The sequence below is a fragment of the Miscanthus floridulus genome, chromosome 18 (genome assembly GCF_019320115.1).
Source record: "Miscanthus floridulus cultivar M001 chromosome 18, ASM1932011v1, whole genome shotgun sequence".
NCBI lineage: Eukaryota > Viridiplantae > Streptophyta > Magnoliopsida > Poales > Poaceae > Miscanthus > Miscanthus floridulus.
Window position 1 is genome coordinate 50,011,106 of NC_089597.1, and position 71,012 is coordinate 50,082,117.

General features: G+C 44.8%; 4 protein-coding genes across 7 annotated transcripts; 2 read left to right on the forward strand and 2 right to left on the reverse strand.

The window, feature by feature from the left end:
- Positions 1-2,555: 2,555 nt before the first annotated feature.
- On the forward strand, positions 2,556-10,703 carry LOC136520390 (microtubule-associated protein 70-3-like). Of its 2 annotated transcripts, XM_066513890.1 has the most exons (11): positions 2,556-2,958; positions 3,077-3,162; positions 5,923-5,988; positions 6,069-6,239; positions 6,429-6,599; positions 7,897-8,052; positions 8,165-8,311; positions 8,482-8,553; positions 8,729-9,292; positions 9,389-9,570; positions 10,264-10,703. In XM_066513890.1, exons 1-11 carry the CDS (start codon positions 2,796-2,798, stop codon positions 10,301-10,303), a joined length of 1,818 nt encoding a protein of 605 aa, XP_066369987.1. In that variant the 5' UTR covers positions 2,556-2,795; the 3' UTR covers positions 10,304-10,703. The 2 variants fall into 2 exon arrangements, with proteins under 2 accessions (XP_066369987.1, XP_066369988.1); XM_066513891.1 differs by lacking the exon at positions 2,556-2,958 and having other exon boundaries at positions 3,099-3,162; positions 5,930-5,988.
- Positions 10,704-30,590: 19,887 nt separating this feature from the next.
- LOC136521290 (BTB/POZ and MATH domain-containing protein 1-like) lies at positions 30,591-33,440 on the forward strand. The gene is made up of 2 exons (XM_066514999.1): positions 30,591-30,737; positions 31,849-33,440. The coding sequence occupies exon 2, from the start codon at positions 31,990-31,992 to the stop codon at positions 33,079-33,081; it is 1,092 nt and encodes a 363-aa protein (XP_066371096.1). The 5' UTR covers positions 30,591-30,737; positions 31,849-31,989; the 3' UTR covers positions 33,082-33,440.
- Positions 33,441-34,730: 1,290 nt separating this feature from the next.
- LOC136521289 (MACPF domain-containing protein At1g14780-like) lies at positions 34,731-39,234 on the reverse strand. Of its 2 annotated transcripts, none has more exons than XM_066514997.1 (8): positions 38,699-39,234; positions 37,815-38,056; positions 36,742-36,943; positions 36,512-36,595; positions 36,228-36,411; positions 35,799-35,968; positions 35,651-35,715; positions 34,731-35,537 (listed from the first exon to the last, which is right to left on the reverse strand). In XM_066514997.1, exons 1-8 carry the CDS (start codon positions 39,002-39,004, stop codon positions 34,910-34,912), a joined length of 1,881 nt encoding a protein of 626 aa, XP_066371094.1. In that variant the 5' UTR covers positions 39,005-39,234; the 3' UTR covers positions 34,731-34,909. The 2 variants fall into 2 exon arrangements, with proteins under 2 accessions (XP_066371094.1, XP_066371095.1); XM_066514998.1 differs by lacking the exon at positions 38,699-39,234 and adding an exon at positions 38,380-38,627 and having other exon boundaries at positions 37,815-38,147.
- Positions 39,235-45,934: 6,700 nt separating this feature from the next.
- Positions 45,935-54,146, reverse strand: LOC136521423 (tRNA threonylcarbamoyladenosine dehydratase-like). Of its 2 annotated transcripts, none has more exons than XM_066515163.1 (11): positions 54,015-54,146; positions 53,857-53,915; positions 53,576-53,660; positions 53,002-53,124; positions 48,432-48,603; positions 47,690-47,824; positions 47,442-47,573; positions 47,015-47,230; positions 46,706-46,830; positions 46,400-46,457; positions 45,935-46,281 (listed from the first exon to the last, which is right to left on the reverse strand). In XM_066515163.1, the coding sequence occupies exons 1-11, from the start codon at positions 54,107-54,109 to the stop codon at positions 46,171-46,173; spliced, it is 1,311 nt and encodes a 436-aa protein (XP_066371260.1). In that variant the 5' UTR covers positions 54,110-54,146; the 3' UTR covers positions 45,935-46,170. The 2 variants fall into 2 exon arrangements, with proteins under 2 accessions (XP_066371260.1, XP_066371259.1); XM_066515162.1 differs by having other exon boundaries at positions 48,432-48,644; positions 52,977-53,124.
- Positions 54,147-71,012: the final 16,866 nt, after the last annotated feature.

Sequence of the window (71,012 nt, forward strand, 5' to 3'; positions counted from 1 at the left end):
TGTCATTCTAGATTCATTAGATCGATCAAGTTCACTAGTTCGCAACTACAGAACCACCAGGTTCGAACCTCAAGCACACGCTTGAACACTTAGCTCATAACAGAGCTCCAGTCGCTCTCGGCCCTTTCGACCAGAGTCTGACCGGACCTTTTGTACCCCCCATCTTTCTCCTTCTCATTTGTAACCCCACTGCAAACTTTGAGCACCTGGGCTCAGGAATAAAGTCACCAACCTACTCAAACTGGACGTAGGGCACATTGCCTGAACTAGTATAAACCCTATGTCATTGAGTGCTAGGCCACCTTCGATCACAACGTATGGTACAAAACTACAAATATTTACTTGTTGGTCACTTTCTGCACCGACAACTAGCAAGGTTTTAGTATGTTTGGTGGTTGATTGATAACATAACCATTAGGATTAACAAGTTTTGCTAGTATACAAGGTGGAATTAATTCTTAGGATGCAATGATGGACTTGGGCTAGGCTATGGTGAAGATCAAGGAATCAACACCTCAAATGAAGATCAAAGAAGAGCATTGAAGACCCTAAAAGACAAGCAAGAAGCTCAAGGCATCATACAAATGAAGCCTGGACAATTGGACGCAAATAAACACACTCAAATGAGCACCAGAGCTTTCTGGTGTGAACTATAACTCTCATATGTGAGCACCTAGAGAAGTGGAGTGGGCCCAGACATGCAGCATTAGACAAACACTGGAAGCACTGCACTGACGTACTTCCGTTGAGGGCACCAGAGTTCAACACCAGAGTTTGAGTATAGAGACATTGCATAGGCACGGTGGAAATGAAGAGAGCACTAGAGCTCTCCTAGTGATGCACCGAAGATTAAACGTGTGGCCCATGTCTTAGTTTCTGGACAACGCACCAAAGAAACAACTCGATAAATGAGGCTTCCAACGGGCGACAATGCCTAGTCCACATGGCAGGGTGCCAGATCTATCTGATGTTGTCACCGAAGCTATCCGGTGCTCACCTGCTTTGCAACCAAAGCTTATAACGGTTAGTTGAGTTGGTTGGAGCTATATATACGTTAGGCCTGGTAATGGGTTATGATCTGCCCCTAACCCCACTTCAATCCTAGTTGAATTAGAACCAGGTCCAACTCCATTCCAACCCCCACTGGTCTGGTTCAACTCAATCCAACCTGATCCTTAGAATCACCTATCCAAATCAATCCCAACCCTAGAGGGAGGCAAACAGGGGTAGCACTCTTCGTTCTCTGGTGCCACTTTGTTCCATTTTTCATTCCTACGCATGTGAAATTTTAAGAGAAGTGGAATTTTGTTATTTGAATAAAATATGATCATGCCATGCCCATTTTTTTATTTCGAGGTATGTTGACCGTGTTTTCAAGATGTAAAACCATGTCATTTTTACCATCAACACATGAAGCCTTCACCACAATCCAAGGCCACACCTTCGAGCACACTTGTGCCTACAACCCCGGTTTCCTCAACGGGACGAGCATGGAAGTTGAGTTCGACATTGTCTTTTGTGCAATTGGATGTGGTAACTTTGGCAAATCCACTGAGCACAATTCTCAAACTGCGGCATGGCGATAGTCCGGGTGCTACCGATGGGAAGAAGCAACAAGAGAGAAGAAAAGAGAGCACACGATTCAGAGATTAAGACAGAGAATGGATGGGAATTCCAATTTTGCTCTTCAAGACTATACTAAAATGACAACATTACTCTTATTTAAAAAAATAATTTCAAAAATGCAGAACTGGCCCACCTATTTTTGTACTCATTCCACCTATACACCTATTTTTGTACTCATTCCACCTATACCACGTATATGCTAGTAGTGTCTCCACCTAGTTCATGCTACATACACAACTGCAGTCGAAGTGCTGTAAAAAGTGCAACCGAGTAGGCTTAATTCAAATCTTATTTAAAAAAGTATTGACACATAGTAAGAGCATCTATAAGAGTTTCTAGAACCCACTCCTAATCTAGATTTTTTAGCAAGTTTGAAAAAAAAACGCTCTCCAATAACTATCTATCTCGACTCTCAATCTTTTTGTATTTGGAAAATCGATCCAATCGCGCAGAATTATATACGGCCAATCTCGAAGTGAAACTGATGTGAGAAGAATAAGAGTAATTCAGAGTTCCTGTGCAAATCCTATAGGAGAGTAATTCAGGAGCCCTTTGGCTCCACACTACTAAATTCATTGATTTACCGACTATTTTTTTAAACTATTGGAGATGTTCTAACGTTCAAAGATTCCGAAGCGTGCTTTTTAAAACCGTAGTTTATGTTGGAAGCGACAGTAAAAAAATCGGGCCGGACCGTAAAGCTGCAGCCCCTAGAGGAGAGGAGCATCAAAACCAAAAAGTGGGTCGTCCAAATGTGTCTAGTCCTGTCGTGAACTCGTGATTACTGATTAGCTCGGACCTAATCGCTGTCTAAGCCCTATCTTAAGATAAATCCAAAAAGCACCACCCGTCCCGTCCCGTCCCGTCCGCTTGCCTGCCCACTTCCCCACCCGAGTTTTTTTTAAACCCGCCACTTAACAGCTGCACAAGACAACCGCAACCGCAGCTGCTACTGCTAGACCAACACGCACTCTCGCACACAGCCGCGGGGCGGGCACAGTGACGCGGGCGGAGGAGTGGCCGCCGAGCTAGGGTTTCCCTGATCCGGCGGGGCCGGGGAGCGGGCGGGAACCCTTTGCTCGATTTCGGCGCCGGAGGCGCAGTGCCGGTGCCCCCTGAGGCCGGCGGGTTGGGGAGCTGGGGCGCGGCGCCGGGGGCTCAGATCTAGTATGACCGACGGCGGCGAAGACGGGAATGCGGCGGCGCCCAGGGGCCCCGCGCGCCGGAGGGGCCCCGTGCGGGCCAGCCTCGACGCCGACGAGTTCATCGCGCTGATGCACGGCTCGGATCCCGTCCGGGTCGAGCTCACCCGCCTCGAGAACGAGCTCAGGGGTCGGTTTCATGGCCTGTCTGTCCATTTCATGCTTTGGTTTTCCTCACTGCAACGGGTTTCTAGGGTTTGTCGTGGAGGGAGTATTTACTATTTGTGTGCGGTTTTCGCTGGTGTCAGACAAGGAGAGGGAGCTTGGGGAGGCGCAGACGGAGATACGCGCGCTGCGCCTGTCGGAGAGGGCGCGGGAGAAGGCCGTCGAGGAGGTAATCCCCAATTGCTTTCTAGTACAATCTATCTATCGTGCTACCATGTGGATAATATAGTCTTCAATCCCTTGAGAGGGAGAGGAATGCCCCAAAAAGGAGCTTGATGAGAGAGAAAGGAAGAATCGTCTGTTGCTATTTTAGTGATGTCTATTCCCTTCGGGTTGCATCTCGAAGTGATGTTGATTGTGGAAAATAGCCAGCTTGTGGTGAGCGAGTGAGCTAGGTTTGACCAGATTCCTCACAAGAAGAAAAAGATAAAAACAAAACTAGGTGTGCCCGACTGTAGTTTGAGTCCAAAGAATCGGATGGGTTTTGGCATTTAGCAACAGTGGATCGTCTTACCTGGTTTGGTAGCTTTGACTTTTGACCTAACTTATGTCACTGCATGATAGAAATTTCTTGCCAATCTTGAGGCAATGATATGATTATTCCTTTCCTCCATCTTTTTTCTTTTCTTTTGTTATTTGCTTCAGAAAACTTGTTTTTGTCAAGACCTCGTGCTTTTAAGGCTGACCAAAGTAAATTTGATACAGAAAATTCATAAATTTAATTTGTTCCCAGACAATGTCGTGATCATGTTATCTGTTTTCTTCATTTTCCCACATTCTGGAGCTAATTTGTTACCTGCAGCATTGGCTTTCTGTCATGTGGCCTTGGTACCCTTTTGGGATTTTTATGGGATATTTGGTTTGAAGCAAAATATGGCCCACCAAACCTTACGGAATTTAGCATTGCAAGAAGTTTTTCACCAATAAACCCATAGGTTGTCCAAACATTGGCAAGACAATAGACTAACGCCCTGTTCGCTTGGCTTATAAGCCGTACTTTTTCAGCCAACGAACAATATTTTTCTCTCACAACAAATCAACCAACAGTACTTTCAGCCATGGCTTATCAGCCAAGTGAATAGGGCTTAAGGTTTCACTTGGCAAGGGAACCTTGTTGAATTTATGTAGAAAAACAGATACTTGCCAAATCTGGTCAACCCAGCCAAATTCTATTAAGGAAACATTGGCTCAGAATCTTGTAGAGCCTGTTTGTCATGGCCCTATGGTACAGTGATCTAGTGCTTCTATCTTTTCCTAAGAGGGCTTATCTTTTTAACAGTTGTTACAACGCATAACCATTTGCTTCTAAGATATTTTAAGATTCTACTATGGTTTCATCAGCCTCAAACTACCATGGTCCTCTTCTGAGCTTGTACATTTTTTTTAACTAACCTGATAATAGGACTACATCAAGGGTCAGCTTTGAGCCCTTATCTGTTTGCCTTAGTGATGGATGAGGTCACAAGGGACATACAAGGGGACATCCCTTGGTGTATGCGAAGTGGCGCCAAGCATCTGGTGTCCTATGTGACAAAATGGTACCACAGAAGCTAAAAGGCAAGTTTTGATAGGACGGCGATTAGACCTGCTATGTTGTATGGTGCAGAATGTTGGCCTACGAAAAGACGACATGTTCAACAGATAAGTGTCACGGAAATACGTATGTTGCGTTGGATTTGCGGTCATACAAGAAGGGATCGAGTTCGGAACGATGATATACGTGATAGATTAGGGGTAGCACCAATTGAAGAAAAGCTTGTCCAACACCGGTTGAGATGGTTTGGACATGTCCAACGGAGACCTCCAGAGGCACCGGTGCATAGTGGAATCCTAAGCCAGGATAGTAACGTGAAGAGAGGCAGAGGAAGACCGAAGTTGACTTGGGTAGAGGCAATAAAATGAGACTTGAAAGGATGGAATATACCCAGACTTAGCCTTAGATAGGAGTGCTTGGAAAACAGCTATTCACATGCCTGAACCTTGATTGCTACTGCTGGGTTTCAACTCTAGCCTACCCCAACTTGTTTGGGAGTTAAGGCTTTGTTGTTGTTGTTGTTGTAACCTGATACCAAGAGAACGCTTGGGCATGTATACATTCTGCTGCATTATCATATTTCCACGATATTCTTAGATCCCCAAATATATTTCTTGGAGCTTGGTTTCCCTTCATTTATGATTCTGATGTGTCTAATCAACTCAGTCATAGCATATGTACAGGTACCCTTCACAGTATTACCAATCCAAGGTTTAAAATCCACATGCTTGTTGGCCGTTTTTGAAATTTGAAATTTACATATTCTGTTGCCACCTGTTATTAATTAATTAACCAACGTAATGCCTCTTTTAAATTGGTCTGCGAGCTTTAAATGAAATGACAAAATTATATTTAACACCAAAATTTGGTTAGCTCTCTGCTCTCTTGGTTCAATGCTGATAATTCCTTCCAATTAGAAGTAATTTCGCCTTGACGTACATGCGTACGCTGCTTTCATGCCAAAGAAAGTGAGTTGTATGTTTTTTAAGGTGTGCTGTTAATAATTATTGATAGTTTTGTTTAATGATCTTGTCTCACAAGGTTGCTTTTCTGGGAGAGACTGAATCTATGATTGAATTTTGTTTAATGGAGTGATGTTTTGAAGTATTATTTGGTCACTAAGAACAAAGTGATTGTCAGGAGTCAGGACAGTAGCCAAATTTACTTCATGATGAAATATACTTATTTTGTGCCTCTGCACTTGGGTCACTGGAAGAATGGCACATTCAAGAAATGAAATAACTGATGAAGTGTTCCAGCTCATATGGGTTCTAAATTCCTTCACTTTGAAAGAAATATGCTGCTGAATTAGTTGCTATATGTGTTTTTTAGTAAAAAAAACTTGGATGCAAATAACTCCCTTTTATTTCTAATGTGATTGTATTTTGGCGGCAGCTTACAGATGAATTGGAGAAGATGGCTGAGAAACTCAAGCTGACAGAATCTCTCCTCGAAAGCAAAGTACCACAGCTTGTCCTTACTTTTTGCTTGTTTCCTCTATTGATTGATTGCGGTTAACCAAGCCCAAAAAATACCTGCAGAATCTTGAAGTTAAAAAGATAAATGATGAGAAAAAAGCTGCATTGGCTGCCCAGTTTGCAGCAGAAGCAACTTTACGAAGAGTACATGCTGCCCAGAAAGATGATGACATGCCACCAATTGAAGCCATTCTTGCACCACTTGAAGCTGAGCTAAAGCTTTCTCGCCAGGAGGTAATACTTAGTCTTTATAGTCAGTTGTTCTTTATTTGTGTTTGTGCAGATGTCTTTCTTAGGTTTTTGTTACGTTTGCAAATGTTTCACGCCTCCAGTCACCCTGGATCATCTAACTACTCTTTTCTAATTTGTCATGTACTCATTTCCTGCGGACAAAGTGTATGACAAGTTAAACCTTGTTTTCAGATTGCAAAGCTCCAGGATGACAACAGAGCTTTGGATCGTCTAACAAAACAAAAGGAGGCAGCTTTGCTAGAAGCAGAGAGGACCGTACAAATTGCTATGGCAAAAGCTGCTATGGTTGACGATTTGCAAAACAAGAACCAAGAGTTGATCAAGCAAATTGAGATCTGCCATGTAAGTGGGTGCATGCAGTTTATTCTCTATCATGAAAGACAATAACTTGGCATTCCAATTGAATTAGTTTAGTGCCTACAACAACAACAACAACAAAGCCTTTAAGTCCCAAACAAGTTGGGGTAGGCTAGAGTTGAAACCCAACAGAAGCAATCAAGGTTCAGGCACGTGAATAGTTGTTTTCCAAGCACTCCTATCTAAGGCTAAGTCTGGGTATATTCCATCCTTTCAAGTCTCCTTTTATTGCCTCTACCCAAGTCAACTTCGGTCTTCCTCTGCCTCTCTTCACGTTACTATCCTGGCTTAGGATTCCATTACGTACCGGTGCCTCTAGAGGTCTCCGTTGGACATGTCCAAACCATCTCAACCGATGTTGGACAAGCTTTTCTTCAATTGGTGCTACCCCTAATCTATCACGTATATCATCGCTTCCGAACTCGATCCCTTCTTATATGACCGCAAATCCAACGCAACATATGCATTTTCGCGACACTTATCTGTTGAACATGTCGTCTTTTCGTAGGCCAACATTCTGCATCATACAATATAACAGGTCTAATCGCTGTCCTATAAAACTTGCCTTTTAGCTTCTGTGGTACCCTTTTGTCACATAGGACACCAGATGCTTGGCACCACTTTATCCACCCTGCTTTGATTCTATGGCTAACATCTTCATCAATATCCCCGTCTCTCTGTAGCATTGATCCTAAATATCGAAAGGTATCCTTCCTAGGCACTACTTGACCTTCCAAACTAATATCTTCCTCCTCCCGAGTAGTAGTGCTGAAGTCACATCTCATATACTCAAATTTAGTTCTACTGAGTCTAAAACCTTTGGACTCCAAAGTCTCCCGCCATAACTCCAGTGTCTGATTCACTCCTGTCCGACTTTCATCAACTAGCACTACATCGTCCGCGAAAAGCATACACCAAGGGATGTCCCCTTGTATGTCCCTTGTGACCTCATCCATCACTAAGGAAAACAGATAAGGGCTCAAAGCTGACCCTTATGTAGTCCTATCCTAATTGGGAAGTCATCCGTGTCTCCATCACTTGTTCGAACACTAGTCACAACATTGTTGTACATGTCCTTAATGAGCCCAACGTACTTCGTTGGGACTTTATGTTTGTCCAAAGCCCACCACATAACATTCCTTGGTATTTTATCATAAGCCTTCTCCAAGTCAATAAAAACCATGTGTAGGTCCTTCTTCTTCTCCCTATACCGCTCCATAACTTGTCTTATTAAGAAAATGGCTTAGCCAAGCTCTAATTGATTGATTTTTTTGCATTGCAGGAAGAAAATAAAATCTTAGACAAGCTGCATCGCCAAAAGATTGCAGAAGTTGAGAAGTTTAGCCAAACTGTGAGAGAGTTGGAAGAGGCTGTTCTTCAAGGTGGTGCAACAGCTAATGTTGTTCGAGATTACCAGCGCAGATTTCAAGAAATAAATGTAACAAACTATTCTTAGATTGGTTACTTCTTTTGCCATCAAATCCATGTCAATTTTTTTTACCCTTTTCACATGAACACTTGATTCATGCTTATGTTTATGATTTTATTAGGAAGAAAAGAGAACACTTGACCGTGAACTTGCACGTGCAAAAGTTACAGCAAACAGGGTTGCTTCTGTTGTTGCCAATGAGTGGAAAGATTCTAATGACAAGGTGATGCCAGTTAAACAGTGGCTTGAAGAACGTAGGTTCTTGCAGGTATGATGGTTAAACTAGCCTTTTCTTTACCAATGTACTTTGTTAGCATTCAACTCTGCAAAAATGTGCATATTCTTTGGTGAAACTAAATGTACCACCTGTTGGACAAGGTTCTTTTCTCGAGTATCATATGATAGGTACCATCCTTTGATAATTTCTTGTTTCTACAGGGGGAGATGCAACAACTTCGTGACAAGCTTGCCGTTGCAGAACGTACAGCACGATCTGAAGCTCAACTGAAGGTACATAACTTGTTTGTTACAGTTGAGCAGCCAGGTTGTGTTCTGCTGATTGCTTGCCTATTAGCTTTCAAGCTTGACATATAGATGGAACCTGTTACAGCCTTCATATTATAATGCAATCTAGCATTTGTAAATGAGTTAGTTCAGATGAGCTAAACTTCTGCACCTTACTCAGGAAAAATATCAGTTACGTCTGAAAGTACTAGAAGATGGACTAAGGGGGCCACCAAGTGGCTCTAGTCGTCCACCTACTGAAGGAAAGAGCTTTAGCAATGGCCCTTCCCGCCGGTTATCACTTGGTGGAGCTGATAACATACCAAAGTTGTCTCCAAATGGCTTATTGTCAAGGAGATCTCCTTTTCATTCAAGATCATCTCTTTCGTCAAACAGCAGCTTGGTTCTGAAGCATGCAAAAGGCACTTCGAAGTCATTTGATGGCGGAACTAGGTCACTAGATAGGGGAAAGGTCCATGGAAATGGAGCTCATTTACTCAACAGATCTACAGATGCTGTTAGAGATAAAGAGACTAATGATAGTTGGAAGGGTGATATGGATGAGATAACTAATGATAGTGCAGTCAGCAATGCAGATGAGAAAAGTAACGAAACCACAAATAATAACTCAGCTGAGACAGTTTCTGGTTTCCTATATGATATGCTGCAAAAAGAGGTCATTTCTTTGAGAAAGACATGCCATGAAAAGGATCAGATTCTAAAAGATAAAGATGATGCTATTGAGGTATGCGTCCATTTCTTTTCTTATTTGCGCACTTTAGTGGATAGTTAGTTATATACTGATTATTATGAAGTTTGCTTATCTATTGTTGTCTGGCAGATGTTAGCAAAGAAAGTAGACACCTTAACCAAAGCAATGGAAGTGGAAGCTAAAAAGGTCAGACGAGAGGTTGCAGCCATGGAGAAAGAAGTTGCAGCAATGCGTGCCAGTAAAGAACAAGAAATCAGAGCCAAGCGGCTTGGTACGAAAGGCTCTAGTAGTTCACAGCTGCTTCCTGGAAGGTACATTTTCAGGAATGCTACAATTTTTTTTTTATAGAAGTTTGAGGTTCTCATTATTGAAATGCTCAAAAAAAATTTCGAACCGAATGCTCAATGCTTAGGATACTGTTTGATCATTGTTAAGGGTACTAGTCATTAGACTAGGGAGATTACGGGTATTAGTGTAATCTCACTAGTCTAGGGTTTCTCTCCTGTGTCCCCATGTATTCTATATATAGTCCCCCTATTAGGCCTCAATACTACAATCCAGTTCAGTCCCCCTTTATTCGTAACAATCATAAGTAGCTAAAATAGGTAGCCTAATACATATCTAGGAAGAGGTTGAGCAGTAAGTATCCTACATATCATTTTTACACTATCCATATATGTTAGTTTTATTTCATGACGCTTTCACTTTTATTTTCAGATATTCTCTTAGTTTTTAGTTCTCCATGTTTATCATGCCATGCACAACAATTTGCGATACATGTGATCCTCGATATAATGTCCTATTGATTGTGATAAATATAAGTACCATCAACAACTGTATCTTTGGTTTGAAGAACCTTTGTTTTCATATAGTGCAATCTTTTGAAACCATTGATGTTTGTCTTATAGACTGCTGCAAGCTGGCGCAAAATGTCTTATCCCCCCAATAAAAAAAATGCTGTTCTTTTTTTCTAAATCACATTGAATTCTGTTCTATGCCTGCAGAAACGCACCACGAAGTGGGTCGATGCGCAACTTCCAGTGATGGCAGCACTAACACCAAGCAGCATTCTTGGATAGATCGTTTTCTGTTCCACCATTTGTTCCATTCCTATCCTATTAATTTTGTGGCTAAAATCATAGCACAGTGAGATGACCCAACAATACCTAGATCAGGGTAAGAGTAGGCTCGGATCAGATGAGACCACTGTGAGAGTGAAGCTGAGCCTATGTGTCTAACCTTGTGGCGCGCCCTCTTGTTTCTTTTTATTATTAGTCCAGGCAGTGCACCTGATGCTTGTATAGGCTGGGATCTTCGCATGCCCAATCTGTAATGTAGCTTGAGTGCTCAGTTACACAGGACACCCGTTGCCCAGGTTTTGAATATTGTATCCTCTCACATGCTTTGTTTGCGCTGCTCTATTTGCCCTGTGTTTGGGTTGGAATTTTTAACATGGCTTCTGGCTTGTCTGAGTTCTGTTGATTAAGTGGTGACACATATTCATCTGCATATATGCATCTAATGGCAACTGCCAACTGATGTCTATCTTCCATGTATGGCATGCTTCTGGATCGGGTTGACATTGGGGTAAAAAATTTCCTGTAGTACTGTCGGGAGTGTTGTTTTAGGCCTTGTTTCGATACTACAGCTATCTGTGCATAATAACTGTCTACTGTCATTGTCGAAAGTTACAGTCTCAGATAATTTTGGAGAGCTACAGTTTTGCGTGGATTCTTGGGAAATGACCATTACAATTTGGAATTGGACCTTTTTAGATGTGGATATGAAAAAGGTTAATTCTTTTTATTATTATTTGCTTGCTATTGAGCGATTTTTTTTTAAAAAAAATCATATTTAGATTTACCCAATTCCACTAGGTCACTTGCTCATTTCCTAAAGTGAACATTGGTGTTAATATTTTTCATGAGGTCTTCTAGAACCGTTTCAGAAATATCGTGCAATTAAAATGTACCACTAGATATCCTAATTGCTCTTTACATTAGAATTTAAGAAACCCTGTAGCCTATAATTCTATTAGATTTGCAGTGCTCCAGTCTAAAGGGAAAAATAGCAATGAAATAACCATGTTACACAGAGAAATAAAATGTTCCGAGGATCGGCGCTGAGATGCGCAATGTTGAAGCAACAAGATAAAATGTTCGAAAAAGCAGGTATGATTTTGTACCACTTTTTCCATCATGTAAAGGGTGAATGTGAACTATTAGATTTCAATTCAATGGTTAGAAAATTGCTAGATGTTATAGGTGACAATAAATCAATAGATATAAATAAATAGCCCCTTTAAATTTTTTATGCTTTTACAAAGCTGCTTCCCTGTGGGGAAATCTGCCCACCCGGTTGAAATCCTAGAATTATCACAGGACTAAAAAGTTGAAAAACATTATTTAGTAGACAAATATAAATAAATAGCCCATTTAAATTTTTTATGCTTTTACAAAGCTGCTTCTCCGTGGGGAAATCTGCCCACCCGGTTGAAATCCTAGAATTGTCATGGGACTAAAAAGTTGAAAAACATTATTTAGTAGACAATGTCCGTTAATAATGAGATGTATGTGGTGAGACTATTAATTTCAATCTGTGGACTCATTTTTTTAAGTTCAAAGACGTAAGGTGTGCATGCTTGAGTTTACCTGAGTGAGTATACGTATATGTATGTGTCAGATCTATACTATGAACCCATCCCAAAAACTTAGACGTTCAAGACCTCGTTTGACATGACTTCTTCGTTGGCTCCTGAAGCCGTTTGGAACTGTTTTGCGTCAAACGGCGTAAAACCAAACGGCCTCACCTAAAGAGCACCTTAAATCGTGCTCTCGCAAAAGATATGTGGAGGGAGGAGCGAAAAATAGTGGCTTCACCTCACCCTGGTGGACCACCCTGTGTGAGGTTATGTGAGAGCATATTTTAAGGAACTCTACCTATAGAGATTTTTTGTTAAACGGTGAAAAGATCAAGATACCCAAGAGGGAGGGTGAATTGGGCTAATTACAAATTTCTTTGCAATAATCAAAACCTATAGTTAGCTCAATTAACCCCTTGTGCCTAGAAAGTATTTCTATTGATCTAACGCACAAAAGTTTAGCACCCTAAGTTCCAATCCTAGTCTAGCATGACAATTCTAGAAATGTAAATGACAAGTAATGAATTGCTCAAAATAAATGCTTAAAGTAAAGAGAGGAGAAGGAACGTGGCGATGTTTTGCCGAGGTATCGGAGAGTCGCCACTCCCCACTAGTCCTCGTTGGAGCACCCGCGCAAGGGTGTAGCTATTCCTTGATCCGCGCAAGGATCAAGTGCTCTCTACGAGTTGATTCTTCGACACTCCGTTGCGGTGAATCACCCACAACCGCTCACAACTTGAGTTGGGTCACCCACAAGCTCCGTCGGATGAACACCAAACTCCCAATCACCACCAAGCCGTCTAGGTGATGGCGATCACCAAGAGTAACAAGCACGAACTCTCACTTGACCACGACAAGTCTAATGAGAAGGGTGGATGCACACTTTGCTACTCTTGATCTCACTAATAAGGGCTATCTTTGGGATTCTCAAATCTCAATCACCTTACTAGGACCTTGCTCTTCTTGGCACTCTCAAACGTGTTTCTCAGCTGTTGGAATGAGCAAAAAAATACTCCCACACACGAGTGGAGATTGTATTTATAGCACCGGCTGAAAAACGAACCGTTATGTGCCTCTGCGGGGTGACCGAACGCTCCGGTCATATTGACCGGACGCTCCGTTCAGTACACCCCGAACTCCAGTGGTTAAGTGTTGACCGGACGCGTCCGGTCACGTTTTTCCCTCACTGGAACCTTACTGATGTCGACCGGACGCTGGACCCCCAGAGTCCGGTCACATGCTGAGCAGCGTCCGGTCAGTAGCCGAAACCTGATCAGCGTCCGGTCAGCATTGACTGGACGCGTCCGATCAGGATTCTCCCTCTCTGGGACCTTACTAGAGTCGACCGGACGTTGGCCCTCAGCGTTCGGTCACATGACCTATCAGCGTCCGGTCACTTCCAGACGCTTTCATCTTGGTCAAATGAATTGACCGGACCCTGAGCCAGTGTCCGGTCACACGGGAGCCAGCGTCCGGTCAGTATTTGACCCTCCATTCACTTCTAACTCTTAATCATATGTGAATGAAGTTTGCTCCATTGGATCAAAGAGCTATTTTGGAGCTACCTAGTGCTAGTTTTAACAAGTGCGCACCACACCTAACTCACTAGACTCACCTAGGTCAAGTTACCCGTTCATACCCCCCTTAATAGTACGGCCAAAGGAAAAACAAAGTCCTAAACTACTCTAAGTGTCTCTCCAACTCCAATCGACACTTAGAACTAGTCCATCCTTAACTTTGTCGTCCATCCTTTGAAAACCGAAATGATTTTCATCGTAGGGGCATGACAACCATAATTGCCCAATCGATCTCCATTACCATGACCTAACTTAATTGCCTCTGCAAAACACACGTTAGTCACAGTAATCACATATTGTCATTAATCACCGAAACCCAACTAGGGGCCTAGATGCTTTCAATCTCCCCCTTTTTGGTGATTGATGACAATATTACCTCGAGTATGTGAAAGAGATGAGGTTTTTAACATGCTTGGTTCATATAAGCTTTTGGCAATAAGAACAAAAGTGTTAGGCAAGCTTATATGACCCAAGCCAACATGATGTACTCAAAAGATATAAAATAAGCATGAGTACAAGTAATAAAGCTCATTTGCATCGAAGTAAAACGTGGAAGCAAAGGCAAATGAGCATAGTACAAGTGATATGACATATAAATAATTCAAAGTAGAGAGCACACATGTCATATACCACGATCACGTAGATATTACTGTCACATAAATATAGTAGTAAACATGAATACATAATGTATCACACACATAAAAACTCCAAATGTAATAGATAAGCTAATATAATAACTAAGCTCCTCCTAGATATGTCGCTCCCTCTAAGGCTAACATACTCGAACCCTCTCCCCCTTTGGTGTCAAACACCAAAACCTAAGGGTCGGTGGGGCTGCAGCGGACGAGCCGGGCGCTGAGGTACGAGGAGCGAGGTGGAACTGGGTGTCATCATCATCTGATCCTGAGCTCTGAGCTGTCTGACCCTCTGTAGATAGAAGTGATGCTGAAGCAATCTGGATCGGATCAGGAACTGATGCTGCTGTAGGCTGTGCTGGTATAACTAAAGCAGCCGGCTCTGATGATGCCACTGAGGAGGGGAGCGTCTCTGTAGTTGTTGTGATAGGTGCAGCCGTGGAAGGACCTAGAACATGTAGATATGGAGGAGTGGGCTACCCTGTCAACTCGCTGAAGGTCGCTCCAAGACTCCTAGAGACTGAAGTGTCTAACACTAGCAACGACAACGTCTGTGCCGGTGTGAAACCCGTCTGAAGAGGTGTGAACTGTGTGGCTATCACTAGCGAAGCAAACCACTAGGACACCTGCTCTGTAGGTGAAGCATACTATGCTGGTGGCTATTCCTGACTCTGAAGCCCACTAGGCTGTAATGCTGGAGTCATCGAAGTGGTGGTAGGCTGACCAAGCTAGGGCGAAGCCTGTGGCGGTGGGGCCCCAATCGTTGTCACTACATGCTGCATGAATCTGAGAAGCTGCTGCTGCATGAGGATCTACTGCTGATGCATGGCCTACTGCTGCTGCTGTAGAGCCTACGTCTGCTGCTGAATAGCTAGCTGCTTTCGCTGAAACTCGTCCTGCCGAGTCTAGAACTGAGCAAATGTAGCAGTTGTCTCCTGAGCCTGTTGTGCTTGGTCCTGCCTCATCCGCTCAAGTATAGCCAGAAGAATGGGGTCTATCTGCAGGGCAGGTGGCGCTGAACTGGAGCTACTGGCCTTAGCATCGTTTCGTCGTGGAGGCATCTGAGGAGTGGGCTAGTAGTCATCATCAGAACTATCACTAGGCTGGCTCATGACCATCCCCTCCTACTGAGCAAGCTGCTCCTCCTCTGTAGCTGCAATACCCCTGATAATATCATTTTGCTGGGCTGCAGTCTCTGGCACCTCTAGGCGATGACACGGCTGGCTAGGTGCCTGTGGTGTACTATGGCGGATTATCTGAGTCAGGTTATAAGCAGGAAACTCTGTAGTGGCACCACTGTACTCAGCTAGCATCTCAGGCGGACTAACTATAACTGCTCTGTGGATAAGGAATGTGATCCAGTGAGCATAGGGTAGCTGCATGTGACCTCTGAAGCCCTTAGCTATAGTGTCTTCCATCTCTGACAGAAGAAGATCCCAAATATAAAAAATTGTCTGCTGCATCAGAGAGTTGAGAAGCCATAGCTATATATGAGTCAATCCCTCTCTATATCCCATCCTTGGAAGTAATGTCTTCCTCATGATAGCCTCAATCATGTGAGCAGTGGGAGTGAGATCACTGGGGTTCCTCCTCGACCCCTCGCCAAAGGGCTCTGTGAAACAGCAACGAACCAAGTTCGTAGGGGGCACCATACCACCATGAGGGTGTCTAGGAGGCGCTGTCTGTCTATAGCAAACCTCATGTAACCTGACAGGCTACTCCTGAAGCCTGAGTATCTCCTTGACCCTAGTGCTCGTTAGCCGGTAGTCTCTGCCTCCGAATGCAAAGTGTATAAACCTGTGCTGCGGGTCAATCTAGAGTGAGGCATAGAACTATCGAACCCAAGATGGAACATACAGCCCTATCCATCTAATAAGATCTGTTAGCCCTGATAAATAGGATAGATACGGACGAATGTGCTCTCCAGCTGCTGCTACTATAGACTCTATGTTGCACATCCTCTGTGATCTGAAAACTGCTCCACTGTTGAGATAGGTATTATAGAAATCCTCCTACAAGGGTGTATAGAATCCCTCTGATGCTCTCTCATCCCTCCTGGGTGGAAACCACACCTCAAAGTTCACGAACCTCAGTTGCTGCACCTGCTTGGCTGTGGTGGCCCTTAGGTCAAGATGGGTCATTGGAGGCGGACCCTGTGGTCTAGGCGGTGGACGAGAACCCCTCCGCTGAGTGTCTAGCCTCGGCGTGACTGGAGCACGGGTATGACTAGAGCGGCATAACTGTGGCTGAGGTGTTGTCTCTGTCTCCTCGGCCTGCTCACCCTCCTGAGTCTGCTGTCCTGGCTGTGCATGTGGCTGCTGCTGTGACTCCCCCTGAGGCTAAACCTCATCAATGGCAACATGTCGTCCTCTAATCATGAGAGTCCCAGCTAGACCACCATGAAGGTGCTCAACTTGCTCAAGTGAAGCCCGCGCTTCTGGTGAAAGCTGATCAGCAATCCGGACTCCACTGCGAGCACCTCCTCTCTCGGTACGCTCTGCGGCTTCTGCAACTACGGCGGCTCTCGTTGTCTCCGCATCTGGATACTTGCGCTTCCTTACTGCCAACTTCTTTGTCGCCTTGCCTTTTGGATCTGCAGGCTAGCGAGGTGGGGGCCTCGAATCCTCGTCACCGGGACCACCTCCGACATTCTTCGTACGAGCCATCTGATGGATCTGAGAAGAATCAACTGCCGCTGACAAAGATCAACTATCACTTTCGAGGCTTGGCCTCGTTCCATACTCGCAAGCTTGGCCCCGAGTTAACTGACAACTGCCACTGACACCTCAACAAAACTGACTCGCTATACGATGGAATAGATAGAATATACAAATAATTTAAATTATGCATCTAGAGATACGAAATCCTAAGAAAGCAAGCAATTTAGGTACAAAATTGAAACGGAGGCTTGCTACCTGATGAATCGGTGACCCAAGAAGAGAAGCGACACGTGGGGAACCACCGAATCGGCTAGGGTTAGGGTTCGCTGGTCAACGAGGATCGATCGTGGAATCAGTCAAGCAATGAAACTAGGGTTGCGAGGCCACTAGAGCACGCTAGGGTGGTGCTGGAACCGAGCACGGCAGGGCACGGCGGCGTGGGTGGCACAGGGAGGCGCAGAGCGGCGATGCTGGCGTGGGAGGCGGCGCTGTACGGCGCGGCGGGTGCGGGGAGCTACTCGGGCTCGCGGCGTGTGGCGGCGCGGGAGCGCGGGGAGGCGCAGAGCGGCGGCGCTAGCGTGGGAGGCGGCTAGGGCACGACGCGGGGAGGCGCTACAGTGGCATAGGGCGTGCGGCGGCGCGTAGAGCGTGGAGCGGCTCTGGAGGCGGTGGATGAGCGCGGGGACAAGGCACGGCGACTAGGGCATGGCTACGGCGCGTGGACGTAGGGCAAGGGTCACGGCGACGCTTATAAAGGGATCCCGCGTGGGATAGAATAGGAAACGGAGAAAGGGTTCTGAAACCGCATGATTCCTATTGACCGGACGCTCCGGTGGCAGCGACCGTACGCTGCCACCCAGCGTTCGGTCGATTCGAGAGAGGTCCAATTCCTCTAGAATCGTGACCGGACGCGTCCGGTGGACACCGACCGGACGCAGCCAGAGTCCGGTCAATACATCCTTCGTCTTCTCCACACGACCGGACGCTGAAAGCCAGAGTCCGGTCACTCCTTCGTAGCAAGTTCACCTCCTGTGAACTGACCGGACGCTGGACTCTAGAGTTCGGTGCAGCGTCCGGTCACTCTTTCTTCAGCAAATCTTCAAAGTTCTTCGTACTGCCTGTTCCCAATCAAGTCCCAACTTGAATAAGATCCAAATAAACACCAATTGGGACTGATGTGAGTGACCTCTCTCAAACCCTCAAGTTTTTCAAAATATTTTGCCGTAGGCTATAATTCTTTTTAAGAAAATAGGCAATAAGAGGTCAATTTGAAGACAAACGACAAAATAACATTCATGCATATGCAATGCAATACTTGTAAGTAAATCTAGTTGCTTGTCAAGTTTGATCCAAGGTTAAGCTTCTTCACACGCTTTTCGGTGGTTATCTTAACCATGTTAGACAAGCCCTATATGCATTACAAAACATTAAACATGTTGTATATTACAATGCAATGCAAGGGACAACACAAGCTCATTTTTCAGTGAAGTTACTAAAATCAAGCACATTGAGCTCATTCCGCAATCTACAAAATGTTGCATCATCTAGCGGTTTAGTGAAGATATCCGCTAATTGATCATCGGTCCTTACACCTTCTAGTGATATATCATTTTTAGCAACATGATCTCTAAGAAAGTGATGGCGGATATCTATGTGCTTGGTGCGAGAGTGTTGAACCAGATTATTTGCAAGTTTTACCGCACTTTCATTGTTGCACAAAAGAGGTACTTTATCTAGAATTACACCATAGTCTAGCAAAGTTTGTTTCATGTAAAGTATTTGTGCACAACAAGCACCCACGGTAATGCATTCCGCTTCGGCGGTAGACAAAGCCACACTATTTTGTTTCTTGGAGGACCAAGACACAAGTGATCTACCAAGCAAATGGCACCCTCTGGATGTGCTTTTTCTATCAACTTTGCAACTGGCATAATCCAAATCGGAATAGCCAACTAATTCAAATATAGCTCCTTTGGGATACCAAAGGCCAATGCTTGGTGTGTGCTTAAGATACCTAAGGATTCTTTTTATGGCAATTAAATGAGTTTCCTTAGGATTAGCTTGAAATCTAGCACACATACACACACTAAACATGATGCCGGGCCTAGATACGGTCAAATATAATAAGCTACCAATCATAGAGCGGTAGAGAGTTTTAATCAACCGGGTTACCTCCCTCATCTAGGTCGAGATGTCCATTAGTTGGCATTGGTGTCTTGATTGGCTTACATTCATCCATTTTGAATCTCTTGAGAAGATCATTAGTATATTTCTCTTGAGAGATGAAAATCCCTTCTCTCATTTGCTTGACTTGAAAACCAAGAAAGAATGTAAGCTCTCCAATCATTGACTTCTCGAACTCCTTCGACATCAATTCACCAAACTCTTTGCAAAAATCTTCATTTGATGATCCAAAGATGATATCATCAACATACACTTGACAAATGAAGATATGCCCATCAATCTTCTTGGTGAATAGTGTGGTGTCGACCTTCCCGATGGTAAAGCCCTTCTCAATGAGGAAGTCCCGAAGGCGCTCATACCAAGCTCTTGGGGTTTGCTTAAGCCCATATAATGCCTTGGACAACCTATAAACATGATGAGGATATCTAGGGTCTTCAAACCCAGGAGGTTGATCAACATAGACTAGTTCATTAATAAAGCCATTTAAAAATACACTTTTCACATCCATTTGATAAAGTTTTATTTCATGATGTGATGCATATGCAAGGAGGATACAGATGGCTTCTAATCTTGCAACCGGTGCAAAGGTCTCTCCAAAATCTAAACCTTCAACTTGAGAGAACTCCTTTGCCACTAGTCTTGCCTTGTTCCTCACAACAACGCCTTGATCATCTTGCTTGTTTTGGAACACCCACTTTATTCCAATGACTCTTGCACCTTTTGGCCACTCTTTAAGAGTCCAAACTTCATTGCGGGTGAAGTTGTTCAACTCTTCATGCATTGCATTTATCCAATCCGGATGTTGAAGAGCTTCTTTTCCCTTAGTAGGCTCAAAGCAAGAGACAAAAGAGTGATGAGCAATAAATGAAGCAACTTTTTATGATCAAGTCATTACATCCTTTGATGGACTCCCTATGATGAGATCTTGTAGTAGAGGTGTATTTCTTCTATTGACCACTTGAGGGGAAGGTTGTGGAGCATCAACATCTTGTGCTTGTACCACCATTTATTCATGGGAGACATGAGTATCTTCATTTTCTACTCTCCCATCTTTTTCACCATCTTGTGGCACACTTGATGAAGAAGGTGGATCAATCACTTGTACATCATCTTCATCATCTTTAGGCTTGATGTCTCCAACCAGAATGTTCTTCATAGCCTCCCTCAATGGTTCATCACCTACATCATCAAGATTCTCATGTGCTCCTTGGGAGCCGTTAGATTCATCAAATTCCACATCATATGTTTCTTCAACCAAGCCGGTGGTATGATTAAATACTCTATATGCTTTGGACTTTGATGAGTAACCAATAAGAAAACCAATATCACAATGTCTTTGAAACTTCCCTAGGTGTTGCCGCTTCTTATAGATGTAGCATTTGCAACCAAACACCCTAAAGAAGGAGACGTCCGGCTTCTTTTCATTGAGCAACTCATAAGATGTCTTGCCAAGGAACTTTTGAAGGAATAGGCGGTTTGATGCATAACATGCGGTGTTGATAGCTTCTGCCCATAGAGCGTCGGGGGTGTTGTACTCATCAAGCATTGTTCTTGCAAGAGTGATCAATGTCCGGTTCTTCCTCTCAACTACACCATTTTGTTGAGGAGTATATGTTGCGGAGACCTCATGCTTGATCCCAACTTTATCACAATAGGCTTCTATGTTTGTGTTGTCAAATTCCTTCCCATTGTCACTTCTTATCTTCTTAAGCTTCACTTCAAATTCATTTTGTGCTCTCTTGGCAAACTTCTTGAAGCAAGATGCAACTTTGGATTTATCATGAAGGAAGAATACCCATGTATACCTTGAATAGTCATCAACAATCACAAGACAATAAAGATTTTCTCCCAAACTCTTGTATGTTGTTGGTCCAAATAAATCCATATGAAAGAGTTCTAGCACTTTTGCGGTTGACATGAAAGCTTTTATTGGATGGGTATTTGTAACTTGCTTGCCGGCTTGACATGCACTACAAAGCTTGTCCTTCTCAAACTTCACATCCTTCAACCCTCTCACCAAATCATTCTTCATTAGCTTCTTGAGTGAGCTCATCCCAACATGAGCAAGTCTTCTATGCCATAGCCACCCAAGTGTTGTTTTGGTGAATAGGCATGTCTTCAAGTTTGCATCTTTGGAGGTGAAGTCCACTAGATATAGGTTGTTGTATCTAAATCCTTTGAATATCACATGATCATCATCCTTCTTGGATACAACAACATCCTTCTTGGTAAACAAGCATTGGAAGCCAAGATCACACAATTGTCCAACAGATAGCAAGTTGAAACTCAATGAAGCAACATTTAGCACATTGGAGATGGAATGATCATTTGATATAGCCACTTTGCCCAATCCTTTGACCTTGCCCTTTGAGTTATCTCTAAAAGTGATTCTTTCTTGTCCATCTACTTCTTCATCTAGTGAGGTGAACATACGAGGATCACCGGTCATATGTTGTGTGCAACCACTATCAATAACCCAATGACTTCCACCGGTCTTGTAGTTCACCTACACACAAGAGATCAAGCTTTAGAAACCCAAACTTGTTGAGGGCCCTTCTCCTTCTCAACAAGTGACTTTGCAACCTAAATTTTCTTAGGCCTATTCTTGTTGGGAGGACCTAAGAACATGACTTTCATCTTTCCACTAGAATCCTTTCTAAGCATGTAGTGAGCATTGAAGGCAAAAGGTCTAGCATGCTTGGGCAAGGGTTGTGGTGGTGGAGTTTGGCACTCATGAGCAAAGTGGCCTTCTTGTCCACACTCAAAACATCTCTTTGGCTTTGGCTTAGACTTATGTTGTTGTTGAGCTTGATCCTTCTTCTCTTGATTTGCCAAGTACCCAATGCCACTTCTATCCATCTTCATGACGGTGTTCATTAGTAGCTCACTTTGAAGATGCTTGCCTCTAGTGAACTTGCTCAATCTAATCCTAAGATGCTCTTTCTTCAACTTGAGCTTCTTGTTTTCTTTCTTGAGAGCATCATTGTTTTTCTCTTCCTTGAGCTTCTTGTTCTCATCTTTGAGCTTCTCATTCTCAAGGATCAAACCATCATCATGAACAATAGTTTCTAGCACAATAGCCTTGGTGGTTTTGAGTTCTTCAAGATCTTTCTTGAGCTTTTCATTATCATTCTTGAGCTTGACAAACTCATCATAATCATAGGCTTCAACCACTTGCTTGCCCTTGCTACTAGAACTTTGCTCAATGCTCTCAATAATCAAGTCATCACATGATGTAGCTATATCAATCTTAACAACATCATTAGTAGCATCATGTGGCTCATTGGATAAGAATTCTTGAGCAATAACAAGATTATCATGATTAACCTTAAGAGTAGTATATTCTTCTCTGAGCTTGTTGTGGCTAGTGATGAGCTCATTATGTGTCCTCTCAAGTTTATCATGTTTTTCTTTAAGCTCTTTCTTAGAAGATTTGAGCTTCTTGAGTTTGGATGATATAGCATCATTTGCTTCTTTAAGCTCAACACTAGCCTTTTCCGCTATATCACATTTGGCTAAAAGAGAGTCATTTTTAGCTTCTAACTTTTCATTTTTAGCTCTAGTTTTTATAATGATCTTAGTGTATTGTTTTAGCAATCTAGCAAGATCATCATAAGAAGGTGATTCATATTCATCATCATCACTATCGCTATCATCATCACTAGCATGCTCATCATCACTACTATCATCATTGTTAGATACCTTGCGGTCACCCTTGGCCATAAGGCATAGGTGTGTAGAGGATGATGGCGGTGGTGGCGATGAAGATGATGAAGAGTTGATAACAATTGTGACCACCTTCTCGTTGTCACTATCATCATCAGATGAGGCACTAGATGAATCAATGTCCGTGAGCCAATCACCGACAATGTATGCCTTTCCACTCTTCTTCTTCTTGTGGAAGTCCCTCTTCTTGCCATCTCTCTTCTTGTATGACTTGTTCTTCTTCTTCTTCTCTTCTTCTTCTTCATTACTTGAGTCATCTTTCTTGCCCTTGTATTTGTTCTTGAACTTGTCTTTCTTGGGCTTAGTGCATTGGTGTGCTAGATGACCAAGTTCTCCATAATTGAAGCAATCCATCTTGAAGATTGGCTTCCTTCTAGAGCTAGTGAAGAACTTCTTCTTCTTGTCATCAAACTTGATGCCACTCTTGTTGAGCTTCTTTAGCATCTTGGCGGTCTTTTTCACCATGAGAGCAAGACTTTCATCATCAACTTCATCATCACTTGAGCTCTCATACTCAAGTCTTGCTTTGCCCTTCTCTTGGCTAGCTTTGAATGCTAAGTCCTTATCTTTCTTCTTGGTAGAGGATAAGCCATCTTATGGTGTGATGTGCATGTACATCTCATGAGTATTGATCTTTCCCAAGATTTGTGTCGGTGTAGCGGTGGAAAGATCACCTTGATGTAGCATGGTCATAATATGCCCATATTTGTCAATGGGGAGCACACTCAAGATCTTTCTTACAACATCGAATGGTTGCATTTGAGTGAGTCCAAGCCCATTGACTTCCTCTACAAGAACATTCAAACATGAATACATTTCATTAGCACATTCTTTAGGAAGCATTTCAAAAGAGTTGAGCTTTTTCATGACAAGATGATAGCGTTCCTCATGCTCACTCTTAGTTCTCTCATGGAGCACACAAACGTCCGACTATAGTGCATGGGCGTCTTTGTGGTTCCTCACCTGATTGAACACATCTTTGCAAAGGCCTCTAAAGATAGTGTTTCGAGCCTTTGCATTCCACTTCTCATAATTCACCTCATCGCCTTGTAGGTGAGTAGCATCCCGAGGTTTTGGGAAGCTTTGTGAGGCATCTCTAAGTATACCGACATCTAGAGCTTCTAGATACGTCTCTATGCGAATTTTCTAATAAGGAAAATCATCTCCCTCAAAGATAGGAGGAGGTCCATCCCCGTGAGACATCTTGCTCTAGGCGGTTAAGCCTAAATACGTGAGCATGAGGCTCTGATACCAATTGAAAGGATCAAGATACCCAAGAGAGGGGGTGAATTGGGCTAATTACAAATTTCTTTGCAATAATCAAAACCTATGGTTAGCCCAATTAACCCTTTGTGCCTAGAAAATGTTTCTATTGATCTAACGCACAAAAGTTTAGCACCCTAAGTTCCAATCCTACTCTAGCATGGCAATTCTAGGAATGTAAATGACAAGTAATAAATTGCTCAAAGTAAATGCTTAAAGTAAAGAGAGGAGAAGGAACGCAGTGATGTTTTACCAAGGTATCGAAGAGTCGCCACTCCCCACTAGTCCTCATTGGAACACCCGCGCAAGGGTGTAGCTATTCCTTGATCTGCGCAAGGATCAAGTGCTCTCTACGGGTTGATTTTTTGACACTCCGTCGCGGTGAATCACCCACAACCGCTCACAACTTGAGTTGGGTCACCCACAAGCTCTGCCGGATGAACACCAAACTCCCAATCACTACCAAGCCATCTAGGTGATGGCGATCACCAAGAGTAACAAGCACAAACTCTCACTTGACCACAACAAGCCTAATGAGAAGGGTGGATGCACACTTTGCTACTCTTGATCTCACTAATGAGGGCTCTCTTTGGGATTCTCAAATCTCAATCACCTCACTAGGACCTTGCTCTTCTTGGCACTCTCAAACGTGTTTCCCAGCTATTGGAATGAGCAAAAGTACCCCCACACACGAGTGGAGATTGTATTTGTAACAGAGCCGCCCAATTTATACAAGATCAAGTACGGTTGTCCCCGCTAACACTTCGACACGCGCATACTTTTACTTATATAAACCCGGTAGTCCGCCGAGTGTCCCAAAAGACCTCGGTAAATCAACATCACAACCAAGATCGCGTGATTAAGCAAATACACATCACATATGCAGAGTTGGAGCAAAAATAATATTACAAATAGGTTCACAAATAATAGTACAAGTTTGGGTTTTAAAACCGCTTAGTGAAAACAATATAGCTTTCAAATGATTACATTAATATAAGTTCCAAATATATTGCTAGCATAAGCGACATTCATAGACAAAAGCATATAGATGAGAAGTAAATATAGAATCACCGAGCCCACCGGCGGTTAGCCACCATCTTCAACAGGCTGAGAACTTCACCTGCAACATAGTGGGATAAACCCTGAGTACTCGAATGTACTCAGCCAGACTTACCCGTCGAAAACCAAAACAAATGACACCAAGGATCATGCATAGCTTAATTTAGTGGATCTGACTGACACTTTCTTTTTGCGGAAAAGCATAAGTAATAATGATCAACTCTTAACCTGAACTAGCAGTGACTTTTAGCCATTAACCTGTCATCTATATTAGCACTTGTACTAAGCAATCATTTGATTAAGATGCAAACATTAATAACCATAGCAGGTATAAATCGTGGCAACATTATCATCATCGTCCATTTAACCATATCGTTAAATTAATTGAATCTACGTTGCCGCTGCTCAGTCAAGTTCTCACTATCCGGGAGAGACGGCGATTCGAATCGATTCCTATCCAGCTGGAGGGGTATTCCTAACACAAACCTTGCTTCCCCCGTCAGGGTCTCAAACAAGTCACCTTTGGTACAATTCAGGAGTCGCGAGTCCGATTAGTGCCGCAAAATCAGAGAACCACTCTGCCATGAGTGCTTGGTGACTTAACCCACCCTTGGGCTTACGCCAATGGCTCTCCGCACATCCTTACTTCCATCCAGATTGCGGACCCCTGCTCGCGTCCCCGACCTGAATTGAGCTACTAGGCTTCACGGTCGGAATGACTTATCCAGCCAGCTAAGTGTTAGGCTGCGTTCAACATGACATAAGGACGTACAGCGTATCGGTCCTTAAATGACACAGACGGAGTCACTATGTCCAAACCTACACAAGACTCCGCCTGGTCTTAATTCATTATTAACATGGTTCTTTTCCACGATAGCAAATATAGCCAACCGTGATCCACCTCATCCTAAAGCTTGCAGGTGACAGGAAATCACCTGACTTCTACCGCACTAAGCATGGCTAAGCATTTAACCCATTCCTGAACTTAAATAGGATTCAAGTACGATATCTAGACAAGGATGAATATATAATGCAACAATTGGTTCTAACCAATTCCTATACTTAATGCATCATCAACAATAAGAGATACTCAAGAGATTTGTAAAAACATGGGAGACTTAATATGCTTCGGGGCTTGCTTGGGATCTGACACAAGTCAGTTCAGTTAGCTTGCACCGTCTTGGTGACATCTCTGGTCCTAGCACTTGCTTAGTCCTTCCATCTCCAGGATAGATCCACCAAACCCAATCTTTGAGTTCGGCTCCACATCACATCCTTCACGTGGTTCATCTAGCGTACCTAAATGAGATGCAAGATGCATGTGTATGAATGTGATGAATGGTAACACAAGATGCATCACATAAGCATTCAAGACAAACACAAGATTATGCAAGACATAGACACCAATAGCTATTTAACTAACATCACACAACTAACTATAGAGAGCAAGCACATCAAGCATGACACAAGTTTAACAAGGTCACAAGTATCATAACTTGACCATCAACAAGGGCATAAGCCACACTTAGCAACACATGGAGTAAACAACCACAACTAGCATGTCTATTTCTGGACTAGAAACAACAGCTTCATGTTTGGATCATAACTAGAGTTATACAAATCCAATAGCCATGCAACAAGACATTCTGGAAAGCTTATGAAATTTTTCTACAATTCATCTTTAATCATCTTAGCATGATTCTCAAGTTAACTAAGTCAAATATACCCATTTACAGAAATAGGTCCACAATTGACAGAGAGCAGCCATTTCTGAAACACAACTTTAACACAGGCATAACTCACAAACCACAAGGCCAAATACCACCAAATTTTAACAGCAGCTAGATACATGAATTATCTACAACTTTCTTATTCTCAAATTAAGATGATTCTACAGTTAGAAGGGTCAGTTAATCCAATAATTGCATCTCTGTCCAAAACATAGACAGAAACTGACATGCCACTTTAAACAGCTATAAATGGAGTTATACATATCCAATAAATGTGGTTCTAGACTTTTTAGAAATATTAGAAAATTCTAAACAACTTTGTTGTAAACACCTCAAGCTAATTCTACTATTAAGAAGGCCCCACGGTAAGAACAAGGAAACCCTGTCTGGGTTTGGGCAGAAACAGCCACAGAGATTTAAGCAAGTATAACTCAAGATCTACTTAACCAAAAATCATGATATTTAACTTTTTGGAAATCTTAAGAAAAGTACTACAACTCATGTATTGTCATCAAGTCATGATTCATAACTTAACTGATCCAATTAATTCAAACATGCAGACCTATTCAGAATAGAAGCAAAGCAACACATGGCATTTGTTATTTTGATAACTATTAAACCATCAAACCTAAAATATTGAAATTTTTAGCAGACATCAATAATAACCTTAGTAGCACTCCACAAAAATTTCATAATTATTTGAGCACAACAACTACAGTTATAAAAAAGACAAGTAAGACTAGCATTCAAACCCTAACTGCACAAATCCATTTTTACAGCTAAAACTTTAAACTAAAACATGTCATATTATAGATCTAGTGCATAGAGAATTTCACAAAGATTCCAAAAAGTCCTCATTTATGATTTTACGATTTTTCTACTAATTACTATGAATTTTCAAAGTGGATCATTTAAATCTGCCTAAATCAAAGAAAAAGACATGTAAATCTTGCATCGGGGTGCCTGCAGAAAACATTAATTAAACTACAGCGAAGAGGTCCTCAGGAGCACTATTCAAATGAGTCAGTGGTTATGCATTTAGGCCCTCCCCTTTACTCAAATTCAAGCCCGAGGTCCTCCACGCGAACTTGAAATAGAGGACGCCGGGGAATCGGCCGGTGGCGGCCGGAGAAGGACCGGCGGTGGCGGGGGAATGGTGGGGAAGCACCAGGAGCCTCGCACGCACACGTAGGGATGCTCAGCTCGGCCCGAGGTGGTCTGTGGCGGTGCAGCCACTGCAGCAGCAGCGGCGACGGCAGCTGTCCCGACGGCCGGGCTGCTCTGGTGGTTTCCAGCTCCGCGGTGGTGCGCCGGTCGTAGAGGAGGAAGAGGCGAAGCTGTTGGTTCACGCGGTGGATCATGAGGGGGCTCGAAAGCCAGGGAACGGCGGCGACGGCGAGCTCGGCCCGCCGGCCATGGCGGACGCACTCACAGGCGCGGAGTGGAGCGAGGTAGAGCGAGGAGGAGCGAGAGAGGGAGTGTGGAGAAGCTCGAGCGCTTGGTTTGGAGAAGCAGGGGCACGGGTGCACGCGTCGGCGATGGCGGGGGCGAGCTCACACATGGCTGCCACGCTCACGGACACGCGTCGCCCATAGAGGCAATTCAACGAACAGGTGGCGTGCGCCGGAGTGTCTGACGTGGGGCACGCTTTTGGGCCAGATCTGGGCCGAATCAACTATTGGGCCAAAAACGAAGTTTGCTCTACACAGCCTGCTCTACGTTTCTTATTTAAGGTGCCTGATCATTTGAGCTCTGTAACAGTGGGTAATTAAGCCTCAATATGATAGTGTCAACATGTTGATAACGGTCACGGGAACTCGCCTTCGGAGGTCAAAACTCGGCCAATCTCAGTGTAACTTTTTGTATGCTCTTCTCCATAATATAACCTTTAACTTTTATTTTTGGACCAACTCAAGTTGCTTAGCAAAATTTGGAGAACGCGGGATGTCAATGTCGATGTCGGTGAATTCCGGACTGCAAACACTGTCGGGTTGATTTCAGCTTTTCTATTAGACTTTGAGCCTTGTTGTGATCCATTTTGAAACCGAATCATGACTTGGTATTTTAACAAAGTTTGTTATAATCAAACTTTTATTCAACTTTCATTTTTGGTCAAACCTCATATCTGGTCCAGAAGTCAACTTTATTTCTCGGTCAACACAAAGTCATTTTTGCTATAGAATCTAGGGTTTCCATTATTTTCGGATATTTTCTCCACCTTTGCTCAACACGAACCCTTCATAACTTTTGTTGTAGAGTTTAATTAGAGTCATTTGGGCAAGGTTTTAAGGTTTGGTTGACGATCGAGAATTCCATTCACTTTATAAAATAATTCAAGCAAGGACATAACTTGTCATTTCATGTGATTTCTTGATTCCAAACTTCACAAAACTTTTCCATAGATCAATATAGATGGATATTGATGTGAGACATATGAAAGAAGTACAACCAACATTATTCAAGCATACTTTTTGGAAAGGGCAACATGTAAGCAATGGTGTATGGTCCAAGTTTAAGTGATGTCTCATTTTCATATGTTTGATCTAACATCTCCATCACCACTTAACATGTCATGATTGAGCTCAACTGGTAACAAACACCTGGGGTGTTACAATATTTATAACACCGGCTGAAAAACAAACCATTATATGCCTCTGCGGGGTGATCGGACGCTCCGGTCAGTACACCCTGAACTCCAGTGGTTAAGTGTTGACCGGACGTTGGCTAGCGTCCGGTCAGCACTGACCGGACGCGTCCGGTCACGTTTTCCCCTCACTAGAACCTTACTGATGTCGACCGGACGCTGGACCCCTAGAGTTCGGTCACATGCTGAGCAGCGTCCGGTCAGTAGCCGGAACCTGATCAGCGTCCGGTCAGCATTGACCGAACGCGTCCGATCAGCATTCTCCCTCTCTAGGACCTTACTGGAGTCGACCGGACGCTGGCCCTCAGCGTCCGGTCACATGACCTCTCAGCGTCCGGTCACTTCCAGACGCTTTCACCTTGGTCAAATGAATTGACCGGACCCTGAGCCAACGTCCGGTCACACCGGAGCCAGCGTCCGGTCAGTATTTGACCCTCCATTCATTTCCAACTCTCAATCATATGTGAATAAAGTTTGCTCCATTGGATCAAAGGGCTGATTTGGAGCTGCCTAGTGTTAATTTTAACAAGTGTGCACCATACCTAACTCACTAGACTCATCTAGGTCAAGCTACCCGTTCATACCCCTTAATAGTACGGCCAAAGGAAAAACAAAGTCCTAAACTACTCTAAGTGTCTCTCCAACTCCAATCGACACTTAGAACTAGTCCATCCTTAACCTTATCGTCCATCCTTTGAAAACCGAAACGATTTCCATCGTAGGGGCATGACAACCATAATTGCCCAATCGATCTCCATTACCGTGACCTAATTTAATTGCCTCTGCAAAACACACGTTAGTCATAGTAATCACGTATTGTCATTAATCACCGAAACCCAATTAGGGGGCCTAGATGCTTTCAAACGGTTTACCCAAACGACTTCAACTCCGCCGATGGAGCTGTTTATGGAGTTGAAGAAAAAAACAACTTCACTGCTAAAGTTGAGCCGCGCCGAACGAGGCCTAAATTTGACTAAATTTACTTTGAAGATTATTTACATTTATGAAGTTAAATAAGTTTATGATTCATAATGCGTCAACTTTTGCGGCGTGGTTGTAAAAAAAAACAGTTTCTAGATCGCAAAGAGTAAAAAATGAAGAGGATGGGACAAAAACAAAAGAAACAGAAGAAAGAGCAATAGTCAATAGAGATCCGTTCTTCTCGTGCGCTAATTCCTCGCAGACTGTTTAGCCTCTGCAGTTATATGCCCCAGCCCCGGCATCCCCTGATCCCTCACTCCTTCCAGTCTTCCTCCATACTGCCTGCGGCGCCGTGGCTGAGGCCGTCGAGGTCAGCTCTGGCAGGCGAGCATCCTGCGCCGTGCGGCCATCGTGTCTCGCGGTCGTTCGCAGCCGAAGGTACATTATCCATCCTCACCAACTCTTTTGATGTCGATCCTTTGGATTGTGATGAGCCAATACTAGGAGACAGGAGTAGGAGCATTTTGGCTAAGTAGCTTTACCTGTAATACTCAACGGGGGATCTTATAGGGCGGCACGACTCCTCCTTCTGGACACAAACACAACGGGGGATCTTTCACTATTTCCGTTCCAGCGAATGCCGTATTAGGATCAAAGTGGCGCCCTGCACTTTGGCCCACCAGTTCAGTGAAATGCCACACAGTGGCAAACTGGTCGGTACAATTTAGCATCAGATGGAGAAATCTGTGCAAAGCATGCTTTGTTACAGGGTTTCCCAAACTGCCAACGCGGCCTGCGCCTGAAGCCATATGTGGCGATTCATTTTTTTATTTTTTAATTGCATAGCTTGTCATTTTTAGGATAATTGTGGAGGTAAAGATCCTTTAAGTTCATGTTTTTGATATAAAATATTTAAACTACCTGTACAAAAATGTTTTCTAACCATTTCTGCATTCCGTAGAAACTAGCAACAATGTCTTGGCCATCTAAACAGTAACATCCGGATATATCAATGTTATACATGCTACAGATTATTCATCTTTGCTTGTCTGTAACCAACCACCTCATGTGTCACGGTAAAGTTTTCTTGCCACCACATCTAGCACTGATTGTTGATAACAATGCGTTTTTTTTTTCTCTATCCTCATTTCTGAAACTTGGTCAATTATTTGGGCATCTAGACGACTTCTAATCAAAAGAATCAACTAGAAAATTTTAGATCTCATCAGAAGCCACAATTTAACGTGTAAAGTTTGTCTCCATTAAGAAAAGTTTTAAAAAAGTTAAACAAACTGTAATTCAAATTACTAATTTGCAAAACATCCCAAGTCCCATGTCCATGCCAGTTTATTTTTGCTACTGGTAGTGATGCCTTGTTGCCTATCTGTGCTGGTTCCAATGGTCCGGGGCAGAGATGAGCCAGCAGGGATGAATGTTTTGTTATACTATCATGAACTCTTCTGTTTTTGTTTATTGAAATCATTGGCATTACTACTACTTGGTTTTATTGCTTCCATATATAAAAACAGACGTTAATTTTTGTTTTCAGGTAGCACCACCACCATGTGTTGTCTTTGAGCTGACATCATCTGAAAGACTGAAATAGGCATCTCCAGCTGTTGGGAATATCTATCTGTACATTGCAAATACTCCTCGCTGAACTGCCCAAGTAATCCTCAATTTTCATTGGATGCCCACCATGCAGTTTTCGAAAGACCTCACTGAGACAGAATACAAAGTTCACCTGGTGAAGATAGATAGATATTCAACAAACAAAGAGTACCTAAGATCTGTGGCATTGTATAAATCAGAGTATATCTCCTATGGGACATTTGACGCGGCTGGATATGACTGGGAAGTCCGTTACCATCCATTTCATCCTGATTTGAGCAAAGAGTGGATAGCATTTCGGCTTGGGCTACGTAGCAAAGTGTGTGAGAATGGGGTGAAGGCGACTCTTCGATGTCAGTTAGTTGATGTGACCGGAATTCTCCCACCATTTGGAGATCAGCGTGCCACCTACAGATACACGAAGCAAGAGGAGTTAGGACCACCAATTTTGCTTCTAACACATGAGGAACTACTAAAATTGGGTTATCTAAAAAATGATTACTTGGCTGTGGAATGTGCAATCAGTGTTTGGAGAAGCCCGCAGGGAGCAGGAGCTAATGTTCACCCCAGTGCTGAATTGCCGTCCACCGATTTGCACCAACAGCTTGGTGAACTACTGCAAAGCCATAAGGGGGCTGACATCACACTATTCGTTTCAGGTGAATCTTTCATGGCACACAAGATCATACTCGCTGCTAGATCTCCCATCTTCATGGCCGAATTCTTTGGGCCGCCCATGAAAGAGAGCAGCTCGGGTGTCGTCGATATCAAGGGCATCGAACCAGCAGCCTTCAAGGCTATGCTCCATTTCACCTACACCGACACATGCCCCGAGCTCGCTCAACAGCATGGCAGCGACATTGGGCGTCAAGAGTCGATGGCCATTGCACAGCATCTTCTTTCAGCTGCCGATAGGTTTGGACTGGACAGGCTTAAGCTCATGTGTGAAGACAAGCTTTGCAGTGGCATCAACGTGGGCATGGTTGCCACGAATTTGGCTCTCGCAGAGCAGCACAGCTGCTGCAGGCTAAAGACCAGATGCATCAAATTCATTGTTGATTCTCCTGCAAATCTTGAGGCTGTTTTGGCAACCGAGGGTTACAAGCACCTCGTGGCAAACTGCCCATTTCCCATGACTGAACTTCTCAGGTCTGCCGTTGAGAAGAGGTAGGTGTTACTTATTGCTAAAGATTTGCAGAACTTCAGCAAACCTTTTCTTGGAGGCCCCTACACCTTGCCCTGACTAAGCAAACTGTGGGCACCTGAAATGCATATGTATGGTATTTCTGCTGCTAGCACTGAAGGATTTTTTCAATAATCCTGCTGTCCAAGCGAGCCAACCTCTTGGAAAATTCAAGTATCTGATATGCAACTGTTGCACTTTGCTGAATTTTCATTTGTATTGGCATATTATGTTAAATAATTCAACCGTACCAGTCAAATTTTGTGGTATTTGCTCTATCAAAATAACAAAACAATACAGCCATATCTGATGGCTGCTGAATGTTGATATAGAATGGTTTTCAGTCACATGGATGTGGTTCCAGTATGCTTCACCAGAATAATTCTGTTGTACATTTTTTTTTTGTCGATGACAAGTGATACATACATTCCATGATAACTGTTAGATGCATATTGTTTCTGTCGATGACAAGCGTGCCAACGTAACCTCTTGGAAAAATTGAAGTATCTGATATGCAACTGTTGCACTTTGCTGAATTTTCATTTGTATTGGCATATTATTTACTAAATAATTACATTTCATTGAAATTGTCACCTGCCACATTAAATATACATCACTGCAAGCTATGGAAAAGTGTGAATTTAATTTATCACAATGTATGCATGCAATGGTACATCATGAAAGGTAGTCAGACCCAACTGATGGTTTTTTATTCTATCAATCTTATTTTCTAATTAAAAGTTTTATAAATATATTTTTACCTTATTACCTTCTATATGAGGTAATAGGTGATCATAGCCATCCAGATCTAACTGAATGGACAGTCTGCAGTCAATTTAAAGTATCATAGCAAGTTAGATCCCTGTAGTGGATCTTCCACAAAGAAAACTGAATGTTCACAAATAATGGAGCAAAAGACAATGTAGAAATTCATTTCAATATCTCGACCTGCATCTACAAGCTGCCTTTTAGCTGGTACATCATACTTGATTTTATACTCCGATGCCCTATCCCGTCTACTACAATGGTTCCTCTCAAGCGAGCTGTTCATTTTTTTTTAATAAAGAGAGTCTTTTATTAAATTTTTAAGAGCAATACGTCGAGTTCATATAGAGTATTGAAACAGAACTTGCTACTTCTGCTCAGTACGAAACACATAGCCCAGTAATCGAGCTGTTATTAGGGTTTTAATGTTTTGGGATTTGTGATATAAGTTATTTAGTTTGAAAATGTGTAGAATTGCATGAAAAAAATACTTGCAAAGTCTTATAAATTTGAAGTATTTTAAGAATATATTCTACAAGAAACTAGTAGCAAAAATGTGTATGGAAGGCAGTATAAAATCAAATATGACAAGTATTTTTAGCTCAAGGGGCCTTTTGGGTCATGACAATTCCTGGGAAACAGAGACCATGGAGCAAGCTTAACTATCTAGGTAAGTTATGATTTGATACATTCACTGTTCGTCTAAACGGTCGTTTAGCCCGTTTAAACACCGTGTAAACGCTACACGGTGGTCCGCCGTTTCTGTTTAATCACTCGTTTACCCCGTTTAATTGGCCGTTTAGCCCATTTAATGGGACGTTTTGCCCGAATAATGGCTAAACGGTAGGTGACCGACTGTTTACCGTTTAGCGTTTAGGAAAACACCGGATACAATCACTAATATTACCATCACTGCGCAAGGAGTCCCCTAATTTTGGCCTTCTGCAGATCTGGTTCCTTGTTATACATTTTCTTTGAAAGGGTAAATTTTGGACAAGGGAGTCAGGTTTGATTCTACAGCTGTTTTCTCCTAGCAAAAGAAGACAGCGTGTCAAGAAACTGGAGCAAGCAGGGAGAACTTGACGTGAAGTGAGATCTTCCCCTTTTCAACATCCAGCTTGGCACCAGTGACCAGCCAGTATCCAGGACTGTCCTGTGGGCCCATGGTCACCTCAGACGTCTCAACAAACTTGAGCAGCCTCTGGGTCCCGACAGGCATGGGTGGGCCTCCGGCGAACACAGCGGAGTCAATGTGAATCCTCGCCGGGTGCTGCTGCTCCTTGTCAACGCCGGCACCTAAGGACGCTGCGAACGACTTGGACAGGAAGCTCCCTTTGCCCGACAGCCTCGCCGTGTTGTGCGCCCATTTGGACTGCACCACGGCGTGCCCCGGCAGCTGGGTGTACAAGAGCCTGAGGTGCAGGATATTGGTGGAGTCGTGGGCCTTGACGTGCAGCTGGGCGCCGGAGACGATGTAGGCTGACGGCGAGCCGGCGCTGGCCCAGCGACGGTCGTACTTCACCGGCACTGTGCAGACATGGGCAAACATTCTCCACTGGACCGGCTCATAGTATCGCTCGTCGGAGATCATCTCCGATCCGCGCCATATCGGCTGCTTGGCTGATCTTTCGTTGATGAACGTTGGGTTGTTTGACAAATGTTGCAGGTGGATGCCTAAGCTGATGATAAGATATCGGAAACGAAGGGTCCCAGGTTAGTTTTATGCAGTGTGTTCAGCCAGGATTCAGAGAAAACCATAAGAACAGGACTGGCATAAGTAAGTTCTGCTTACCGGTTATTTTTCTTGCCCTCCAGGTGTAATCTCATCCCGGTGACTGGTAATCTTGGAACAATCACCTGTTTTCCACATGGTTAATGTGAACATTTCTAATTTATGAGATTTCAGATGTTTTCGAAAGTAATGAGCAAGCATATTTTACCTCGCTTGAGCTGACATATAGCTTTGAACCTACAAGGCTGAAGTTCAAGGCCGGACTGGCACCTTGTCGGTTTGAGCAGGGACCAAGTGGTAGGTCACTGAGTACTGGAGCCCACAATCTGTGGTGCTGGAAGTCTAGGAAGTACCTCAAATCTTCTATTGGAGGTTTGTCTGTTATGGGACAGAAGCACGATGATAAACTTTTTAGTGTTTGCAACATAGCATGGATGGATAAAGAAACAAAACTAAGCACAATTAATCATTATAACAAGGCAAATAGGCAATATAGTTCTTGCTGAATTGCTCCTACTTTTGTTGAGGTATATATAGCTTATGATTCATTTCACTGATTGCGCTTTCTTCAACTTTGAAGTTTCTATGCACTTAGCCGATGGATTTGGTTTATGTGTGAGAGAAAGACCTTACTTACATCTAAGATATAGGTTGATGGCATGAGAGAGGAAGCCCACGCCAGTTACTCCCTTGAGAAGGGATGTGATAGGCACAAGCTTGAAGTTTATTGCGTCCGGCATTGTGGGCATAGTGAGCAGCCACTCTGAGTGATCGCTCGCTGCTGCATTCCCTCCCCTCTTGGAGTATATCACCGTCACACCCTGCATCAGTTCAGTCCAAATTTATTAGAAATTCCTGGCCTCTACATCTCCTATCTTCTTACTCGCTGCTGTTAATATGCCAAAATTCTGAACCAAATACCTCTTTGCAGGACACTGGAGTAATCATTCCTTGAAGCCTTTGCTGTGTCACTTTGGCATCAAATACATTGAAGGCCTCAGGGACCTGTTGCCATCCAAGTAATAGGAGTTCCAGCACATTTCAGTTCATGTTCATGATATATCATATTGTGGTGGATGGATGTTGTTGATTCCGATCCCTAATCTAAGTCTGATCTGGACATAAACGACTAACATGCATGATTTGCTAACCTTAAATTTGTGGTCCCTGTTTTTGCGGTTTGAAGGGGGCAGAGTGCATGTCCCAGTGAAGAGCTGGTCACCTAGCCTGTCCAAGTGCTCCTTGATCTCAGATGGGGACAGTGGAGACGAATTGTCCTGCTTCACATACACCACATCCTGGCCACCCAAACCCAGCCCAACAATGATGTGGGTCCCATACTTCTCGATGAAACTGCTCACAATTTTCAGAAAGAGTGAAATTAGTCTTCAATGGATTGTGCGTCCATTGGTTCAGGAAATGGAAACTGCATTCGGGCATGGAAAATCATCTGGCTTGTGTTGTTTTTGTTTAGTCAGTGCCTCAATTGTGACATGTTCAGAGAACTGGTCCAGTAGGTAATGTAAAAGCTTATCTACTTAATGTTTAGGAGAATGAATATACATTTTCTTAAATTTTGATAGAAATATACTTTCTTGTTTGCTTCTTGTTTATAGTCCTACACATTGATGTGACACCTTAGAGTTGATTCATGCTGATGTGCAGACAGGAGAGGAGATATATATACTCCAACTGTTGAGGACCTGGAAGGTTTGAACAAGTCTAAGTCCTGCAGGCAGGTAGCTTAATTTCTATGCACCCTTCAATTTGCCGGCTGCTGCTTCTTGCCTGGTCTGGTCCTTTTTTCCACTATGCATGCATACGATTTTTCACACCGCATGGCAAACGTGTGGTGGACGATTTTGCACTCTTGGAAAGGACAAAGCCATTATTACTTGGTCACAAGAAGAGGTTAAGTCAAGTCAAGCATAGCACTGCACTTGATCACCTCAATTTTTCGCAACTTCACCCCTATTAGACATGGTACATGTAGTGGTACTTGGATTTGTACTGAGTTCATATTAATTGGCCCACCCTCATTTCACTGTAACAATATGACTTTCTTACTTTTAATGCATGTTTTTTTCTGAAAAGTAATGTCAAACCCTTGAATAGGTAACCATGTCATCAGTTTCCGAAGGAAGGAAGAAATCTACGCCCAGGGTGGTAAGGAAATGAGAGAAGAAGACCGAATTGGGTGGTGCTTATGATCGCTAGTCCGTACCTTGCTATGGTTGACGGGTCCCATGCCGCCGGCACGTCACGGACGACGTGGTCGGCAAGGGCGAGCGGGCGGCAGTCGAGGCAGAGGTCGAGGAGGGAGATGAAGTAGCCGTCGAAGGCGAGGCACTTGGTGGCGGAGGCGTCCTCGGCCCAGGAGCCGCACTCCAGGTCGAAGCACGAGTTGAAGAGCCCCGACGGGATCTTCCCCGTCAGCGAATTCCGGTGGTTGAACACCTCAGACATCTGCAGCAGGTCAACATTGCAATGCTCGTCAAGACGAAGTACCCAGTCATGCTGCCCTCGTTATTTTGATCAGAAATTTACGTTTTGACGACTTTGGCCCCGTTTAGTTTCGGAAATTTTTGGCTTTTGGCTACGGTAGCACTTTCGTTTTTATTTGGTAAAAATTGTCTAATTATGAACTATTTATGCTTAAAAGATTCGTTTCACGATTTCTCGGCTAACTGTGTAATTAATTTTTTTTTCGTCTACATTTAGTACTCATGCATGTGCCGTGACGGGGAATCTTGAAAATTTTTTGTTTTTGGCTTGCATCTAAACGGGGCCTTTTTTCTAAAGAGAAATTGAATGAAAGATGGAAATAAATTACGTCAGTTTCGTGTAATAATAATAATCATGGTACCAGGTGCTGTTTTTCTACCTGACATTTTTTTCCTCCAGAATGAAAGAAACTTGACAGCAGAAAGAAGAAATAATGACATGTCATTTTCCACACTTGAGCAAATTTTTTAGTTCATGAATACGCAACATTGATTGAAATTTGACTCATTTGGCACCATCTTTCCCAATTTATTACCAAAAAAAGTTTATCTTCAAATATTCTTAAAAAAACAAAATGAAGGTGCTATCAGATCAACAACAAACCTTGTTGAACTCGAGCACGTCGGACTTGAACCTGATCCGGTCGCCCTTGCCGCACTTGACGTCGGCGGGCACATCGGCGACGACTCCGAAGCCCGGCACGACGACCTTCTCCGCCGCCGCCGCCTTCTCGCCGGTCCTCAGGACCAGGCAGCCCCCCGCATCCTTGCAGTGCTTCAGCCTCAGGTCGCCCGTCATGTCGACGCCCCTGCCGAGGCACCTCACCGCCTTCTCCACGGCCGCCGCCGCCGCCGCACCATCGCCTCCAGCCATCCTCCCCCACCCCGTCACCTCTCTGCTCCTAGCCATGTCTTGTTCCGATGATGTGGTTTGTGGTGCAAGAATCCTATTCTATACTAGCCAGGACGGAGCAGTTGCTCAAGATGTCAAACAATCAGGCAAGGTTGGTGATTGGAGTTTGAAACTTGTGGTAGCTGCGAATGAGTAATGAAGAATGAAATTTCCACTTTGGGGGGGTTGGTTTATATAGGGATCAGAAAAGGAGAGGAGAAGGGAGAGGTGATGACAGTGGGAACTGAAACAGGGTTAGCCTAGGTTGACTGCGATTTTATTTTCTTGTCGCATTCTTGAATGGAACCAAAACCAGTTTTTTTTGTCATTATTTTTTTGCGGACCAAGATTTACCCCTTCTTGATGGGCACCGCCAAAGGGCAAAGGCATGGGTATGTCGTTTTGGACAGCTTCAACCACTAGTTTATTCGTCAGGACACACAGGTGTCGACTGCAATCTTGTGGTACTGAAAAATGCTACATATTTCAAATTATTTTGATACCATCAGAAAAGTCACCATTCCACAATATAATTAGCTACATCGTAAAATAAAGCAAAATGGGTTCTCTAGAATTGGATTGAATCATATCATATTGTTTTGGTAGCCACGAAATAAGAGTGGCTCATCTAGCTGGGTTCCTCGACTTTATACGAGTGCTCTTATTTTGATGTGCCCATCAAAAGCGAGGCATATACAGCGCCTTCATCAATTTTGAGGTCTGTCTGGAAGTGCTCATAGGGTAGGGTGTGTATGCATTTGTTGGTAGAGATGAGTGTGCATGCATATATGAGTATCTGCATATGTACTGTGATTAAAAAAAATTGCTTGAATAACCTATTCTTGGTATGTTTAGAAGTAGAAACTACAATTCCAATTAATACAGCGAAAGCCCATAATACCTAAGTAAAATTCCTAGCCTGAAAATACCCATAATACCTAAGTAAAATTCCTAGCCTGAAAAATAAAGGGACCAATTCTGTTCTTTTACTTACTTGTTGCCCTCCTCCCTCCCCACCCCCACACACACCCCACCACTTTCCTCCGAAGCAGTGACAACATAGCAAGGTGGAGGGAGCACTATTGAGCATGCATGTTCAAAAATACCGGAAATGTATTCCAATTTAGAGACTTAAACGGGTTGTAATGGTTAAAATCAACCTTACTTACCCCTTCTTGGGGGTGCAAAGGTTTGACCTCCTATCCTTGTTCCATTCACATCGAAATTTATTTTCTATCAAAGTATCAAGAACCATATCATAGATTATTTTTGAGGGCTCGTATCATAGATCATTGGTGAGAGTATAAGATGTTGCAGATCCAATATCAAATTATTTGTTTCCTCAAAATAATATCAAATTATGATTTACTAATCCATTCTCTAGTCGGTTTCTCAATCTAAAGGGTATTTGTTTGGATCCATCTCACTAAGTTATCTACTAAAAAACAGTTAGGTCGATCAAAATAGACCTAGTTAATAATAGGATTGCTAATTGTTAGCTAGGAATCTAGCTAACAACTATCTCACTAGCTGTCCAACCCAACTAATACTAGCTAATAAATAAAAACACTTTTGCCCTCCCACGTACCTTTATTTGATACTCTACCAAAAGTAGCTCTAGAAGATGAAAGAAATCATGGATAACCATCCAATTTTTAGCTCCTAGATAGGTATTAGCCATGAACTACTACATCCATCCTATAAAAGAGTACACCATCTATCCCAAATTATAAGTCATTCTAGCTTTCTTGAGAGTCAAATCATCTTATCAAATTTATATAATAAAATAATAATATTTATGATATCAAATAAGTATCATTAGATTCTTCATTAATTATATTTTCATAGTATACCTATTTGATGTTGTACATCCTTGTAATTCTCTTTATAATTTTGGTCAAACTTAAGATGCTTTGATTCTCCAAGAATATTGAAATGACTTATAATTTGAGATGGATGGAGTATTAATTTAGTTTTGTCCAAGCTAAACAATCTTAGTTTTGACTATATTTATATTAAAAATATCAATATATGTAATATCAAATGAATATTATATATTTACCGTGTAATTTATTTTTCTATAGTAGATCTATTTAGTGTCATTAATATTTATACTTTTTTATAAATTTAGCTAAGTATAAGAAACTTTGACTTTAAAAAAAATAGTATTAGCCAGCTCACTAGTTGCTTGTGGATTCAAATCATAATTTTTATTCCAGTCGCCTCCTGTTGGCCTGACTAACTGCCAGCGATCAACGTCCTTGAAGCTTCCCGATTCACGTTCCCTACCCAAAATTTTCAAACGGTTTTGGTGTCAAAGCACACAACCGTACATGAATGCACGTACGTCCCTGTTCATGAAACCTTGGCTGAAAATGGCTAGCGAGAACCTAGAAGGCTAGCACAGATCCGAGACAAATAAGCCATATAAAGCCAACTCTCTTGTGGAAATCACTACCAGGAACGGAAATTTCTCTATTGGTGAAATACTGCGAAATACCGATAGGAAAATTGTTTTTGCAATATTTCTTTCGGGTTACCGATAGGGATGCACCGACAGAATATAAGTGACAGGGATTAAAATTTTGCCTACATTTTGTCAACAGGGAAACTCCTAGCTGATAGGTCTGTTATTTTATCCTTGTCGAACGATGACGATAGGAAAAAAAATACATTTTCATCTTCAAGGAAATTATTCTCTACATCTGCCAATATGGACTGTCCATTAAATTTTGTATCGACAGGGTATTTCGGTTTCCTTTAGTGAAACCATAATTTCTTGTTTATTACAAGTGGAATTGTAATTCGTGCATGTGGTAGAGTACCCTAGTCTACATCAATATGTCTTCTGCACAGTCCTTTTTTTTTATAGATTATAGAGATCTAAAATCCATGGGTTTAGAAAAATAATACTCCCTTCATCCCAAATTAAATGAACTTACAGAATTATCCTAAGTCAAACTATTTTAAGTTTGATCAAATTTATAGAAAAGAGCAACAATAGATCAAATTAGTATCACTAGATAAATCATGAACTATATTTTATATGTATTTATTTGGTCAAACTTATAACAATTTGACGTAGGATGGTTCTAAGAATTGACTTAATTATTTTGCGACGTAGGAAGTATGTGTAGAAATATGACCGTGTCATGGTGTTGAGTTATAGGACATTCCATTATGTACATCACCACAGTTGGTTAACATTTTTTCCCTGCTTGAATTTTCCAGAGGTATTTGTTTGACTTGAAATTGAAGACAATTCTTCCTTTGTATACTTATCATGCGGTTTTAACATTGTCTAATAATTATCTCTGTACTTCTAGTATACATCAACGCTGAGAAAACATGGTAAACTCTAATGAAAATTCTAGCATGTGAGTTTCAACATAAATCATATATGTCTGTCGTGTCATCACCGACATGTGAAATAGGTGCCCTCATAATTTGCTTGATTAGTCAAGTTCAACCAAATAGGTTCAATTTATCCACATCATATTGAGGTCTATCACCACAACTACAGATTGATTGTAAAGGCGGTTGTAGAAACTGCCTCTACTCAAGGTCTATCACCCTACTAAAAATTGATTTTTAGTTGAAGAGACTGTACATGATGTCTAAGAGAGGATGAATTAGGTCACTTAAAGGCTAAGACAAAAAAATCAAAGTTCTAACACCAAAGAGTTTTGCACCCTAGATTCTAATCCTATCAACTAAGCTAGCAAGCTAGACTAAGAAGCTAAAGTACACACTGAGGAATGCAATAAGTAAATGTGGAAATGTAAATAAGCTAGAGAATGTACTCAATGTCTATCCTTTCAAGTCTCCTTTTCCTGTGACCTTCAATCTATTTTATTTTATACCGCGTTTGGTTGTTATTTTGCATCACCTAAAATGGCATACCTCGCTACAGTTAGATAATTCTGGATGGAGCAAAGGTACAGTCTGCATTTTGGAAGAAATAAATATGTCATTTTGGTTTTATAGTTAGGAGATGATACTTGTGCATGGCTACTAAATAGTAAAGAAAACCTGCTAGGAAATAACTACGGTTCAGCAATCCAGAACTTGAAATATAAAATAGATAGGCCACCACCGTTGCAATACGATGTGTCCTATAATGGGCAGTCTGCATGCCATACAATTCATTTATTTTTATTTTGTGTTATTTTTCTTAATAGCAAAACAAGGGTATCCGAGACATGACTTTAGTATGCCCTTATGCGAGGTATCCGAGACATGACTTTAGTATGCCCTTATGCGATTTCCCAAATCATACGATTGGTTTTGCATTGTGATGTGTTGAGCTGTAATGACCAATTCTTGCGCAGGGAAACCATCTTTTGGTTGTTTTAATTTGCATATATTTCAGTTCTAATTTTGCACATATGCAAATGTTGTTGTAGCGTTAGCATAGAATTCTTGGTGGACATTTTGAAGAGTAGATATTATCCGTGGAGAACTCCAAGATTTACTTAAGCAATTCATAAGTTAATTGTAGGATCCGAGACATGACTTTATTATGCCTTGTTATGCTTGAGTGTTTTTTGGATTATATACATAGTTATATACAATTGCGTGAGACTTAAATTATGAAAAAATATCGTTGTTTGGTTGTTTTCACGTGCATCCTCGAAATGAAGCCCTGACATTAGCACCGGCACTATACTAGTTATGCTAATTGAAATATGCATGATAACAGATGAAAACCTTACCTTGCTCTTACTATTTTCTGTTGTCCCCCTTTATGTTGTCATTATGGATATAAGTCGGTATTCCATAATCAATTTCTCCCTTTGAAACCATTGATTTGGTTCACACCTTCTCCCCTTTGGAGTCAAAACACTGAAGACGAAGACATTAGTAGCACAACGAATGATCAATTATTATGATCCTTTGGGTGTGGATGGAATTGGATCAAAATACTTGACACTCACATTACATAGACTAAGCTCCTCCTTATGGATGCATATACATATGATCTCCAACTTGTTATGGTACGGAACCCAACTCTTTGATATGATATGAAACCCCAAATATTGGGCATCCCGCAACATTGCCACCCCCCCACCCCCCACCCCCAAAAAAAAAACCACCACCACCACCGTGCCCAAAGGCCATTTTCATCATGATGAAATGTGTGTTGGAAAGACAAGACATCCACGATGACATTTTTGGTTAATTGTCCTTTTTAGCTAGTCCTCCATTCAAGTTTTAAGTCGTTCTTAGCTTCATCTTAAGTTAAACTTCTCTAGATTTTACATTCATTAGATACACCATATGATATATTTTGATTGTGCAGTTATTATTCGATATTGTAGATGTTAATATATTTTTCAGTCAGAATTAGACTAGTTCGACTTAGGACAAAGCTAAAATGAATTACATTTGAAACGAATGGAATATATATGTATTGAGGATTCTCTCTTATAAGTGATGACCAGATTCAAACCTTACTAATCATGACCGGCAAGAGCAAAACTCGACCTCAAAATGGTTGTAATTCCAATTGACAAATTTACTTTGAGAGAATTCCTTGCGAGCCATTAAAAAAAGATCACAATCCCATGTGAGCCACTGGAAAAGTTCAGCGGACTTCAGCGCCACTGCTTCAACTTTTTTTTTTGCCCTCCATATCACTGCCGTCAGATTGGGCTCTAACGGTGTCAAACTGCAGGTGTGAAAAGTCGAAAATACCCTTAAGTCTAAATATGTCATTAATTTTTTTTAGCATTTTAACGACTTCAAATGAAAAAAAAATTCAAAACTAGAAAGTTATAGATCTCGTCGAGATCTATAATTTTCATATAAAAATTATCTTTTTTTAATACCGCAAAAAGGATTATCTTCTGGAGACTTTTCCAGGTCGCAAGGACATCTTGGTTTTAGTTTTGTATGCACTTGAGATTTGTGTGTTTACATGGTTCAAATTCAAAATTTCAATAAAAATCTTTTAAATTAAATGTTGGAGCGGTAAAAAAGATTTGTAGCTGCAGAAAGGACCATTTGCTTCTTGTTTCGGTTCTTTTCAAGTTTGGAGACGCATATATATTCACATGCATTGGTTCCCAGCCATATATGATATCAAATCTTCATTTGATGGCTCGGTTTTGTGGGGTTTTTTTTTTTTTTTTTGACCCAAGACGGCTCTGTATTGAACATCGGTGGCAGACACAAAAGGCATAGCTTGAGAGCCAAGCCAGAGAAAGGTGCTTCACGACAGCAGTTGCGACTTGGGAAAGCACTACTTCTAGAGCTCTAGTAATCGATTCGAATAATACTAAGCATAATTCATAGGGGGGGGAAGGAAAAAAAATAACAATGTTTCATAGGAACACTTGTACTGCATGTTTCTCACTCGTGAAAAAAGGGCACGGGTAAATCTGAAAGGGATTTAGTAAACGGGAACGTGCGATCTCTCACGTGGTCACGTCGAGGCGAGGCCAACTACCGTTTCAGAACCAAAGATCGGTTTCACATCATGGCACCGGCCACTGCTTGCTGGAACCCGACCCGACCGTCGTCAGGTCAGGTCAGGTCAGCAGTCAGCCACTCAGCCTTACCATGGTCCCGAAACATAAACCAGCAGTGCCTCTGCTTCGAGCCATCGACTGCCACACACATCACATATAAACCCGAGACCTGGTCTTGCGAAAATCAGTGGACGGCGCTGCAGACGGCAGAGCGAAAGCGGCTTTCAGTTTCAGCTGGCCTGACGAACCCGGCAGCGGACCCGGTCTGTGTCTCCACTGCAAGACCTGCCTACGGTCTCTGCACAAGAATTTCCGTGCATACGAGTGGTAATATCAATATCATCGGTATCATGGGTGATCGGTGAGTCTAGAAGCAGCTATGTTCGTGGTACACAACAAACTCAAATCACATCAAAACTGCATCAGCCAATCAGACTATAAAAACAAAATATCAGATTTGGCGTCACACGATTCGTGCAGAAAAAAAAAAAAACCCATACATAGATGGCCACAAGTGCACAACTCCGTGATAACAGAGAGCTGATGTTTCGGCTGCCACAAGAAGTTGCACATCATTTTCACCATAGCATACCGATCAAGTACTGCCAAATATGAATCCGGTCAAACAATGCTGATCCATTGTTCTAAGGCCATCCCTGAATAGCAACACTGGAAATCCAACAAGATCATCAACCCTCGCTACTCGTTAAGTCATAAGGCAAACTCCATCTCAGCTCGTTTCAGGACACGTGAAACCATAGAGTAGAATTCAGGTTCTTCTTCTTTTATTCGGAAGAGTGTGGTGGATTCATGGGCGTCAGCCTGCATAAATAGGAGAAGGTGAACCAATGAACAGGAAAAGACTCCGGTCCTTTCGTCTGCAACATATGCCATCTTGGAATTCAACTTTAATGTTCCATGAGTACTCGTGACTTGTTACCTCACTAAACTTGAGAAGTATTAAGTTTGAGATGCCAGCAGCCTTTGATTTGTCCCACCTATAACAAAATAATTACAGGAATTAATGTTAAAAAAAATTATCTCGTCGAAATTTAAGGCATTACCAATGCCAAGCCACTTCAGAGTTACAAGCTAACATAGCTAGTTAGCCAGGTTATAATTCATATTGCACAACTTAAAAGATGACAGTCACCCTACGCTAGAGATAATGCAAGTTGAACTTAGGTAGTGCCACAAAAAGCATGATGATCTCAAGCCACACTATCAGTCAGAGAAGGAAGCATACCGAACAAGCATTAGTTCATTGACAGATCTCCACATTTTCTGGCCAGTGTCCTTCTGACTTTGGTCTCTAGCACTTCGACCACGCCACAATTCTTTGACAATGTACATTACCTCTTCAGCATCTACCTTTAGATTGTAAAAGAGAATGTTACAAATGCACAAAAGGATTTCACAACAAGCGAAGGTGAAAATTTCCTTTTTACATGTGCTGGTGACAATCAACATAAATAAATAACACCTCAACTACATAATGTTCGAAGAAAATATCTTATTTCCAGGATATGAAATTACATAGCAAGAAACATAGTACCAGAACTTGCTCGGCTGTCCCATACATCAGCTCCTCATGCTCAATAAGACGCTGATGAAGTATACGGTAATGATCCAAATCCAGGTTAACAACTGGTTCAGTTTGAAAATCTAATCCAGCAAGCTGAGTAATCACATAGGAGGCCATAACTTGACCAAATATTGCAGGGATGGTTCCCAGTACTGGTATAATGCGAACCCTAAATCCTGGCACAATCTGTGGAATAATGCATAGCATGTTGTCAATAGTTACGTACACACACATCATGCACTCCTATAATATACAAGCAACTGGGTGTTCTAGAGGAATTTAATTAACTCTTTGTAACAAAAATTTCTTGTTCAGAAAATCACAAGGAAAAAAGGTCTCAGAAAATGGAACAAGCATGTAGCAGGAGGGTGGTAATACTAGTCCTAGGGGAGTTGACCTGGTAATCTGATGGAGTTTCCTCTTCTTTTGAAGCTTGAAAAGGAAGCAGCTTTGCCTTTGGCTTTTCCAATGAAAAAACTACTGGTATTCCACCCTCGATTCCATGTTCTTTCTTGAGCCTGTACCTCACCTAAAAGTAGCAATCACAACACCCCATTTGCAGCACATCTTGACATGTCAGATAGCTAACGAATGAAATGGCAGCTTACAGTGGGACTGAGTTTTTGGAAGAAGTATCAAACTAACCGATCGAGAGAGGGGATCATTGCTTGATTCTCTCAAATCTGCAACACGAATTCTGGTGGGATCAGCTCGAGCTCCAGCCCCCATTGCAGAAAGTACCTTCAAACCTCTGCGCACGCAAGCTGCAAGGAGTGCCACCTAAGGGGCAAGGATATTTGAACGGTTACAAACAATGAAGACAACCATTGAGAAGCTTACAAATGATATATTCGTAAGTAATGTTCAATGAAGCCATTTGGGCTAAAAAAACAGGTTTCAACTGTTATGCAGGGTGGCTTTGTGTACCTTGATCGTCAGATACAAAGGTAAGGGAAATTTCAGTTTACATAGGAACTAGTTTTTCAAACAGTGGAACCACCACTACTGCCAAGACTTTCATCAAACTAAAAGCATGTGGTGTTGCATGGAGTACAACACAACCTTTTAGTCCGAAGCAAAGCAAAACAGAACATCCAGAAAAGATTTAAAGCACAGCCATGCCTGCATACTGTATCTAAGCATGAAATGCATGGAACGATCTATGTATTTTCAATTTTTCGGCAAAACATGCAGATTACAATTTTTGTTAAGGAGTTACATCACATGCGAGCCAACCACAACCTCTAAGTCTAAGCAGGAAACTAATACATGCAAGAACCTGCAACCTATAACTACCAGTACAAAAAGGAGGGTGGGGGTAACATAAAATAGGGGGTTGCACATATGGAAAAATGAAAGTTGAAGTTTGGATGCTAGTATTTGTTACCTTGGTATCAATGTTATCTATGCAATCAAGAACAAAGTCAGGCTGTCCAGAAAGAATTTCCGCCTCAGACGATGCATCATACAATTGCACTTTTGCATCTATTTGGCACTCTGGGTATATCATTGAAAAATGCTTCTTGAGGCATAATGCTTTTGAAGTTCCAACGTCATCCCTGGTTGCCACAGCATGCCGGTTTAGTGATGAGAGTGATACCTTTCAACACATCATGAGTGCCTTGTTAATGCCCACCTATTATAAATGCAAGATGTCACTTACAAAATTGTAATGTTCACCCACCCATTTGATACAGCTGTAAAAGCTACTAAGTACACTTTGCGTGGTTATATATTATACCCTAGTTTTAACTAATAATGCAAGGGAACCAACTAGATGATTCCATGATTCTAGATCTGATATGGTTAGAGATTCGAAAATGAATCCAGCATACGACCATGCATTCCTTAAAAACGAGATCAAATAAATTCTTAATGTGTTGATAATTCTCTAAAATAAAAAAAAAGAACTAAGGGTCTGAACTTGTTATGTACGGCAACGATTACCTACGGACGAAGCATAGCAGTGGCTAAGGAGTAGCATGTGCGAGACGCGCGGGATGTGCGTGGTCACCGCGCCCACGGCGGCGCCGTTCCTATTCTTTAGGATGTTTGGTTAACCAGTTTGTTAGGTATAGTCTCTGGTTGTTAGGCTTCAGGCTATAAAGCCTAAACACGTTGGTTAATGAGAAGCTAGTTGGAGATTGAGTTCAATCTCTCCGGCTCCCCATTCGTGGGCGACGCCGAGCACGGCGTCGCTGCCTCGCCGCCGCACCACCTCTCGCTCACCAGCCTCTCTCTCTCTCTCTCTGAATTTCCTACCCGATACACCTAGCGCCCACAACATCTGGTATCGGATATGCCAGGACTCAAGCCTACTTCCGTTTCCGCCGCCGCCGCGTCAACCACCATCACCGCCGTGCCCATCTCCACGCCGCCTAGCGCACCTGCGCGATCTGCGCCGGACATGTTCCCCGCCACGACAATCCCGGTGGCTGCGATCGACAATCTCATGATCGCTGTCTACGACCTCCAGCGCCAGATGGCCGATCTGGCTACTCGGATCGGCCAGGTGGAGAACCGGACGCCACCGCCGGCGCTTTGCCAAGCATTGCCCCCGTCGGCCTTCCTGACTACAGCGACAGTCCTCCAATGCCCCTCACCAACGGTGTCCCAGGGATCCTCAAGCTCTCCTTCCCCACATTTGACGGCGCCGAAGATCCCTCAGGCTGGCTAAACCGGTGCGACCAATTTTTCCACCTGCAGCGGACCATGGACCACGACAGGGTCTGGCTGGCTTTCTTCCATCTGACGGGGGTCACCCAGCAGTGGTACTACGGGTGGACCAGGATCCGGGGATGTGGGCGCCTTCACCTGGGACATCTTCAAGGCGTTGTGCCTTCAGCGCTTCGCGCCGGCCCTCAGTCCCCATCGCCCGGATGAGTTGGCGCGCTGGCCATGTCACGCCACCGTCGATGAGGTCCAGGAGGTCGTTCCAGCTCGGCTAGCGTCTGCTAGCCAGCACTCGCCACACCAGCAAGCGCACCTTCCCACCAGCGGGCTCTCTGATCATGTCCGCGTCGACGTCGAGCTACCCGAACTGGAGGATCCTCAGCGCGCCATGAGCTTGGTGCGCGGCCTGGAGCGACACGGCCAGGCGGTGCGACCATCAGAGCAAGGTGTTCGCACCAACAAGCCGACGGTTCGTTCTCTACCACCAACCGTCACGCCTCCCAGCTCGGCGCAGCCGCCCATGGCGATCTCGCTGGCATCGCCACCACCACCGCGCCCGTTCCGCTGTCTGTCCTCTGCGGAGCTCGCGGAACGCCGCCGCCAGGGCCTGTGCTATAACTGTGACGAGCAGTATTCCCCTGACCACAAGTGCCAACGCCCCTTCTATCTCGAGGTCACTGATCCATATGACGCCAGGACGGCCGACACAGAGGAGCTCAAGCTCGCCGTGAACACCCTGGTGCTCTCCCTCCAGGCCATGGCCGCGATCCGCACGGAGGAGACTATGCGGCTGCACTTCTCCATCACCACCCAGCAGTTCGTCGCGCTGCTCGACGCCGGCTCGTCGCACAACTTCATCCATCCTGTTATCGCTCGGTAGGCTGGCCTCGCATTCCACTCCAGTGCAGGCGCCCATGTCACCATGGCCAATGGCGGCCGAGTGGCCTGGCAGGGCTTCGCGCACGACGTCGCCATCCGCCTCGGAGCGGAGCTGCTCTGCATCGACTGTTACTCTGTTCCGCTCGACTGGTACGACATGGTCCTCGGCGCCACTTTCCTCCGTACACTGGGGCCGATTCTATGGGACTTCGACGACTCCTGCATAGCCTTTTGGCGGGAGGGCCGCCGTGTCCTATGGCGGGGCTTGGGCTCGCCGCACCCCGTTCCAGCGACTGGCCGTCTCAACGCAGGGCGCGACGCCGCACCAGCACGACTTGATCGCTCCACCACGGTTGCGGGTGCGCGGTCTCGCAGCGCAGCAGATGGCTCGCGCCGTAGCGCACCCTCGACGCCCTCCTTCATCCACCTCTTCGGGGACCTCCGTCATGACAGTCAGGACGCCGCCAACCTCCGGACCCTCCGCGACCTGTTCGTCACTGCCAGTGGTGAGCCGCCGTGCGTCGTGGATGGCCTCCTCCGCGACGCCCATGTGTCGGCCCCTGCCTATTCAACGACGTCGGCCACGATCCTACAGCTCACCCACGCGACCGGTCACGACGGCCCATAGACGACACAGACGACACTGCAGAGCCTCCGCTCAGATTTCTTCGTCGACGTCGACAAGCGGCTCGTCCGTGCGTTCATCCGCTCCTGTGCTACGAGCGAGCGGAACCAGACGGAGGCCCTCCACAGTGGCGGCCTCCTTCAGTTGATCAAGCTTCCGTCTCGTTTTCCCGACGCATCCGACTCCGGCGCAACGGGTGCAATTCCGGGCCAGCCGCCTCAACACGGTGGCGCATGGGTTGTTCCGCCATGGCAGCCACGAGCTGTTAGCGGTCGCTCTCTCGAGGTCCCCCTTTCCGTGGTCCGCCGAGCTGCGCCAAGAGCCGGCGGGCCCCCCTACATCTGCGCCATCCACAAGGCCCTCAACACCGACCGTCGGGGCGCCCCTTGGCTCATCAGCGACGGCCTCATCCTCTACGGCGACCGTGTCTTCGTGCCGTGCTTGTTGACCCCGCCTTCACAGGTCTGCAAGATGGCGCACACGGCTGAACACAAGGTCGTCCACCAGAGGGCCCAGCAGCTCCGCGCCGACTGGTGCACCGACCACGGCCGGGACAAACCCCTCGCGGTGGTGTGTGCGCGTCTTCTCCATGACCAGGCCTACGTCTCGCACCACTACGACGCGCACCACCGTGAGCTACAGTTCTCTCAGGGTGCCTGGGTATGGCCTCTCTTCTTCAATCGCTCCGTCCGGTACTGGGTGGCAAGCTCCCGTGGTCAGCTGGGTCCTGGGTATGCAAGGCAAGACCACAACTTCGCATGCATGGATGTAGTGGCCTACCACCTCCAGCCCCTTGCAGGTGCCTGCATCAACGATGACGTCCCAGTGGGCGTTCTGCAACCGTTCCGAGCACCTTCGCCGTTTCAAGTGCTAGCCCCGCGGGCTGGTATGTCTGAGGCCGACACACCATGGGAGCCCGTCGAGACGTTCCGCGCGGCGCACCCTTGCTTTCAGCTCGAGGACTAGCTGTTTGTCGAAGGGGGGAGAAGTGTTATGTACGGCAACGATTACCTACGGACGAAGCATAGCAGTGGCTAAGGAGTAGCATGTGCGAGACGCGTGGGATGTGTGTGGTCACCGCGCCCACGGCGGCGCCGTTCCTATTCTTTAGGATCTTTGGTTAGTCAGTTTGTTAGGCGTAGTCTCTGGCTGTTAGGCTTCAGGCTATAAAGCCTAAACACGTTGGTTAATGAGAAGCTAGCTGGAGATTGAGTTCAATCTCTCCCGCTCCCCGTTCGTGGGCGACGCCGAGCATGGCGTCGCTGCCTCGCCGCCGCACCACCTCTCGCTCACCAGCCTCTCTCTCTCTCTCTCAATTTCCTACCCGATACGCCTAGCGCCCACAACAGAACTGCTTAAGTGGTTGTATGAACCATGTGGATTAATCAGAAATAACTTTAGAAAAGGTTGGTTTAATTGTTTATAAGAAAACTGGTTTGCAGTTATTATTCTCTTCAGATAAGTTTATAATACCTTGTTCAGATGGGCCTTTAACCATTGAGAACATGAGATGAGAATTTGTTTTAAGTTAAAATAACTAAGATTGGTATATAATATAAATCTTATTCAAAACAAGATTTTTCTCAGTCCTAGTTAAATCCTTCATAACCAAACAAGATTTTTGGTTGTTAAACCACGAGCTATGTTTAACTAGACATATTTATAATTACTTAGAGAACAAAAAGAAAAACTAAGTACATCCAAGTTTCATAACTATACGATGTATCCACTTCTGGAACACACACAAATCCACACCTGATCAAAATCCACAAGAAGCAACCTGCCAACACCAGATCTCAGGAGCATTGAAGTTGCATGACTGCCAACCCCTCCAAGACCAATGACCACAACATAGGATTCAGTCACTTTCTTCTGAGAGTCCATGCCAAAAAATTGTATATTCCTACATTACAGCAGAGTAGCAGATTTTGGTAATCACAAAACACAACATGAAAACAGCAATAGCTTGAGCATATTCGGCTCAAGGTACTCAGAACATTAGAAAAATATAGTGAACGTTTTGTTTGTAGTGAAAATCAAGAACTTAACCGGCGAACTGCTAATAGTGAGCTATGTACAGAAACAATAGAACACAATATTTCACTTTTTGCACAGGAATATCAAATGATGAAAAGCATAATTGATTGATGCAGCAATAAGTAGCATATCAAGCAATGCAGTTATCTCAAATTTGTACATTTGTATCAACAAAATGTCAAATTGTCTGGTTCCAGAGTATATAAGTATCAACAACGACTAACTGGATCAATCAAGCAGACAGCAATAGATGGCTTATAGCTAGGGACCCGCTCCATATAGAACTTTACTAAGGAAAGAAACTAAAGAGTGCAAACCTTGTAAGCTGTTCAGAGACCACTTCATCCGAGAGAAGATCCGAGCTACCAACAGCGCTCAGATGCCTGTTGGGCCGAGCGTTCCCTGATTGAAGAAGCGAACAATTTAAGATACCAGAACTTCGGAACAAACAACCAACATCGCTAAGAATTAGTGGTTATACAACAAAAAAAACACAAGCCACTCTTAAATTGCTATCGTTTTCCAAGACGACAGAATCTATAACTAGTACACGTTATCCTACTGCTAAACTGCCAACAGGAGCTAACCGCAGGCGTACCAGTCGTCATTCCATTGGATTCCAGCAGGTTCCGCACGTACCCCTCTCTCCGCTTGGATCTGCGACATCGAAACGAAGCAAGCGTCAGCAGAACGCTCTGTGGCATCCAGGTCCAGCTTGGCGTGCGGAACGGGGAAGGGGGAAGTTGGGCCGGTTACCTTGAGAGAGGATTCATGACAGCGGCGGCAGAGAGCGCGCCGACGGCGGCGCCGGCGCCGGCTGCGAGGAGCCATTCCTTCGCCCGCTCACCCATCTCCGGCTGCCGCTGCCTAAAAAGTAAAAACCTCGGGTGCTCGACCAAAATAAAAGAGCCTTTTACCTGCGTGGCACTGTAAAAGACCTAAATTAGCTGTGAACCACGAAAAAACGAAAAGTTGTACAGTATCATTGCATAAAATTTTCTTTCCTACGTGCCACTTCTGTCACTTTGCTGTCTGATTCTAACAAAGCTGGGTGCCAGTTAGATATAAAATTACTTTTTTATCCATCACTCTTTCTAGTCAATCCCCACTTATTCTTCTTTCACTTGATGTTCGTTCTCCACTTTAAGCTAAGAGCCAAACCCAAGAGGAGCAGGCAGGTGGGCGTGGAGGAGCAGCCGGCGTCGCGGGAAGGGGAACAAGGGAGGCGTGGCCACTACAAGTCGCACGCGCGAGGGGCGGGGGCCACGCGTCGGCCGATTTGGCGCGGGAGCGGGAGCGGGCACGGTTGAGGCAGCGGGGCCTCGTGCGGGGAGGATGCAGGGGCCAGGTCCGCGTGGGTCGCCTGAGGCTCCAGCAGGAGGATTTCTCACGGATTCAGAAAAGATGGCGGACAGGCGACCAGCTTGACTTCCAGATGGGTGATTTCTCCTTCCCTTGCTTCAATTGCATAACATCAGTGTCATGTTTGGTGTGGTTAGAATTGGATTAAACTGTGTAGATATATATGTTGTTCATCTGTAGAAATGACATCGAGACCAGTTTCAATCTAGAAATCAGGATAATTAGTCCAACTATGCGTGGACCATGGTATGGCATTAACAAAGTTGTTGATCCAGACACCATAAATTTTAAATACCTTGTTGATGAAATTGTGGATGAGTTTCCTTACGGGTATGGTGATGTAGTGAAGCTGTTCTATTTCTGTATTGATAGCAAGTCCAACATATAAATTCATTCAGACCAAGACTTAATGCATATGTTCGCAAAACATATGAGCTCCAAGTGTTGTTGCATGTCAATTGCATATCATAAACCTGATGTTGATCCACCAGAAATCCCACTATGGGACAATGTTGACATCCCATGCACCCCATCAATATCAACCCCTGGCCATGTAGAACCTAGCAAAGGAACTCAAACTGGGACTGCTACAGAACCAGATAATGACATGGTACAGGCTGAGGATAATTATCTTATGAATCTTGAACCAGAGAATGAACATATGAGGGTTAATGAGGAGGGTTTATATATTCACATAGCACCTACTTCTCATGCAAATGTTGACACAACTGAGAAAAAGGATGAAGATTATGATCCAGGTTCAAACTTTTAATCTGATTCTTTGTCTGACTTTGATATGGATGTTGAGGTAGATGAGATTGTTAAGGATAGAGTGCCATCTCACATCCCTAATGTTGCATACAACAAAGATGACCCTCTATGGATGGAAGAAGGGAGCATCTATCCAAACATGCATAAATTTAAGTTGGCTCTTGCAACACATGCTATCAAGAATGAATTTGAGTATAACATTGAAAAGAGTGAACCAGGGAGGTATCGGGTATACTGCATAGGATTGGTAGATGGTTGTAAGTGGAGGATTCATGCATCGACAATGGGCGATAATATTATTATACAGGTAATATCTTTGTTCATATTTTATCACTAATATTTTGTTCATATTTCTAAATTATTTTTTCTGTTTCAAATTGAACTTTGTAGGTCAAGAAGAACCCTTCTCCTCATGTCTATCATAGTACTAGGAGGAGTGGGAAAGTGAAGGGTGCTACCAAGTTTTGAGTTTCTGAAAAGATTAAGGATTTGTTAGCTGAGGACCTAACTATTGGGCCTACAGAACTTCAGAGAAGACTGAAGGATGATTACAAAGTCACTATCAGTTACAAGAGAGTGTATGATGGAAAGGAACTTGCTATGGAGGAGTTGTATGGTAACTGAAAAGAAAGTTTTGACAACTTGTACAGGTTTAAGGCACAAATAGAACAATCCTGTCCTGGTAGCTGTGTTGTCATTGATCATCACACAATAGAGGATAAGATCAGGTTCAATAGTTTTTTTTGCAATGAAACCTTGTGTTGAAGGTTTCCTTAGAGGTTGCAGGCCTTATTTGGCTGTTGATAGTATATTCTTGACTGGAAAATTCAGAGGTCAGTTATGCATTGCTTGTGCAGTTGATGGGCATAACTGGATGTACCCAGTTGCAATAAGAGTATTGATTCTGAAACCAATGAAAACTAGATTTGGTTCATGGAGAGGCTTAAGGAAGCTATAGGTACCCCACCTGGTCTGACCTTTTGCACAGATTGTGGTCAGGTAGTCATGACAGGAGTTAGTGAGGTATTCCCAAATGCAGAGCATAGAGAGTGCATGTGATAGTTGGTGCAGAATTTTAAGAAAAGGTACAGTGGAAAAGTGTTTAATGGACATTTGTGGGCTTCTGCTTATTCTAGGAATTCATATATGTTTGAAAAGCATATCCAGGTCATGGCTGCAGCAAATCCAACAGCAATATTGTACTTGTAGCAAAACCATATAAAACTATGGACAAGAAGTCAATACTCTACATTGCCAAAAGTTGACTATGTCACCAACAATTTAGTAGAAAGCTTCAACAATTGGATAAAAAATGATAAGGGGATGCATCTAGTTGACTTGATGGATACTATAAGATAAAAGCTTCTTATCAAGTGGAACTAGAGGAAAAAATTGCAAATAAAATGGAAAGAAAATTTTTGCCACACATCATAACTAAGCTGAAGGAGCAAAGTAGGAACCTTGACACTGATGTTGTCACTAGCTCACTTGATGAGATTGCAGAGGTTATGGCAAGAGGAGCTTCTAGTCACAGGTTTGTTGTCAACCTACAAGAAAGGACATGTTCATGCAGAGCATGGCAAGTTTCTGGATTACCATGTAAGCATGCAATTGCCTTCATCACCTCTATACCTGGAGAGAATATAGAAGATCATGTGGACAACTACTACTTTGTAGAGAGCTTCAGGGCTGCCTATGATGGTAGAATCCCTGCTATACCAGACAAATCCATGTGGCCCAAAATAGAACATGGTTTCTTCATGCATCCTCCATTGTTGAAGCCAACAGCTGGTAGAAGAAGGTAAAAAAGATACAAGGGAGCAGTAGAGGGTAGCAGCAAAGGAGCCAAGGGTAGGCATCAGTGTCCAATCTGTCAGCAATATGGACATCATTGGTACACTTGTAAGGATGGTGACCTAGCAGACATAGCGGCAATGCTTGCTGAAAGGTAACATAGAACCTAAACTTTGTAATTATTTTTATATGTTTACATTATTGCTAACATATCTGTCCATGCAGAGGTCCACCTAAAAAGAAGAAAAAGAAGATAGCACCAGCTACTACTGAGACCAGCATTGTGCCTGCAGCACCTGCACAAAGGATGGTCTTTCCAGTTCTACCTACTGTTGCGAATTTATCAAAGAAAAGGAAGAACAAATCATCCTCATCAACTGTTGCGAAGAAACAAAAGAGTACTTCCAATACTTCAACTGCTGAGGCTAGTGACCCTTCTATGAGGTAAGCTAATTTCCTATAATTGTCTTTTCACCACTTTAATAAGTTAACTACCTGTTTTTACTCACGTCTCCTTTTTTTAGAGGATCTAGAACAGGATCGACTCATCTAGATCCTTTGGCGATTACTTACCCTTCAGGATCAAGTGAGCAGCACACAGCTGACAAGAGCGCAAGTCAGCAGCAGCATAAGAAGAAGAGGGCCATTCCGAAAAAACTGACTCCAAACAAGGCTACTCTAGCCATGTCAACCCGCAGCAAGGTCCCTAGTTCCCCTTCCTAGTCCGGCCATGGGAACTAGAAGCAAGAAAAAACTTGATCTTTGATGAGTTTGTATCTCTATGGCATACTGCTTTTATAATACTTGAGGTCTGCATGACCAAACAATGTTTAAACTAGTAATGATGTTAATGTGACAATCCTTTGTCTGCAAATTGTACTTTGTAATCAAGCTGACTATGTATGTGGATGATAATTTTAGACCTCGTTTATGTCTGAATGTATTCTGGTTGTCGCAATTATCGAATTTTTATTTATTGGAATTGTCGCAATTGTTATATTTATTGGTTCTCGTAATTGTCTAATTTATATATATTGGTTGTCGCAATTGTCGAGTTTATATTTATTGGTTGTCGCAATTGTCGATTTTATATTTATTTGAATTTTTATGTGCACACACACAAGTTGTCATTGTGGTATAGAGGAAAAGTGAAGTTTTTTACAACACGGCAGTGGCACCAGAGGAAACAGGGAAAATTTGATGGGTACCAAAACTAAAGGTAAAAGAGTCATTTCCACTGGCCGTTAGCTGCTGTTACAGGTAAAATGGACGGAAGTGGTACATAGGAAAAGAAAATTTTATGCAAGAATACCGGAGAACTTTTCGTTTATTCGATGGTATACAGGTAATATCGATCTTTTATAATGGCACACGGTAGACGCCGCCGTTGGTGGGCCGCGACGCCGGCCAAACGGCCCAACAGACTCGCACGCATTGCTACGGAATACTCCGCTCTTACTTTCCCTTTCCTCAGGATTCCCCGCAGCGATTGCACCCATTCCGCTGTGCCCAAGAACCACGACCGCACCGCCGCGGCGTGCGCCACCACGGATCTCTCCACCGCGCTCCTCCGCCCGCCCGCCTTCGTCGCTCTCCACCGCCACAGCTCGCACCAGCACGAGCTCGAGAGCGGCGAGACCCAGAGCAGTCTTCACTAGTCGTGCCAGTACCGGGGGCCTCCCCCTCTTCTTATCCGCGATGGCCGCACCCGATCGAGGCCTCGTCGACGGCATCCAGCGATGCAGACGAGATCGAACAGGGTAATCTTGCCCAGGAGGGGTGACTCACCCAGCAGTGGCGACGATGCGGGGGGAGAGGATGCTGTTGCTGGGCGGAGGCCTCCTCGTGTGGCAGTCAGGAAGGTTTTGCTGAGCAAGAGAGGCCAACCATCTTCTAGCAAAGGAAAGAGCAACATTGGTGTGAGGCAATCTCCACTGAAGAAGGGCTGCAAGCTGCAAGGTATGAGTGTTATGTAGTAGTTTTAGATGTGAGTGATTTTTAGTTGCAGGTGTGATGCTGATTATGTAGATTATGCTAGCAATATGCTAGGGTTTCTAATGCTTCCTAGTTTCAATTTGATTGATGTGTAGTTGGTGATTATGGTACCATTATGCTAGTGTGTAGGCATCACTATGCTCTATCAGAAATCCTTTAGTAGTACTTTTCTCTCCAACCTGGTCCCCATAAAGCATTTTTCGATTCTATCAATACACTTTACCTGTAACCAAGTCAAGTACCACTTCAATTTTGACCATATGTGTATATATCGGCCAATTTTACAATTCCTTCTATACAATCATTGCAACAATTTAGATTGCTACATGCTGAGGTGAATTTGTGTTATTTGTTTGTTTCTAGGTAATGAGAAAGGAACAACTGGTAAATTTAAAAGCAGATTTTCAGTTCATAGGATCCTTGAGCTTGTTCATTATTTTGATGAAGATCAAGAGAAATGGATTGTGGAGTCTAGCCATGGTTCTCTACTGTCTATGTCTGAATTCTGTATTCCAGTAAAGCTAGTCAAGTGGATAATGCAACACACAGATCCTTTGCTGCGTGAGTTCAGGTTTGATGGCAAGTTGATTGTATTTGATCGCCCTATGGTTTGCAAGATATTAGGCTTTGAAAATGGTACAAAACCTTTGGACTTATCTATCGATCTTGAGAGGGTTGATGAGTTCCTAAAAATGCATGATCAGTATAGGGATGGTGATAGGGCTAAGCTAAAAAGGTGCATAGAGGTGCTCAAATCAAGTAAGGATAAGGATTCATTCATGAGGGTTTTTATGCTTCTAGCTTTGGGTCAGTTTATTGTCCGGGTACGACAAATGCGGTGTGCTTAAAGTATCTTCATAGCTTATATGATGTATCCAAGATCAAAGAATTCGATTGGGCTGGCCATATCCTAGAGGTGTTGATGGAAGAGGTGGATAAATACCAGAAATTATCTCCTAAACAACTTGAGCGTGACCATAACATTCAAGGTTGTCGGTGTTTTGAGTAAACACTAACGAGTAAATTTGTGTTATTGCGTGTCTGACCCGGATGGTGTGCTAAAAAGATATTAGGTTTATACTGGTTCAGGCAGAATGTCTCTACGTCTAGTTCATGGCTGCTGCTCATGTTATTAGCACAAAAAGTTCATAGTAGGGGTTACAAACGGGCGAGAGAAGGACATGTCCCAAGTCTCTGATGGAAAGGTCAAATGGATGCTGAGAACTTGGTTGCTGCTCAGCTATGTGTGATGTGACGTGTGATGTCTTGAATCGATCCCTTTAGTGGGGTGCCCTGCCTTCCCTTTTATAGGCCAAGGGGGAGCAGGGATTACAGATAAGAGAAAGAAGAAAAAATAGAGGCCAAGGAGGTCCTCCAATGATGTCAGGTCTTCTTTTTCCTCTATGCGAGCCCCGCCAACATGGCAGACGGTGCTAGGGATAGCTCCACGTTGGGTGCATGTCCACTAATCTTGATAGGGCCGCGCTGGGCGTCTGTCCGCTGATGATGGCATGTCCTGACATTGTCAGCAAGTTGTCACATCCCATCCCGCCCCGACGGGCAGCTCGACGGACCAGGGTGCTAATCTGCGGCCCTATGAGGAACAGACGACGTAGTGACCGCACATCTGTTACTGTAGGTGATGTGAATTTCCTCTTGGACCATAGTGGTTGTCATGAGCTTCCAACAGTATTCGTGCTCGAGGGCAAATAGCGGTGCCCACAACACTGTAAGACAAATGTCAGCGCCTACAACACTGTTTGGACTTTGACATGCCTAGAAGGTCTCAAAGCGCCCTTCTTGTCATATCCTGATGGTACTTTCCTACAGGCGTGCAGGGTATGGTCCTTGGTATTGCGGTTGACTTGAGTGCTCTGCCTTATCTGCGCATGTAGTTAGGAAGGAGTCGCGCGCATAGACATCAGGTGAGGCAGAGCCAACCCTTGGGGGTTGGGTAAGGTGGAGCCAGTCCTCAGGCGTTGGGCGAGGTAGAGCCAACCCTCGAAGTCGGGCGATGCGGAGCCAGCTCTCAGATGTCGAGCGAGGCGGAGCCAACCCTCGGGGGGCGGGTGAAGCGGAGCTAGCTCTCAGACGTTAGGCGAGGTGGAGCCAACCCTAGGGGGTCATGTGAAGCGGAGCCAACCCTCGGGGGTTGGGCGAGACGGAGCCAGCTCTCAAACATCGGGCGAGGCAGAGCCAACCTCGGGGATAGGGCGAGGCAGAGCCAGTCCTCAGACATTAGGCGAGGTGGAGACAACCCTCAGATGTCGGGTGAGGTAGAGCCAACCCTCGGGGGTCAGGCGAGGTAGAGCCAGCTCTTAGACATAGGGTGAGGCGGAGCCAACCCTCAGGGGTCGGGCGAGGCGGAGCCAATCCTAGGGGGTCGGGCGAAGCGGAGCCAGCTCTCAGACGTCGGGCGAGGCAGAGCCAACCCTTAGGGGTCGAGCAAGGTGGAGCCAGCTCTCAGACATCAAGCAAGACAGAGCCAACCCTCGAGGATAGGGCGAGGTGGAGCCAGTCCTCAGACGTCGGGTGAGGTGGAGATAGCCCTTAGACGTTGGGTGAGGCGGAGCCAACCCTCAGGGGTCAGGTGAGGCAGAGCTAGCTCTCAGACATCGGGCAAGGCAGAGCCAACCCTCAGGGGTTGGGCAAGGCGGAGCCAATCCTCAGACATCGGGCAAGGTGGAGATAGCCCTCAGATGTCGAGCGAGGCGGAGCCAACCCTCAAGGGTTGGCGAGGTGAAGCCAGCTCTCAGACGTCGGGCAAGGCGGAGCCAACCCTCTAGAGTTAGCTTGAGGCGTTCCCAACCCTTAGGGTCAAACGTTTAAACAAAACGGAGCCTGCAGCCCTGGTGGTTTGGATGAGGCGGGGCCTACTAGGAAATGTAGTCACGTTCTTGATCGCTCTAATGAATTAGCGTTGATGGGTATCAACTCCTCTTCTTCGGGTACTCTAGTCTTGGTCCCCGACTATAGCCCCTAAGCCCCTGAGCGATTCGAGTAGAATTGTCTGGGGGGTCTTTTGACTTGCCAGTGGGTACACGCGAGCGCACCCGTTGGGCGAAGCCCCCAAGCCTGCGGAGGAGTAGAATACTCCTTCAAAGGTTTTTTTTGAAAGGGAGGACTGTGCGGTCCTTGGCTTTCTCTTGTCGCCCACGGCATGCCCTAGAGATGGAGATTTCCTTTTTTGCCGAGATCATACCCTTCGTGGGTGTAGTCGTGAGTTTTGATAGTTGTTTAGTTGGATAGTTTGATTGGGGGTCCCGGTATCCCGTTCGTAGGGATTCGGTCAGGGTAAGCCTAGCTGAGACTCAATCATGGGCTGAGATGCCCATGGCGCTCGTGCGCCTAGGCGCTGACCGCTTGTGGGGCCCAGCTCTTTCCACCCTTTGTCATAGGGTGTTTGGAGCAGCTATTGGACCTATTGATGGGCCAACCATTGGACTCCTAGGCCTAGACAGGCCATAGATGCGCTTTTGATTCATATTCCTCTTACTCGTAATGAGTCCCGGTCCGCTCGAGGAGGTGAAATGTTCGGTGAGTTTCCTGAAGGAAAGGATAGGGATTACGTGCGCGTATCCTGCGGCGTGATGTTGTGGCAGATCGTGGGGGTGCGGAGATCTAGGTGGACGGTTGGTTTCCTCGCATCCGTCGCCCCTATAAAACTAAAAGGTTCGCCCCTAGGGTTTCATACTTTGCCTCTTTGCCTTCACATCTGCCACCTTCACCACCAATCGCCTAAGCTCCCTGTATCCGCGTCTCAGCCATCATCAAGTTCGCATCCAGCCATCCCCATCTTCCAATGGAGCCATGGTGCTGCTCTGAAATCACCCTCCAGCGCTTGGAGGGCCTTGTCCGCCGCGGTCTTCTCTACGCGTGGACCGCCAGCGAGGAGTGGTGGCTGCCCGGTGAGGAGGACATGCCGTCACCGCCCAACAGCTATGTCATCTCGTTCACACGCTTCCATGAGCATGGGCTTGCCACCCCTACCCATAGATTTCTTTGAGGATTGTTGTTTTATTACAAGATAGAGCTGCAGCACCTCAACCCCAACGGGTCCAACACATGGCAGTGTTTGTCACCCTATGTGAGGGATTCCTAGGGATCAACCCCCACTTCGATCTGTGGTGACACTTCTTCGCCGTCACCCTCTAGAAGAAGAGGGAGAAGAGGCAGGAGCTAAATATGCTGATGGGATGCATCGGCATCCAGCTTCGGAATAACCGGGTCAGCGACTACCCGGCGATGCGGCTGTCGACCTCGAACAAGGGGTGGCATTCGCATTGGTTCTATCTCAAGAATGATGCCGCTGTCCCATTGCTGGAGTTTACTAGGCACTTAATCGAAGAGGTCCTAGATTCCTGGAGGAAGTGGGGTGTCCCGGAGAAGGACAAGAATAGGATCCAGGCCCATCTCACCGCCATCCACTTCCTAAAGGAGAAGGGGCTAAAGGGGTCAAGAATCATTGGCGCCTACCATGCGAGGAGGGTGGCACCACTGATGAGACGTGCACTTCCCCTATATGCTATGGCTCTCAGGGCATCATTCGATGGGACGACGCTTGCCGAGGAGGCGCTCTCCCCCTCTAAAGTCATGCAGCGCATCAAGGAGGCAATGGAGCCTTCTCGGGACAACGTGGGCGCCCCTCTTGATATTGTGTACCTGGTGCTGGGGCATCCCCCGATGTGGCCAAAACCAGGGTACATTGTCCTCGTAAGTTTTCTCCTCCTCGTGCCTTCTTCTTCAATTGAACTTCCAACCCCTTGATACTGACATTGAGATTGGGGGACCAGCCGAGGGACCTCATCCTCATGGATCTCCTGGCTCTGTTGTCGAGGGATCTATCCATGAGGGCGGCGAACCACGCTGAGGCCGAGGGGCAGAGGAAAGCAAAGGAGGACAAGAGTAAGAAGAAGCAACAAAAATTGCGCACACGGGAGTGAGGGGAGGAGACTAATAGTGACGACGATGACGATAAGGAAGAAGATGATGAGGTAGTTGATGACACCAAGCGTGATGGCCTAGAGAGCGGGGACATGCTGATGGGCACCTGCTCATACTTGTAGGGGTCAAGACCTTTCCCGTGTCATAGAGGGGAAAGCGTGCGGGCGGATCGGCCACCATGCTTGAGGTGCCAGCGAAGGCGGGTGGCCCCATGTGAGGTCGAGATGGCAGACTAGAGGGGGGTGAATAGTCCTTTCTAAAATTAATTGTGTCGGCTAACCAAAACAAGTGCGAAATTAAAACTATCGGTCTAGCCAAGACTACACCCCTTTATTTATGTTCTCTAGCACCTTCCAAAGATACTAATTAAGCAACAAAGGTGTCGGGCTAGCTAGAGCTCACCTAACCAATTCTAGAAGTAAGGTCACACAAACCTATGCCACTAGTACTTCAAGCAACAAGGGAGCTCCTACACAAGCTAGTAAGCAAAAGCACAAAGTCACCTAAGCTCACTAGCAATGCTCAATAACAAGGCAACCAATGCCAAATTAGAGAGCGCAATTACTTAGCTACACAAACTAAGTAATGTGACTAACAAGGTTACACAAACCAAATTAGCCACGCAAGGGAGCTACTTCTATGCTACACAAGCAAGAAGGTAACTAGTAAGCTATACAAGCTAACTAATTACAAGAGCAACTACACAAGCATAGTGTATATGAAATATAAATACAAGCTTGTGAAAGGGGATTGCAAACCAATGGGAAGAACAAGATTGACACGGTGATTTTTCTCCTGAGGTTCATGTGCTTGCCAACACGCTAGTCCCCGTTGTGTCGACCGCTCACTTAGTGGTTCGGCGGCTAATTGGCATCACCCACCAAGCCCGCACGTCGGGCACCGCAAGAACCTACCCCAAAAGTGAGGGTAGCTCAATGACACGCTCAACTAGAGTTGCTCTTCGTGGCTCCCGCGGGGCGAGCACAATGCCCCTCACAAAGCTCTTCTCCAGAGCACCGCACAAGCTTCTTACAGGCTTTGACGGAGACCACCACCAAGCCATCTAGGAGGTGGCAACCTCCAAGAGTAACAAGCACCACCGGGTTGCAACTCAACACCTAGTGCCACTCGATGCAACCTCACGATGCAATTGCACTAGAATCGCTCTCTCACATAATCGGATGATCATTATCAATCATATGTGAGATGGAGGGCTCCCAAGCACTCTCAAGCATGGACACAAAGTCCCCCAAGGTGCTCAGCACCAGCCATGGCCAAGACACCCTTCTATTTATAGCCCCACGGGCTAAACTAGCCGTTACTCCTTCACTAGGTGTTTTTCGGGTTGACTGGACGCGCCGGTCATATCGACTGGACGTAGGACCTCAGTGTCCGGTCAATGGATGCTCACCACGTGTCACCACCGTTCAACCTTAGTTGCTTGATCTCAACGATCAAGTGATGACCGGACGCAGCTGCTCAAACTGACCAGACGTAGCAACCCCAGTGTCCGGTCGTTTCCAGTAAGGTACCAGTCGCGACCGGACGTGTCCAGTCGGTCACGATCGAACGCAGCATCAGCGTCTGATTTTTTTCCAACTTTTCTATGTCACCTACGCCACCATATGTTAGCCTGACCGGATGCACCCTATCAGCATCCGGTCACTTCCAGCGCTAGCGTCCGGTCGAAGACCGACGCCTGCACGCTCTCTACAGCCACTGACCGGACGTAGGACCCCAGCGTCTGGTCACTGCGTGACCAATGTCCAGTGCACTCTCTGAGACCCTATCTTTTCTATATTGGGCGCCGGTGGAGTTTTGAACCCTTCTCACCTCCGTTCCATCGCCGAGTTGATCCACATCAACTCCAACTTCATCTCCTTTATAAATGTGCCAACACCACCAAGTGTACACCACTATGTGTATGTGTGTTAGCATTTTCACAATCATTTTTTCAAGGGATTAGCCACTCAACTTGCCATGCCACTCAATCCTAGCGACGATACAAAGTTAGATCACTCGAGTGGCACTAGATGACCGATATGCAAACAAGTTTGCTCCTCTTGATAGTACGGCCATCTATCCTAAACTAGGTCACAAACTTCTCTACACACCTATGACCGATGAAATGAAATGCCCTAGGTTATACCTTTGCCTTGCGCATTCCATTCCATCTCCTCCAATGTTGATGCAACACATGCACCAACACAATCAATAATGATATGATCCACTTCATATCATCACGTGATCATATTCGTTCATCGATCTTGACTTCACTTGCTTTTCACTGTTGCCTTCGTCCATCGGCGCCAAGTCTTGCTCAAGCTTCACCACCACGCGGTCTATCGCTCCAAATCCTCTGACTTGCCCTTCAAGCTTGCAACCGGTCCATCAAGCCAAGCCTTGTCTTGATCTTCTCCACCTTGATCACATGACTCAATGTCATGTCTCATGTGCAATGAGCTCCTTCATCATCACATGTGTGAGCTTTGCAACATCTCCAAGCCATTTTCACCTTCATGACATATGTTGCTCACACATATGTACCTATGGACTAATCACCTGTGTATCTCACATAAGCACAATTAGTCCACCTAGGTTGTTACTCAATTACCAAAACCACACAAGGACCTTTCACCCCACCGCCGTGCCTCAAGACCCAGCAGGGGTGGGCGTATCTGTTGTCATGCCCGAGGTGCTGATGGAGGGGGTGGCTCCGCCGCCATGCCCCATGAGCCAATAGGGGCAACGCGGATCTACCGCCGCGCCTGAGGTGCTGATGGAGGGGGGGTGGTTCTACCGCTGTGCCCTTGGATGCAAGGGAAGCGAGCCCCTCTACCCGAGAGCAGGGGGCGGGCTCAAAATGGCCCCATCTCGACAAGGTGGAGCAGGGACCTGGGGGTTCATCCCCCAAACGTATCCACCGCCCGACAGCGCCAATGTAAGTCATCAACTCCTCTGTTTTCTCTATTTTTAGCGTGACCTATGCCTTTTGTTTCTTGCAGCGTCTTGAGATGGGGCAACCTTTTGGCGCTGGCGCCCAAGAAGAGTGTCGCCCTTCAGGCGAGGCGGCGGCCGTCGGCTAACGTCGCACTTGTTTCGGATGGGAGCGATGCCGATGCGACTGTGTTGCCGGCTGGTGAGGCACCGCTCACGGTGGCACCCATGCCTTCGATGGGACAAGCGGGCACCGGGGCTAAGGGAGCGCCCTTGAAGGTTGCCGAGCAACCGGCGATGGAGGTGATTCCACTGCCGACGTCGGGGTGAATAGATCTGCCGCTCGCACTTGTGGTGCCGACTGCGGTGGATGCGACATCGCCGATCGAGGCCCCACCGACACAGGTGGAGGTGGCAATGACTGTGACAAGCCAGGCATAGCTGGATGCAGCGTGGTGGTGCCTGAGGAAGTGGTGTGGTCTGGATGGAGGGTGACACGACCAAGGGGTCCCCGGACGTTGTGGCGGTGGTAGAGAGGACCGTCGGGGAATCATCCCTGGCCTAGACCTTAGGGGGCAGCCATTCGCCCATGTGGGGCGAGCCCCTACTCTGGTGGACAAATCTGCGGGTGAAAGGTCCTAATATGGCTAGAGGGGGGGTGAATAGCCTATTTAAAAATCTACAAATCAACTAGAGCAATTTGATTAGTATGACAAATAGCGTAATGCAAACTTGCTCTAGCTCTACAAGGGTTGCAAGCCACCTATCCAACAATTCTAGTTGCAATGAATACTTAGGCACACAAACTAGCTATGTAATTACTCACTAAGTGCTCTCAACCTTGCTACTCTAAAGAGCTCAACTAGATGAATGTAAATAATAAAGCAAGCTCTCAATTCTAATTACACTAAAGAGCTTGTATCAACTAGTTTGCAAGAATGTAAATGAGTGAGTAGAGTGATTATACCGACATGTAGGGGATGAACCAATCACAAGATGAATATATAGTCAATCACCGGGAGAATGACAAAGAAGAGGACAATCGATTTTCTCCCGAGGTTCACGTGCTTGCCAACACGCTACGTCCCCGTTGTGTCGACCAACACTTGGTGGTTCGGCGGCTAAGAGGTGTTTCATAAACCTCGTCCACACGATTGGACACTGCAAGAACCGACCCACAAGTGAGGTAACTCAATGACACGAGCAATTTACTAGAGTTACCTTTCGGTGCTCCGCCGGGGAAGGTACAACTCCCCTCACAATCACCGAAGGCGGCCACGAACAATCACCAACTCGTGCCGATCCTTCACCGCTGCTCCAACCATCTAGGTGGTGGCAACCACCAAGAGAAACAAGCGAAATCCGCAGCGCAACACGAATACCAAGTGCCACTAGATGCAATCACTCAAGCCCCGAGCCTCATGGGGTTCGGTAGGGGTCGGCCGTGTTTCACGTGTCACCCCATCCTTGGTTTCCATGACTAGAGGGGCTCAGCTAACGACACTTGCCTCGACGGCTCAAGTGTCACACTCGGTGAGCTCGCTAACAGGCATGTTCGAGTGGAATCTAGGTCCGTCATCCACTGACGGGGTCGGTAGAGCCCTCATGTGGCATTCTACTACTTCTTAACCCACCTCTCGGCAGATGCCCGAGCCGTTCAATAGGTTCGGGTGGGCCATTGGCCTCTCCTCGATGGAGATTCTATGGGCTTGGCTCGAGGTTAGAATCGAACTAGAAAGGTCAAGATGCCCCTGTCTGCTTCTGAGCGGGGTCAGGCAAGGCCGTTGGGGCTCATCTCAGTTTTTCTCCTCTAGCTCTGTTTGACGCAAGGCGGCCTCGAGCCCTTTGTGGGCTAGCCTTTGAACCTCGGTCGGTCACCGTTTATTATCGAATGAGACGACTACCACTTCGTGACGCGACGCGAAGCATTGTGATGCAGCAATTGCATATGCAATGCTTGGATGTATGAGATGAATGTATGGATGATTGAATGAATGAATGTATGAAGAAATAGTGGGGGTCAGTAATGTTACCTCGATGGCATGAGTGACAGGTTCTGGGAGTTCTTACCAGATGTGTCCGTGCAGGGTCCAAGTCCAACGCTCATGACGGGGCCGGTGTAACCAGCACGAGCCTCCCATTCTTCTATATCTATCATTCGGCAACAGCCTGAGCTGTTTGATCAACTTGGGCTACCTAACAGCCTCTCCTTAATGGAGATTCTGTAGGTAGGCCCCTCTGTACCCTTCTTGAGAAGGTGGAGGTTAAGGTTTGGAGTGCGGAGACAAAGACTCTAATCGCGTTGGTGGGCAAAAACACCATAGCCACTGGGATGTAGGGTTCTAGCGGTCCGACCAGGTTTACTCAAAGTTTGTGCCCACACACCTTGCCTCTAGTTTTTAAACGTAGGGAGGGGTCAAGCAAAGAGAATGTCTAGTGAATAGACACTCCCACCAGCCCCTGAGCGATGTTCGATCCCCTACCTTTGCTAGGGTCAGAGGCTCGGTATCGAAATTAATACGTAAAGTATGTAAGGGTGCTTGTCTCTCGGCGGTGGCTTGGAGCCATTCGATCGACCTAGGCACCGGTTTTACCTTGATGGTAAGAGTGATGGGTTTGGAAAACCTCCACCAGATACGAGCATGATCTAGTCTGCTCCTTACCCATTTCTCGTTAGTGGCCAAGCCGTCCGATCGACTCGTGTTACCTGTTGAGACAAGTTTTTCCTACGGAAATAGAGAATGAGGATATCCTACACAAGAATTTAGTTAGGTAGATAGGCCAATCAGAGAAAACTTGTGACAAATGGACAAGCTCCTGGATTTTGGTGTAGCAAACGATCTCTTAGCTCTTCTCCCCTTTTTGTATAAAGAGTTAGTGCATTCCGACCCTTTTTGTTGTTAAGGTCATAAAAGCTCAGAGTGCGGAAGGGCCAATTTTGATTATGCTAGTGAGCAAAGATACTGTAGTCAATGGGGCAAAGGTATCCCATAGTCTGACCAGTTATACTCAGAGTTTGTTCCTGTAAACCTAGCTCCTAGGTCCTAACGTAAAAAGAAAAGGGGGGAAGGCACCGAAAATGTTTGCCAGATAGATATGCTCATATCAGCCCCTGAGTGAGATCTAACCCCTTGCCATTGCTGGGGTTGGATGTCACTAAAAAATCAGGGAGTTAAATAACAAAACTGATAAGAGAAAGTGTGTGTTTATTAAGGGTAAAAGTGACGTAGCTGCTCGATGTTCTAGGCATTGGTGAAGACCTCGCCATCAATTGTCTTCAGCTTGTAGGCGCCTAGCCAGAGCACCTCCACGATGACGTATAGTCCCTCCCACAGCGGGGAGAGCTTGTGGTGGTCCTTGTTGCTTTGTACGAGGCTTAGGACCAAGTCTCCGACATTGAAGGCTCGGCTCCACACTCGTTAGCTGTGGTACCGTCGCAACGCCTATTGGTACTTGGTCGAGTGGCGGAGGGCGACATTGTGCGCTTTGTCTAGCTAGTCCATGGCATCCTCATGGGATGCCTTGGTCCCTGTTCATTGTATGCCTTGATCCTTGGCGCTCCATAATTGAGGTCGGTTCGGAGGATGGCCTCGGAGCCATAGACCATGAAGAAGGGTGTGTAGCCGGTGGCTCGACTAGGGTTGTCCTTAGGCTCCAGAGTACTGAAGGAAGCTCGGTGACCTAGCGTGCACCAAACTTGTTCAACTGGTTGAAGATCCTAGGCTTGAGGCCTTGTAGGACCATGTCATTTGTGTGCTCGACCTGCCTATTCGTTCGGGGGTGCGCGACGGTGGCCCAATTGACCCAGATGTGATATTCATCACAGAATCGAAGGAACTTCTTTCCGATGAACTGCATGCCATTGTCCATGATGATGGAGTTTGGGACACAAAAGCGATGGACGATGTTGAGGAAGAACAACACGACTTGCTTAGACTTGATCACATAGAT

Excerpts from the sequence above, each read along its gene's own strand:
- LOC136520390 (XM_066513890.1), top strand. The coding sequence starts at position 2,796 with ATGACCGACGGCGGCGAAGACGGGAATGCGGCGGCGCCCAGGGGCCCC. Across the intron at positions 2,959-3,076 it reads CCTCGAGAACGAGCTCAGGG|ACAAGGAGAGGGAGCTTGGG; the intron begins GTCGGTTTCATG and ends CGCTGGTGTCAG. Across the intron at positions 6,240-6,428 it reads TAAAGCTTTCTCGCCAGGAG|ATTGCAAAGCTCCAGGATGA; the intron begins GTAATACTTAGT and ends CCTTGTTTTCAG.
- LOC136521290 (XM_066514999.1), top strand. The coding sequence starts at position 31,990 with ATGCCCACCATGCAGTTTTCGAAAGACCTCACTGAGACAGAATACAAA.
- LOC136521289 (XM_066514997.1), bottom strand. The coding sequence starts at position 39,004 with ATGGCTAGGAGCAGAGAGGTGACGGGGTGGGGGAGGATGGCTGGAGGC. Across the intron at positions 36,596-36,741 it reads ACAGGGACCACAAATTTAAG|GTCCCTGAGGCCTTCAATGT; the intron begins GTTAGCAAATCA and ends GGATGGCAACAG. Across the intron at positions 35,969-36,227 it reads CATCAACCTATATCTTAGAT|ACAAACCTCCAATAGAAGAT; the intron begins GTAAGTAAGGTC and ends GTCCCATAACAG.
- LOC136521423 (XM_066515162.1), bottom strand. The coding sequence starts at position 54,109 with ATGGGTGAGCGGGCGAAGGAATGGCTCCTCGCAGCCGGCGCCGGCGCC. Across the intron at positions 53,125-53,575 it reads GTCTCTGAACAGCTTACAAG|GAATATACAATTTTTTGGCA; the intron begins GTTTGCACTCTT and ends GCTGTAATGTAG. Across the intron at positions 47,231-47,441 it reads AAACTCCATCAGATTACCAG|ATTGTGCCAGGATTTAGGGT; the intron begins GTCAACTCCCCT and ends ATTATTCCACAG.